This window comes from Rutidosis leptorrhynchoides, chromosome 2 (genome assembly GCF_046630445.1).
Source record: "Rutidosis leptorrhynchoides isolate AG116_Rl617_1_P2 chromosome 2, CSIRO_AGI_Rlap_v1, whole genome shotgun sequence".
Classification (NCBI taxonomy): Eukaryota; Viridiplantae; Streptophyta; class Magnoliopsida; order Asterales; family Asteraceae; genus Rutidosis; species Rutidosis leptorrhynchoides.
Window position 1 is genome coordinate 604,811,468 of NC_092334.1, and position 72,089 is coordinate 604,883,556.

Here is a 72,089-nt window from a genome sequence, read left to right on the forward strand (position 1 = left end):
TAAAATTGCGATAATTAAAAAATACGACAATTAAAAGTGCAATAAATAAAATGACAGTAAATAAAAGTGCGATGAAATATGAAATAAAGGAATTATGCTTATTTAAACTTCCATAATCATGATGTTTGACGTGTTGATTCTAGTTTATTACCATGGGTTAATTGTCCTTTGTTCTGGATTATTCGATATGTCCATACAGTTTTGTCCATAATAGTCCATCAGTCATAAATATAAAGTGCGAGAGCCGTCGTCAAATTATCTTTATACCCGAAGTCAAATATTCCAACTAATTGGGGATTTGAATTGTAACAAGGTCTTAATACTTTGTTTAATGAATACACCAGGTTATCGACTGCGTGTAGTCCAAGGTTTTATTACTTTGTTAATAATTACACCAATTACCCTTGAATGTAATCCACCCCTGTTTCAACGAGTCCATTAACTATTAATTCATTCCCGTGTCCGGTAAAATGAACGTTAATTCGTATTTATAGATATCCCGCCCACCGTACCCGATTAAGCGTATGTGGTTATATATAGATACGTCAAATTGTAATCTTTATATTAAATTAACGAGGTATCGTTTAGTTAATATAAAGCCCATTAATAGCCCATAGTCCAATTTTCACAAATGTCGTTCTTTTGTCCAAACCCCAATTATGGTATAAAGCCCAATTACCCCGTCTTTAATATTTAGCCCAACATCACGATTACTTCGATTTAAATAAGTATAATAATAACTTAGCTACGAGACATTAATTTAAAAAGGTTGAACATAACTTACAATGAGTATTAATAGCGTAGCATTACATGGACAGAATTTCGACTTACATACTTACAACATTCGCTAACATAACCTTATTATTATTAATCTTAAATTAAAATTATAATATATATATATATATATATATATATATATATATATATATATATATATATATATATATATATATATATATATATATATATATATATATATATATATATATATATATATATATCGAGAGAGAGAGACATTGAAAAAGGAGTAATAAATTCGACCAAAACACGTGAAATTTATAGGACTTGGCCTGCTACAGGCTGCCATGCGATCGCATGGATTTAAAGCTTCCAGGTTATGCGATCGCATGGCCCTCTGATCCAGCTCACATAACTTTGTTTTCTTGTTGCCGACGGTTTTATTAAATATATATAATATATATATAATTTTAAGAATTATTTATATATTATATTATATTTATGTGCATAGTTGACTTGTAATTTTCACTCCGTTGCGTCGCGCGTTGAAAGTTGGTTCATGTCCCGGTTCCGGATTTTCGAACGTCCTTTCGTACTATTTAATATCTTGTACTTTGCGTTTTGCGGCTCGTACTCTTGTAATTTTTAGACGTTTCTCATCAATAATTTGAACCTCTTGGATTGTACTTTGTACTTTTGAGCTTTTTGGTCGTTTGCATCTTCAAATCGTCGAATCTGTCTTTTATCTTCACCTTTTATTATTTAAACGAATATCACTTGTAAATAGAACAATTGCAACCAAAAGCTTGTATTTCTTGAAGGATAATGCTATGAAATATATGTTCGTTTTTAGCATTATCAGATTTCTTTAATACCTGAGAATAAACATGCTTTCAAGTGTAAACAAAAAGGTTTGTGAGTTCATAGGTTTATCATAAAACAATAAAATTCATCATTTTGATAGACCACAAGATTTAAATCCTGCATGGTATAAATGGGCCCGAATCCTATACCCACCTGTAATGTACATGCGATATCTTTTAAATACAGTACACCTTTTTCGTGTACGAAACCATTTTCACAAATCTTAGTAACCGTACACATATCTCGTGCACAAAAACTAATACACATAACCTGTGTATAAAAATCATTCTCTCGATACATAACATTCACTTTGCTTTCATATCTTGGCTTGGTAACCGACCTTAACATATATTGCGCATAAATAATATCCCCAAAACAGAACCTCTCGTCTGTATAATATATAAACTTCGAAGTACTAAAGCAGTTCAAATTCTCTGACTGGAGCTTGTCAAGGCCCATAGATCTATCTTTAGGATTCGCGTGAATTAGGGCCATACCCGATTCTAATTCTTAGGTTACCAAGCAATAATAAACAGGGGAAAAATATTCATAACAATTGTGGCAATTATCACGTCCACATAATTCAATGGTGGCAATTATCACATCCACATCATTCAATGGTGGCAATTATCACGTCCACATAATTCATTCGAGGAATGTTTTGCTTGTGTCTATCTCGTCAAATATTTATAAAACCATTTCATGTATTTGCAGTTCAATAATATATTTTAAAAGTATTTAATAAAGCAGTTGTAAAAATAGCGCATGTATTCTCAGTCCCAAAAATGTAAAGAGTAAAAGGGAATCAAATGAACTCACTATACTGTATTTTGTAGTAAAAATACTTATGACGATATTGAACAATGCATGGTTGGCCTCGGATTCACGAACCTATATCATGTATATATATTAACACACATAATTGTAATCGAACAATTTATATATATAAGAATTTATTAGTTATATCATTTTTATATTAATAACCTATATGTTTCATATATTTATTTTATATATAAAAATATTAATTTTGTTATGTTATATGTATTTAATACATTTTTGTATATATATGTATATATATCTTTTGTTTATTAAAATTATATTAATACTAAAGTAATATTAGAAATGATAAAAATAATAATAATGATAATAGAGTTAAAAATGATACTTTTAATATTAATGATAAAAAGATAACTTTAATAAAAATAATACTTTTAATAAAAATGATAATTTTAATAATAATGTATACTAACAATAATAATTCTAAAAATAATGATTTTACTAATAATAATAATAATGATATTATTATTTATGTTAATAACTGTAATGATAATAATACTACCAATAATAATAATACTAATAATAATAATAATAATAATAATAATCATAATTTTAATATTTAGTGTTAGTTTAATAATAATAATAATAACAATAACGATAAGATAATAATAATAATAATAATAATAATAATAATAATAATAATAATAATAATAATAATAATAATAATAATAATAATAATAATAATAATAATAATAAGATAATAATATTAATAAATAAATGAATAGATGAGTAACTACCTCAAAGGAGTAACCCTAAAAAAATGCCCAAGTTCGGGTTTGAACCCGCGACGTCCCGCTAACCCGATATCACTCCTAACCTATGAACCATTAGTTCGTTTCTTTTATTACTCGTGCGAACCAATATTTAGTATCAACCGAGCAGTCTAACACTTTTATCCAAAAATTCATCATCATCATCCTTTTGATTATCATTCTTTATAACCATTCTCTTTTATTCACATCATCACTAACTCATCTCGCGTTTATCATAACCTTAATCTAACATCGTCATAATTAACATCTATATGTTTGTCATTATCACCACACCGTCTCATCATCAATATCATTAGCTTTTTATGTCATGAATCCATATCATCATAATATTATTATTCATTTTCTATACTTAATCTCGTTATTTTACCTAGCCTCCGTAATATTAAAATTCTCGGATCAAACCATCCCTACATACGTTATCCTGTATCATCACATTCTCATACCCACCCAGGTATCATCTCCATCGTAATAGAAATAAAAGGTGGGCTGGGTTTTCGGTCCAATAATACAACTTAAACCCAACATCAAAATCTGCAAAATCCCTTGACTAAGAATCGGCCCAAATGGAATTAGTGTTCAACCTTGTGAGTAAAAAAAATAATGTCGACAGAAAACAAAATTGTGGGTGGGGTCTTCGTCGTTTAGCAGTTCTTGAGAAACAGAATTTTTACTTTGTTTTTGTGGTACCCATACTCCACTCAAATTCCATGATCTCATTTAGGAAGCAATTTGGTGATCAACTTAGAGTTAATTGTCACTATCATTTTAATATACTTCGAACCTCATCATAATCAAAATCACCATATCTTTATTATATAAGCCCATGATCCTAATCATATACTTCCCATAATTTAAAAAAAAAAACGTGTTTATAAGTGGCCATATCTCCTTTATTTTTGTCGGCCAGAATATGCTCCACTAGGGTATTAGTACACGCCATATGCCATAATTTTATAAACAAGTTTGGACAAAAAAAAAATTTCTAAATTGTAACTGCACATGGTAGGCCTTTATTTGATTGATTACTTTGGCAAAAATTTTAATTACGCACTCTATTCCCATAATGTTCCACTTGGTCGGTTAATGGTGATAATGGGACCTCTCAACTTGTTACATTTGAGGATTGTTTTATATCTTGTTTCTTGGTTATGGTAGTGAAATAGAAATAACTTTACAGCTCGATAGCAGGTTGGTTTCATTAAGTACTAGTTTAAATCTTGAGTGAAATAGAAAAGAAAAGAAGAATGGTTACCGGTTCACTAGGTAAATAGGTTGTTCATGAAGTAAGAGTGGGGTTTGGTTTAATCAAGAAAGCAATAACATACCATCTTTATGCTATGCTTTACATATTTTAATGTAATTAGACATCATTCCAATTCCATTGGTCGGCCATCAATAACAAGAAATATATGCAACATCTTTCTTAAATAAGTCGTGATTTATAGCCTACAAAACTCAATTCCATCTGTGTTTATAGACATCATTCTATATCATCCTTTATCATCTTACCCTCCTCTAACATTATTATTGTTTCAAACAGAAAAACAATCAGGAGCAAGTGTGTAGCAATATGTAATTATGTATGTATATCGAATGGGGTGGCTGTAAAACATTAGCAAAAGATTCGTTCACAGATAGTAACGTGATGGCGGATTTCAAAGTGATAATGGTTGTGGGTTAAATGGTTGTTTAAGGTGGCGAAAATATTGTGATAGAAAGTGGTGAAGAAGACGGTCGTCAGAGGAAAGAATATATGTGCTCGTGTGTCTATATAGAGAAAGAGTGATACCTCTGTTGATTTAGGCAGGAAAGAGGTCAACAAGGGGAATCAACCCAAGAAGAAGAATACAAATAAATAAAAGAAAAGAAAGCGATGGGAAACTGAATTTGTTTGCATTGTAATGAGATCAAAGACAAGAATCAATTCGTAAGAGAAGAAACAAAAAATGGAAAACACATAGTGATGTTGACTTGTAACAGAAAGCAGTCAGGGTTCTTCGACAAGAAGAAGAAAACAAGAAAGAAAAAAAAATCAAATTATGATCTGTAACAAAATCATACATTTCTCTGTTACTGATTTCTATCCAATTTGTTTTGTTCTTGTGATTGAATCTTTGATTCGTACAAATTTGAGATAGGAGCAACAAATTAAACACAGTATGATTGTAACGTGAAATTGATTTTGATTCTGTGTTTACATAATTTCTGTATTTAATTAATCTAAATACAATAATACTGATTCATATAATGTATCTATATATATATATATCAGTGTATATATATATATATCTTTTTTATTTATCTGTATATACATATACCTGTAGTTATATTTCATTAATATATATAATTTGTATTAACAAATAATTAGGTATATTAATAATAATAATATTAATAATATCCAAATAATACTAATGATAATAAGAATAATGATTAAAAGTAATAGAAATAATAATAATAATTTTGGAATAAAAATGATAATTTTTAGTAATAATAATAATATAACAAATTACATGTGTTAACCTTCATATATTTTATATTGATAATAATAAAATAACTAATACTGATTTTTATATTAATAATGAAAGTAATACTAATATTAGTATAACAATTATATTTTAACTCATAACTACATTTAATATATTAATATTACAATCTATTAATTATGTAATTATATCATTCATTATATGATAACATTATTTAAATATTTAATACTATATATATATATATATATATATATATATATATATATATATATATATATATATATATATATATACATATTTATTTACAAGTACAAGTTCGTGAATCGTCGGGAATAGTCGAAGATCAATTGGATATATGAAACGGTTCAAACTTTTTGAGACTCAACATTACAGACTTTGCTTATCGTGTCGAAATCATATAAAGATTAAGTTTAAATTTGGTCGGAAATTTCCGGGTCGTCACAATCTCAAAAAACGCTAAACACGTCGGGCTATCTCCAATACATCTCTTTCTGTTCGCCGCGGGTTAATTTTTCCGACAACACCGTTACACTCGAAAAAAATTATTGAACAAAATAAAACTAACTACGTTCGAAACGGATACTTTTAAAAAAACGCTTAAAACAACGACATCTAAAACGGCACTTAACACATGGGCTGTATTCCCCTCCGTAAATACACAACGCTACGTTAAATATGAATACGCATGCCGAATTTCCCGCCGCAACGCGCGGCCCGGTCCGGACTAGTTATAGTTAAAAGTTTTGTAAAAAATGGTGAAAGAAAAAAAAAATACTTAACAGCTCAAATTTGCTCCGTACTTGTATAAACCACGTGCCACGTCACGAAAAATGTTAGTGGCACATTGAGCTTGAGCACACCCATTAGACCATTTTTAACGCGGCGTCAGAGGGGTCCCGTCAGACGCGCTGGCAGTGGGTGACGCCCCCTGACGCCCCTAGTGGGGCGTTACGGCTGACGCGGGAGGGGCGTCAGTGAAGTTTTTCACGCGTGGGTGAGGCAGCATCAGGAGGACGTGGCGGCTTCTGATTGGCTGGAAATTTAAGATGTTGGGTAACGGCTATATTTGTTTTTTTTTTCAATTTTTTTTTAAATTCTATTTATTTTTATCTATATAAACCCATCCATTTTACACTTTTAACACACAATTTCTCTTTATTTTTCTTTGAATTCTATCAATTAAATCATACAATTTTCTCTCATCATCAATTATTTTTCTTTCATGGCATCGTATTTACTTAGTTTCGATTCCGATTCGGAAGACGAGCGTATTATTGCACTAATTCAATATTTAGAAGATGAGCATATTTGGAACCTTCCGTCCGCATTCCGCACCATGAATGGTTAAATTTATGTAATGGTTAAATTTTATGTAATGGTTAATTTTATGTAATGGTTAATTTTTATATGTTTTTTTAATTATATGTAATATAATTTGTATGCATAATAAAATAAAAAATAAAAAGAAAAATAAAACTGGTGGGACCTATTTGACACTGGAGGGGCGTCAGGGTTATTTTGGTGTCAGAGGGTGACACTGACACGTCAGAGGCAGATTGCACTTTTTGACCAAAAAGTGGACAATCTGCCTGTGACGTCACAGGCAGGGTTAAAAATGGTCTTACAAACAGTCCTACCACGTGTCTCTCAATATATACTCCGTAATACTCCGTAATATTTATTCCGTATAAAAATAACAAAATATTTTGAGAAGTTAATATTATGGCTCTACTGAGTCGATAATTTATTGGCGACTTGACTGACTTTTAGAGTTTAAATTAAATTTCAGACAGAATTTTAAAATTTATGAAAATTTGATTCTACCATTTTTATGACGTCTATTATTATTTGTATGATTTTAAATTTTTTACTTTTTTCTACTTAAAGGCCGCAAGTTCTCTCAGAAGCAATCTCTTTATCCATCGAATAAAGAGAAAGATGACTTTCTCTACTCTTGAGAGTGTTTCACTCTGAGTGGAGAAATGACTTTTCTTTATTCACGGATAGGGGAAGGATTGTCTACATATCACCTCCCCACACACCACTCATGTGGTATTGATTTTTGTTGCTGTTGTTCCTGTTGTTAGAGAAGTTAATATATACACGAGAAAATTGTACGGATAGTCCCTGTGATTTGTACCATACTGCACTGGTTAACCAAAATATCAATTTTGAGTGTGGATAATCAATGTGGTTTGCAAGAGGAACAAAGATAGTCCAATTCACTAACTCCGTTAATTTTTTCCGTTAAAATTAGTCATGTGACAAGCACGTTAAGATATTCTTGTCATTTGACCTTTCTTTTCTTATTTTTATGTCATTCATCTTCATCCCCATCTCTTCTTAATCTACTAAAATGATGAACCCTAATTTAATAACATTCACATAAACCCAACACGCAAGTAACTTTTTTTACTTCACTTTTTTCATAAATTTTTTTCATAAAATGCTAATGTCCGTACTTCTTTTCCTTTTCATTCTGAAAAATTTTTTAATCACACAAAATCAAAATTTCTCTCAAAATTGTAGGCTTCCTGTTTGTGTACTTCACTATTTCAAACACTGAAAATTAAAGTCAAATATTAGATACAGTTATTAGAGTCTATAGCTAACAAACTATATATGAGCAGTAAGCTGTATTATTTGTTTGTTTAATTTTCACATATGCAATAAACACCCTTGGTTATTAAACCACTAGATCCACTCTATAGAGCATTTCTTCAACCTATTCAAAATTCATTCAAAACATCTCTATTCATCTGGAACTAGATATGTGTTTTTGTTCAAAATCTCAAAATTAAAATCGGATCTGAAATTCTGAACATATACGAACGCACCAAACCACCTCCGCCGGAATCTTCCTCCACCGCCGTATCCCACCGTTGTAATACCTAGATTTGTAGGTCTCTGGCGGAAGTGGTTCTGCAACACCCATAGGCGGCGGATGGGGTTCCAGATCTTGTTGTCAAACACCGTATATGGTTACGGAGACGGATCGAATATGATAATAATGACAACGAATGTTTGTGTTTGCGTAAATCTAGGGATTTTATTTGAGATTTTGTATATAATCAGGGATGAATGTTTGTGTAAATTTGAAAAGTGTAAATTTGTTTTCATCAGCTTCCTTTAAGTTGGAATGAATGATTGAGTTTAGTAAAAGTGATTTTATTTATGATTTTTGAAGGTTCATGACGTTTGGTTCAAAGATAAAAGAGATAAAATTGATGAAAAGATAAATGACAGATTTATTTTATTAATATAATAATTTGGGGTTTTATGTATTTTCAATGACAGATTTACCCTCATGTGCTTGTCACATGACTAGCTTTAACGGAAAAAATTAACAGAATTAGTGAATTGGGCTATTCTTGATCTTCTTATAAACCACAGTGACTATCCACACTCAAAACTGATATTTTGATCAACCGTGCAAAATTAGTACAAACCACAGGGATTATCCGTGCAATTTTCTCTATATACACTTTAACCTCTCTAGTACGTGTCGTTTATTTTTTACTATGCAGATATTGTCACATTTTTATGTCTCTGAGTAGCAAATGTTTGCACTGGATACCGTTTAATTTTCTTATACATATGATAAAGCAATGTCATATCAAGTCCGCAAGCATGCATTCTTAAAAATATATTTTTATCTCTTTTGATAAAACGTAAAAGACAAATAGAACTTAAATTAACATATTATCTAATAATAAAAGTTATGAGTAGTAATTAGGGACATTTTTGACTTTTCACCTTTCTTTTTATTTTAACTAAATTTCATTTTACCTACAAAGCCCCTTACACTTTTTTCAAAAATTCAAATCGACCCCCAAATAGAGGGTAAAGTGTCAAATAACAATTTTCATAAAAAAGCTTAAATAAATTCCACCCAAATATTCAACGGGTCATATCTTCTTGCTCGCAACGAGTTAAATTTTTCCGACACTATCGTTAAACTCGAAATAATTTTAAAAATACAATGTCACTAGCTATACCAAAACGGACGCTTTTTAAAAAAGCCAAATATTTGGGATATTTTTCATACACGTTGATTTTGCGTTATATTTTTAAAAGTCGACAATTCCATAGCGAAACGCAGAGATGCACATATATTGTTAATTTAAAATAACATTTAAATCTTTCACGGGTTATACCTTTTAGTTCGACTCGAGTTGCGCTTCAACGACATCGTCGTTAGCCACGAAATAATTTTACAAACTAAACGCAATTAAATACATTGAAAACCGAACCCTCGGCGCGAAGCGAGAGTTCGAAAACTAGTTTTGTCTAAAATATTAATTTCATTTTTATTATTATTAGATTATATTAGATTATTAATCACTAATCAGTATCACTAATCATTATTGATTATTATTAGACAAAATTGCTTGAATGGTCTATTTGGTTTGTAATAAAATGTGGGATTCATCCTTATGTTAATTTTATGGATTTGATCTCAGTGGTTTACAAAAGTTGTTGATTTAGTCCCTCTGACTGACGGACGTCAAAAAATTCTTTTAACTCTAGTCATGTGACTGACGATGCCTTCACATGATTGGAGTTAACAGAATTTTTTAAATCAGCAACTTTGCAAATTACTAGGACCAAATCTAAAAAAAAGAAGCACAAGGACGAAACCACCTCTTTAGAGAAACTACAGGGACCATTACAACAATTTTGTTTTATTATCCTATTAACATTTTTCATTAAGAAACTAAATTCATTGTTTGAATTATTTTAATTAACAAACGAGTCTAATCTAGACTTACAAAAATACAAGAACCCCGAACAAAAATGGATACAAGCAAAACAAGAGGAAACTACTTTTTGTACTTTTCTAATAACATCCATACACAGGAAAATTTAAATGGTTAAATCAAAGAGAATTGATAAAGTCGCAAAAAGTTCATAACATTTTAACCAGACAATGAGTAGATATTAAGTTATTAACCAACCATCAGAAATACTATAAACCCGAACAAATACAAGAACTAAATTGCGAACAAAACAATTTTAATTAACATAATAAAAAGTGAGTCACATACTTAATACTACAAAAAAAAGAAAAGTCTAAGTAGGTATAAGAAAACCTTCACGTTGCTTGTTGTCATAATACTTCAACAAACTCGTACTCAAAACTACACTCAGTACCGTTGCAAAAACCGCCAACGTCTTCCACCGCACCCTCCGCCGCATCTTACCACCACCATAACTAATTCGTTCCGGCACCTCTTCAACTTCTCGTAACGTCATCGTTAAATCACGAAACACGTCCATTTGTGGTCCTACCATTTCAGGCACTTCATATACACTCGAAATATCATCACTCCCCCCTCGTTGCAACCGACTACCATTATTATTCTCACAAGATTCACAAAGAGAACTACTTTCACTACTAATTTCATGATCATGATGATTATGATGATGATGATGATGATGATGATGATGATGATGATGAGGATGATTAATGTCATGATGAACATGCAGATTATTCAAATTTGCACGATAAAATTCGGCTTGAAGTTGATCAAGTCTATGTTCGAATCCCGATAAATACTCGAGTTTGTAACCATGAGAGGCGATTTCGGCGTTTAAAAAGTTTTTGAAAAAGACGAATTTGCTAACAACATCGTCTGCGAGAAGATTGAGTGAAGGGGTAGAAGTGGGTAGAGTTGTGAACTGGGTGACTTCAATTTCGATTAATAGAAGATTATCGAGTAATTTATAGTATGTGTTTGCAATGTTTGATGGAGTGCGTTGTAATGTATCCATCCGGTTTAAATTGTGGGTGGTTATGAATTATGTTTAGGGATATATGGTGAGTTTATGAGTTGGTGACGGTTTTTTAAGGTAGTTTTACCATCACATCACATTCACATGATTTATTAATCAATAAAATCGTTTTTAAGCTATTTTGGTTTAAAGTTGTGGGTATAAGATAAAGTTACACGGTTAGTCCGTAATGATTGGTACAACTTACGCGTCCATAATGTTTGAAAACAGTTTTTTTTTTTAATTTACCCATATTGTCACCTTTATCCTGACATTTATCATAACATTAAGGTGCATAATACCAATTTAATTAGCCACATTATTATTTTTTATTGTGTGCTTAATTGGTTAAAACTAATATATTTAATAGGTAGCGTCAAAATGTGAAGTTCTTAGTGATTTGCCTAAGAGTCAAAAGATTATGTGCAGTTCAAAAGGCAACAACTATGTGGCGTTTAAAATGGGTCAAATAATTTGGTTGTAATTTGGGTAATTGTATGTGGTTTGATTATGAATGCTTGAGTGTAGCGAATAATGAAAGATGAGATTGATCATATCAGGTTTTGTCTGGATGGTGCTGTCTATCATTTTAGATGTACCGATTTAAGTTTGATAACAGATAGGTACTTATTATTTTGCATCCACAATTTTATTATCTTAAAGATAAACTAAATTTATATAAGGTTCACATTCTAATTTAATAATATTTGTTAATTCTTAAATGCAACATATCACTTAACAATTATTTTTAATAAACATGTGATTTTACAAGTCTTTTATTGCTATTGCTATTCAGAATACCTGGAATTAATGAGAACTTAACACACAATTGCATTGCAAACATAACACGATTGCTATTTACTAGAAGCACAACAGTTAAAATTCAAACATGATGAGTTACATTCACAAATTAATCCCTCTTTAACAAACTACGCGTCAGCAAACTTCTAACATGATTACAGAAGCACTAGTACTAAAAATAACAAGATTAACAAAGAAAATTATAGTTATTGAATCACAGAAGATAGCAAGTGTATCATGATCAGAACTAATAGGCCTTTCACATCACATTTCATCAAGATCCCTCTTTGTCAAGTTGGTAAAAGTTACAAGTAATACGCCTTTCTTCAACTTAGCTTTCACATCACTAGGCTGGTAGGTCTTCTTTGGTAAATCGAACACAAAGCTAAAGGTTTTACCATATGCAGTTAAGTCTCTGCAATGCAGCTCGTTGTCTTCCAAAAAAACCTTCAAGTCACGACTATCGACTCCAGGCATGAATTGTAAACGCAAAGCAACACCTTCATCCATCTCAACTCGACGTAGTTTGAATAACTTCTTACCTACGCCAACATCTAGTAATTTATCTGCATCTGATCTGAAATCCAAGTACCACCAGCCACGAGGATCTAACGCCTCAAATATGCGTCTCAGCACAATCCTTATAACTGAGGACAAAATAGCAACAATAAGTCCCTTAGAAACTTACATGTATATATATTGACTGAAGAATGCTTCTACATTAAAACATAAACATACTATTTATAACTTAAATCATTATTCATATCTCAAAGTTATCAAAAATAGAAATTATACCAAATTTAAACTAAGAAAATTAAAAAAGAAACATCTATACTTTTAAATTTATTCAACACACTTTATGAACTTAAATATAATATGAGTAATGTTTAGCATTGATCTGCACTAACATATATTCCGTATACATTAACAGGATGATGATAGATTCTACATTTTGAATATTAATGAACTATGAACTATGAACTATTTACACGATTACTATTTAACAGAACCACATGAATTTTTTTATTTAAGATGTTATATTTCTTAATTAATACACAATATATATATTATCTGAAAATAATACAGAGTGTCAGAGTACACTATATACATCAGCAAACTTAACATGATTATGAGGAGCACAAGTAAAATAAAAAGGAATAATCAATATAACTGAAGTTAAACAAGATTATTATTATTTATGCTAATTAGGTAAACTAAGAATCTAAGATCATATTAACGTTTAACACGTCTATTTTGATGAATGATTGACCATTAGACGAATAAATTATGTTTTAATAAAAAAATGATTAGATGTAAGAGTAACGATGAACTACCGGAATCTTCATTAGAGACGTGAACGTGGAACTCCTTGTACTGTAACGACCCCGACAAATCGTCAAGTGACGGCGTCGTCTACATGGGTCCCATCACCTGGTCATAAGTCTTTATGACAACGTTTGACCAAAATATGTCGCCTTCATTTCAAAATAAAGATTGTTTCTAAAGTTTACAAGAATTGTTCAACCAAAAGTTAAGTTACAAGGTTATAAGTACAAATGAAATCTAGACGACACGGTTTAAAGTAAAGTCAAAAGACGCTCCATGAAATGCATGTATACTCGACATCCAATGCAAGTATCAAATAGTAAGCGGAAGCATGTTTCACATATCGTGCAAGCCCTGAGAAAAACATAGAAATCTGTCAACGAAAACGTTGGTGAAATCATAGGTTTAAGTAAGTAAGTGAGTAAAAGTAAGTAAGTCGAACCACAAGGTTTGAAAAGTTGAAATAATAGTAATACATTCTAAAAGTTAATATTCACGAGCACCCAATTATCAAAGCTTAACATTCCATCCATTGTATACCCCATCCATAGTGCTAGAACAAACACTGATTCTCGAAAATATATTTCATCTGTAGACGGTAGCGAACCGTCAAAGATGAGGGTTGTCAACCCATATGGCCATATAACATAAGTTCTCGCTTACACCAGTCAAGTGTAAATAATGATAATCGAATTGAGGATTTTTGTTCTAAACTCGTATGTAGAATGTTTGTTTTCCCGTTCTTGTGTTCACTTAGTTCAAAAGAATCGTTTATGTTTTCTCATCCCAAATATAAGTTCAAAAAGAGTAAAAGTGGGACTATGATCTCACCTTGCGTGCAAGAGTTAATAAAGTACTTCAACAAGTAAACGCGTGCAAAGACAAAGCTAGTCTTGACCTAAACATATAGGTTATATCAATAACGGTAAACACAAACGGTCAAAGATGTTCAATTAGTCCTATGGCTCGTTACAACTCGATTATGTAGCATGTGAATCAATTAGTCAAGTTTCATGCACGATACAAGTAATTAAGCATGTTAGAACGATCGTATAATTGTTTGGTTAAGTTTGACTAAAAGTCAAACTTGGTCAAAGTCAAAGTCAACGAGGTCGGGTCGGGTGTCCGACAATTTTCTCATGATGAGAAGTCATATACGAGCATAATAGTCAAGTTTCATGTTAATCGGAGTTACGGTTAAGCGGGAAACATTTTGGGAGCGTTTAAAGACAAGGAAGTTGACCTGGGCCATTTGCGCGGTGCGCAATGGGTTGCGCGGCGCGCACCCATGTGCAATACCAGGTCAGAACTCGACCAAGGGAACCATTTATTTGGTTTTTCTGATTTGCGAGGTGCGCAGGTGCACGCGCGACGCGCATAACCTGGGGAAGTGCTGATTGCAGAAAAAAAAAAAATAACTTAAGTAACGAACCAAAACTCATTTTAACATATTTCATGCACCGAAAACACTTAAAACGCATATCATATAACATGAGAAAGGTAATTTGACAAGGAGAATAACTAAACGCATTTACTCAATCAAAACCAAACAACTTATATCAAAATCACCATTAATGCTCATCATTTATTACTCCAAGTTCATAAATGCCATATTATGATTCGGTAAATTAATGCACATGTGTAATACGCCGTTTTGAAGATAATCAAGCATACAACACAACTAGACACTTACAATTAACATTGCTAAGCATTTAATGCATCAAATATTCAATTTACTTTTATCAAACCCTAACCCAAAATCATAAAATCAACAATCTTGCTTATGAAACTAATCCATGTCAAACTACATACCAATTTGAAGCTAGTGATGTTAGGAACACAATTAAAACATGAATTTTCATCATCAAATAACATATGTACACCTAAAACTCAAGATTAAACAAGCATTCTTTCAATATGAGCTAGTTACACCAAAATAGCAAGAACAAGCATACAAAACACATAATCATACTAGACTTGAGCCATAGACACTAATTAACAACCTTTTAACTCAAGAACATGAATTTAAAGAAATCTAGTGATTTAGAAATGTTACCCAAATGTGATGAAATTGGTACCAAATCGAAGAGGATGAAGAGAGGATCACGAATATATAATTTGTTTTGATGTTTGATTGCTTGAATGGAAATAGATGATGAATTTAGTGAATGGGTGTTTTGAGTTCAAAAATGGTGGAGAGAAAAGAAAAAAAGAAAGTGGGAGGTGAAATGAGTGGATAAGAGGAGGTGTTGACCATTTGAACTAGTCAAATGTTTGGCACCTTGGCGAAACTAGTCCCTCAAGTTTGTTGTCGGGTGCGGAAATTAACCAAACGAAATATTTAACTTCACGAGAGTACGGGGGACGTTATAATCCAATAACGAAAATATTTTAAGAATGTAGCTAAAAGAGGATACGAATCGAGATGCTGAGGATATTAAATAAAAAAAAAAAAAAAAGACGGCGTTAAAATAATTTAACGGAAAAATGCGGGATGTTACATTATCCACACCTCAAAAGAAATTTCGTCCCGAAATTTAGTTGGAAGTAATAATCGATGCCTCTCACTCGAGACCGGAGATGTTAATGCTATGAATAAGTGAAGGTACGTCCTTGAGTGTTCTCATGAATTTGGATAGTTAGGGTTTCACGTTGTATTAAGGTTTGGTTTTTACGATCCCTGGTTTCAACTGGTTTTCCTATGAAGAGTAGTTTGTCATCGATAGTTGATGTATCTAGCAGGATTGCACGTTCCTGTTCCGCAGGACACGTTTCTAAGTTTGTTACACGAAATGTAGGGTAAACGGAAACTTAATTGAGTCGGAAGTTCTAAACGGTAGGAAGCGGTTCCAATACGCCCCAAGGTTTCAAAAGGTTCAATATTGCGGATATAGCCTTTCTCGATTTCCCAAAATGGATTACACCCTTCCAAGGTGCGGTTTCTCAATATTACGCGGTTACACACTGGGTTTGGTGAGGTTTTCATCTAAGTTTGGTATAACTCTTCTGGCGACAATGGGTTGTCTCGAACCCTTCTCGGACTTGAACGATCTCAATTGTTGTTTCTTGATGGAGTTCAGATTTCGGTGGTTGATGCTTTGGTTAAATGAACAGGGGTATGACATTAGCGGTCATATAGGGTTTCGGAAAGTGCGTGTGAACACACGAGTGGTATCTACTGTTGTAAGAGTGATCTACTAAAGGTGACAATACGAGTTTGTGACATGTCTTTCCAAGACGTAAATCGTTCGTTTGCTCGGTTCGTCGGTTTGTGGGTGGTACGCGGTACTCATGTCTAAGCGGGTCTCCAAGGTTTCTTGCAAAACTAGAAGTGAAACGAGTATTTCGATACGTGATAATTGACAAAGATGCACCGTGTTGGAATAGAATCTCTTAATATACGTTTGAACAAGTTAGTTAGGGTTCGAAAATGTTCGTTAGAACTATTCACCCTCATGGCGAATACTATTGTAATATGAAGAGTTTCTCTATCCATGGAGAAATGTTACAAGGAGTTTCCTTAAACGGAAATGCGAGCGATAAAGATAGGAGTGAAATGAGGACTTAGAATAGGATGAGCTTACATCTCGGGGTTGCCATAACGTGCCTCTAGTTGTCAAAAGTTGAAGTCTGAAAGAGAAACGAGGTAGTACACGTAATTGTATAGTTCGGGGTTGAATAATGGTTGGACGATTATCAGCAACGCAAGGGCGTTAAGTCAAAGAAGAGTGAAGTATCGTTGGATTGTGTGTTACCTTAAATTCCAGTAATATCAGACGGTAACGGTGAAATAACATAGGTATGTAGTGTGGTACGTGATGACGAGAAAGTTGATCGGATCCACAATTTAGTATTCGAATTCTTCGCGCAAAATAACGAATTTTAGTTACGTTGATTTTGAGTCGAGAGAGTATGCCTTTCGGCGTTCAAGTAGAAATATTTCCATGTTTGAGTTCCATCTAGTGCTATACGAATTTAGCTAGGAAGGTTGGTGTGAAGAATCACGTTCAAGGCTCAGACATGAAGAGGTTTAAAGTTGTGTAACACGAGAAAAGTCAGAAATGAATCTTCGGTAACAACCGGTGAGATCTAAGATTTTTACGAATACAAGTCTGAGTTGGGAGAGTTTCCTGATTACATGTGGCTTGATTTCGAGATTGATTGTAATGCCTTGACCATTAACATCATGGTCTAGAAAATTGGACTTCGTTCAACAGAAATTCTCACTCGGAGAATTTGGTATAAAGTTGCTCTTTTCTCAAAAGTTCGAGCGTAAGATGGTGATGTTGTTCGTTTTCCTTCTTTACTTAAATAAGTTAAGATGTCATCTATAAATACGATAACAGATTTGTCTAGATAAGTTGCATACGTGGTTTAGGAGGTTCATGAATACGGACGGAGTCCTAAATAAATCAAACGGTACTAAGAGAGATTTACAACTAACGTTGCGAGTTCGGAAATGGCTTAGGAGACATCGTCTCCCTTAACCCCCAATTGATGATAACCGGAACGGAGGTCGTTTTGGAATGCACACGGGATTCATGCAAGTAATCAGGTGGTCATGGATACGAGGAAGAGGGTATCGGTTTTCAACCGAAAATTATTTAGTTCACAATAATCTATACCTAGTTGTAGGGAAACAATTTCTCCTTAACGAATAGGTTCTGAGCTCCCTAGTTCTATAGGTGTCAAGTCAATATTCTTAACGTATATCCTCCGATAGAATTTATAGACACACAATATCTTTCCGTTGGTCGCTTAAATTGCCTAAGTAGTATCTAAGGGAAAAAGGTGGAATGTAATGAGTACAAGTCAAAGTCTTGGTTGTAAAACGTCTAGCGGTAATTGAATCGAATAAGTATGAAACATACGGTTTGTTGTGAAGAAACGTACCCGTGACTAGTCCATCGTCGTCTCGGGCATCCTAGGCGTTGATGTTGAAAGTTCAACGGCGTGCGTTGGGGTTGATTTTCTTATTTGGGCATTCATTCCTAAAATGACCCGTTTGGCCACATGCGCAGCAAGTGACCAACTTTCGTGGGTTGGGTCCCTTTTGAGTGATGGGGGTGGCACTTCCACAATGTTTGGCGATGTGACCACTTCCTTGGCGCCGGTGGCGGAACCTGCCACATCCTTCAAAGTGATGCTTTCGGCATTCGTTACAAAAAGGTAGTTTTCCGGTATAGCCTTTCTTGTCGTTGGAGGCGAAAGGCTTCTTGGAGAGGTTGTTGTGGTTGTGGTTGCTTGATTGAGAGGCTTCCCATGTTCTTTTATTGCCGCTCGATTGGTTCTCGACCATTGGTGCCGGCGTTTCCATTTCATTCGCCGTGTCTAAAGTATGGCGGGCCATTGTTAAAGCCTCTTGTAGGTTAGTGGGTCGAGGTGTCATTACCCTGTGTTGAATGCTCTTAGGGAGGCCATCCATGTAAAGTTCGACTCTTAGGGATTCGGGAGTCATGATATTTGGACACATTGTGACTAGTTCGGTAAACCGTTGATTATAAGCTTCGAGGTCGTTCCCGACCGTTTTTAAATTCCTTAGACCCTGCTCAAGCCTTCGAGTCTCGTCGCGCGGGAAGTATTCGGTGATCATTCTTTCTCTTAATTCGGTCCAAGAGAGTGTGTGGGCTTCATCGCTTCCCACCAATTGTACATACGTGTTCCACCACGAGAGAGCAATGCCGGTGAAAGTGAGGGTGGAAAACTTGACCTCATCTTGGTCTCGACAACCGCTTGTGTTAAAAACGGTCTCCATTTGTTCAAACCATCGGGTGAGAGTAACCGGTCCTCCGGTTCCATCGAAAGTGGAAGGATTGTACTTCATGAAGTTCTTGTAGGAGCAACCTTCGTTTGAATTACCGGTTCCATGATTGTTGTTGTTAGAAAAGTGATCGGCCACGGCCGTACCCACGGCGGTGGTTATCATTCGTTGAAGAGCTTGTTCTAGGGTTTCGAGAGGAGTATTGTGTTGACCTTGGTGAGCCATTGTTCCTTCATGACACAAGAATATCGTTGGTTAGTATTTTCAACAATACTAACCGGAGTATGGAATAAGGATAGAGAGGAAATTTTTCCTTGACTCGCCTTAAATTCTTTACGTCATAATGTCGGAACGTCCATGTGAATCACCGTAATATAATCCCGGAAATTATATTACCCTGATTTACATGTGCATTTAACATTACTTTATAAAGTCAAGGTGGCGCGTCAACAAAATTTATCAACGTAAGATCAAGATCGAATACGAGTTAGATATGATAGAAGAGTTCGAGTATAAATGCACAAATAGTCAAGTAATTCCTACTTCAGTCTATATGCCGGTTGTAGTCTAGATTCACCTATGTACCCTATGACTCGGGGTGGACACAAATGAACTCTAAATCCCTACAACCAAGGCTCTGATACCACTTTTAACGACCCCGACAAATCGTCAAGTGACGGCGTCGTCTACATGGGTCCCATCACCTGGTCATAAGTCTTTATGACAACATTTGACCAAAATATGCCGCCTTCATTTCAAAATAAAGATTGTTTCCAAAGTTTACAAGAATTGTTCAACCAAAAGTTAAGTTACAAGGTTATAAGTACAAATGAAATCTAGACGACACGGTTTAAAGTAAAGTCAAAAGACGCTCCATGAAATGCATGTATACTCGACATCCAATGCAAGTATCAAATAGTAAGCGGAAGCATGTTTCACATATCGTGCAAGCCCTGAGAAAAACATAGAAATCTGTCAACGAAAACGTTGGTGAAATCATAGGTTTAAGTAAGTAAGTGAGTAAAAGTAAGTAAGTCGAACCACAAGGTTTGAAAAGTTGAAATAATAGTAATACATTCTAAAAGTTAATATTCACGAGCACCCAATTATCAAAGCTTAACATTCCATCCATTGTATACCCCATCCATAGTGCTAGAACAAACACTGATTCTCGAAAATATATTTCATCTGTAGACGGTAGCGAACCGTCAAAGATGAGGGTTGTCAACCCATATGGCCATATAACATAAGTTCTCGCTTACACCCGTCAAGTGTAACTAATGATAATCGAATTGAGGATTTTTGTTCTAAACTCGTATGTAGAATGTTTGTTTTCCCGTTCTTGTGTTCACTTAGTTCAAAAGAATCGTTTATGTTTTCTCATCCCAAATATAAGTTCAAAAAGAGTAAAAGTGGGACTATGATCTCACCTTGCGTGCAAGAGTTAATAAAGTACTTCAACAAGTAAACGCGTGCAAAGACAAAGCTAGTCTTGACCTAAACATATAGGTTATATCAATAACGGTAAACACAAATGGTCAAAGATGTTCAATTAGTCCTATGGCTCGTTACAACTCGATTATGTAGCATGTGAATCAATTAGTCAAGTTTCATGCACGATACAAGTAATTAAGCATGTTAGAACGATCGTATAATTGTTTGGTTAAGTTTGACTAAAAGTCAAACTTGGTCAAAGTCAAAGTCAAAGTCAACGAGGTCGGGTCGGGTGTCCGACAATTTTCTCATGATGAGAAGTCATATACGAGCATAATAGTCAAGTTTCATGTTAATCGGAGTTACGGTTAAGCGGGAAACATTTTGGGAGCGTTTAAAGACAAGGAAGTTGGCCTGGGCCATTTGCGCGGTGCGCAATGGGTTGCGCGGCGCGCACCCATGTGCAATACCAGGTCAGAACTCGACCAAGGGAACCATTTATTTGGTTTTTCTGATTTGCGCGGTGCGCAGGTGCACGCGCGGCGCGCATAACCTGGGGAAGTGCTGATTGCAGAAAAAAAAAAATAACTTAAGTAACGAACCAAAACTCATTTTAACATATTTCATGCACCGAAAACACTTAAAACGCATATCATATAACATGAGAAAGGTAATTTGACAAGGAGAATAACTAAACGCATTTACTCAATCAAAACCAAACAACTTATATCATAATCACCATTAATGCTCATCATTTATTACTCCAAGTTCATAAATGCCATATTATGATTCGGTAAATTAATGCACATGTGTAATACGCCGTTTTGAAGATAATCAAGCATACAACACAACTAGACACTTACAATTAACATTGCTAAGCATTTAATGCATCAAATATTCAATTTACTTTTATCAAACCCTAACCCAAAATCATAAAATCAACAATCTTGCTTATGAAACTAATCCATGTCAAACTACATACCAATTTGAAGCTAGTGATGTTAGGAACACAATTAAAACATGAATTTTCATCATCAAATAACATATGTACACCTAAAACTCAAGATTAAACAAGCATTCTTTCAATATGAGCTAGTTACACCAAAATAGCAAGAACAAGCATACAAAACACATAATCATACTAGACTTGAGCCATAGACACTAATTAACAACCTTTTAACTCAAGAACATGAATTTAAAGAAATCTAGTGATTTAGAAATGTTACCCAAATGTGATGAAATTGGTACCAAATCGAAGAGGATGAAGAGAGGATCACGAATATATAATTTGTTTTGATGTTTGATTGCTTGAATGGAAATAGATGATGAATTTAGTGAATGGGTGTTTTGAGTTCAAAAATGGTGGAGAGAAAAGAAAAAAAGAAAGTGGGAGGTGAAATGAGTGGATAAGAGGAGGTGTTGACCATTTGACCTAGTCAAATGTTTGGCACCTTGGCGAAACTAGTCCCTCAAGTTTGTTGTCGGGTGCGGGAATTAACCAAACGAAATATTTAACTTCACGAGAGTACGGGGGACGTTATAATCCAATAACGAAAATATTTTAAGAATGTAGCTAAAAGAGGATACGAATCGAGATGCTGAGGATATTAAATAAATAAAAAAAAAAAAAAAGACGGCGTTAAAATAATTTAACGAAAAAATGCGGGATGTTACATGTACAACATCCGCCGTGAATTCAGAGCAATTGTAGCCTCCACCGGCCGGACCAGAATAACAGATGCAGTGAAGCGTGTGGTGGAACGGAACGACATGGAACTATTCGCCGGAGAATTGCGGGAAACGTGTAGCCTAGATGCTTCTGTTTGACGAAATGTGACGCCGGATCCGGTGATTACGTTAGAAGCATATGATTGATCTGATGCGACAAATGAGCCTGTGATGACTTTAGGAACAGTCGGTTGACGGAAAGTACCGCCGGAGTTGATGATGTGACGGAGTTTCACGCCGGAGGTGGTTAGGTTTTTGAAAACAATTGAGGAAGCCATTTCCAATTGAGAAAATGGAGCAACAGCTTCTTTGTTGGAAGAAGAGGAATGACAATTGGGAGAAGAATGTTCTAGAATATTCATTTTGTTAATACGATTCGGGTCATTTTTATCCGAATTTTAGATTTGAGTCCACTTGGTGTGTGAATTTACTATTTTGGTTAAATTTGTTTATGAGACGCACATTTTTGCTTGTTTTATATATGGTGTACCGGTTTAAAAAAAGGAAATTTTTACCGAGAACTTGTAGGAATTTTATTAACATGTACCAAAATAATGTACTCCCTCCTCCGTTCCTTAATAAAATTAGAATTATAATCGATTGATGAATTGCCAATTTTATTAGGACTAACTGCTTCAGTTATTAAGAATTAAAATAATTATTACCACATAAGCTACAATACCAACCCGAAAGGGACCGTGCCTTTAATTATTAGTTCATAACGTTGTAGACTTGTAGCAGATATATGAGCAACTGTCAATCCCTGTTCAACTATCCAACAAGAAAACTCCTTGTGAGCAAGATCCAAACTAATTTTCCATGATCAAGATGTGACGTAAAAGGTACCCGAGGCTTAAACGAGCACAGATAGTTCTGAATGGTTTTTAAGTTGCTTCTGAATTTATCTTTATTCCTGAAAATGCTTATTACCCTAATTAAAAAATGTAGTGTAAGCTAATTGACATACAAAGCTCTGTAAACATTGATACCTGGATTGAATACTTATTACAGAATTTTCGGCTGGATATCCACTCCTCCAGTAGTGCATGCAGGTGAGATGTGATATCAATCAAGATTTAAAGATTAAAAGGCTTTCTATTATGAATTCGTAATCTGTTGTTTTACAAGACTTATATGATTTTTCATTGGGTTAAAGCTAAAAATAGGCTACAAACTTACACAAAAGTACCGATGTCGCCCACAAACTCATTTCTGTCGTACTATCGCCTACAAACTTATAAAAAATGTGTTGATGTTAACATTTTGTTACCGGTTACCTGCTGAACCGGTAAAGTTAATTATCTAACTTTTTTTATTCATTTTATATGTCCTGATGTCGCCCATATACTTTCAGTTGTGTTCCGATGTCGTTCATATACTTTCAGTTCTGTTCCGATGTCGCCCATATACTTTCAGTTCCGTTTCGATGTATCACCGACGTGTCATGACTACTTAGAAGCCACGTATCAACCATTTTGGTTGACGGTTAAAAAAAGTATTTTGTTTATATTAGCACATTTTTTATAAGTTTGTAGGCGACAGTAGGACGAAAATGTGTTTGTGGAAGACATCGGTACATTTGTGTAAGTTTGTAGTCTATTTTTGGCTTTAACCCTTTTTCATTTACAAAGTATTGGTCTTTATACACACAATGTCTAACAGCTATATCTAAAAGGAGTTAGGCTCCATTAACACTTTTGGAACCACTCCAACCATAAAGGGAAAGATGTGGCTGCTAGTGTTGACTTCTATCCGTTATATGCTTGATGCCTATGTTGTCTTGTGAATATCTAAACTGGGAAAGGATGAAGAGGTCTTTCTTCTGATCCCAAGACAGTTACTCAAAACAGCATAAAGCATTCTTTAGGTATTCTGACACTCCCCCTCAAGTTGAATAGTGTGGTTTCCAATATTCAACTTGCCTAGAACTTCGTTGAAGAGTCTACCGTTGACTGATTTGGTGAGAATGTCGTCTAGCTGATCTTCTGTTCTAACTGACGGAAGAGATATAATTTCGGCATCTAATTTTTCTCTGATAAAATGTTTGTCAACTTCAACATGCTTTGTTGTAACACCCTGTTTCTGTTTCAGTTGATCGGGACGCCGTCCAATAATCGGGACGCCGTCCAGCGTAGAAGAGTAGGACGCCGTCCAAGGATTGGGACGCCGTCCAAAGTGTCTGACAGGCCAGCTGTTTTACTTTAAGATATTTAGAGGGGTATTTCGGTATTTTCACTTGAGGGTCGGTTTGGGAGCCACAAAACTGACCCATGGGCTATCTTATCCCCATTTCACCTCTTTTCACTCACACACTTGCATCTAGAGAGAGAGGAAGGGTTTAGAGAGAGAGAGGTTGATTTGGAGAAGAAGGAGTCGGTTTATCGCCAAAGCTCGGGTTCTAAAGTTGTTCATCTCGCTCCTAGCTACGTTGTGGTGGTATTGGTAAGCTCAAACTAAGAATTTCATTGTTTAGATTTGATATTCAATTTAGGGTTTTGAGCTAGATTGTTGTGAAACCCTTTTAGATGATGAAGTAGGTTCATGGTGACTTGTTAATCTTGTCACTTGGCGGGTTTTGGGTTGGTTGACGTTTTAGCGTTGTTTAGGGTTTGATCTTGAGTTTAATCACTAGGTTTAGTGATTATGGAAGTGGTGAAACTCTTTTGGGTGAGTTTGGTTAACTAATTTTGAAATGGGTCAAAATTAGGGTTTTGGTGTCAAAATGGGTATGACACGTGTTTAACACTTGTGTTCGGGTTTAATTGGTGTGTTAGGACCATTTTCACTCGTGTTAGTGATTATTGGTTAGTTATGGCGCGGTTTGTGTTTGGAAGTGCATTTGGGTCGAAATTGCACTAAGGGTAAATTGGGTTGGTTTGTAAGTCAACCCTAATTGTGTTGTTGTATTTGTGATAATGGAATAGGTACTTTCCATTGGCGCGTGGCGGTTTATTTAGAAGCATTCATCAAGGCGACAAGGTGAGTGTTAATATCCTATGTGCATATGTATGTGTAGGATGGGTGCGGGTCGGGTGAAGTGGTTCTCGGTCATAGAGCTCACTTCACATATAGGTGGATTTGATGGACTTGTGTGTAGGTCCAATTGGCACGGTTGTGCGTTTTGGTTGTTACCTTTGGCGAGGTACACGTTGTGTGTAAGTTATCACACGTGGTTGTGATTTGGATGTTATAACCCCAAAGGCGAAGGGTTGATATTGTTGTGATGTGGATAACCCCGATGTGGTGGATTTTATAATCCCGTAACCGTGGGTTTGATGTTGAGAAGTGAATCTCGGGTAGTGCGGATTCATGATGACTCGGGTTGTTCGGTCATCTTGTGATGAGGTAGTGAATCTTGGGTTGTGCGAATTCACTAAGGCTCGGGTAGTTCGGCCAACCTCGGTTGTTGAATTGGTGAAGAAGTGAATATCGGGTTGTGCGAATTCACTAAGGCTCGGGTTGTTCGGCCAATCTTCATTGTGGTGTTTGGTATTCGGTAATGGGTTAAGGGGTTAACCTTATTCGTTTATATATTGTTATATATATATTGTTTTATTGTCGTGATGTAGCTAACCCTCCGGGTGTAGCTTCTTGGCGTTGTTCACATCGTCGTAGGTGAACTTATATTTGTTGATGTATCTATAGCTTGTTGCTTAGTGACTACGGTATGCTTAGCTTAACTTGCCTTATACTTGGATGCTTTGGTATGCGGTATTTGATATTTGTGTGGCGTGTTTATTTTATACATATATATGTATGTAGTATATTATCATTCACTAAGCGTTAGCTTACCCTCTCGTTGTTTACATTTTTATAGATTGCACGGATGCGGTGGCTCGGGTAAGAGCGGGGACTAGTGGACTTGCGTAGTTGCTTTAGAAGACTTGCTTTTGGATTTGATTAGGATTGGGTAGCGTGTCCCCAATCCCATGCTCGGTCTATGTTTTTGTATAAACTAATGGGTCGAAATAGTCACTTATGGTATTTTGGGTCGATGTGGGCCCGGTGTCGTAAAACTCGGTTTTTATTGTGAAAAACTCTTAGTTTAAACTATTGTAATATATTGTGAAAGTGTTTTGGTTTAAAAGTGTCGGGAAGCGGGTTTTCGCCCGCGTGAGTTCGAAAAACTGATCAGAATGTTTTAGTACATCTGGACGCCGTCCCGGATGTCTGGATGCCGTCCCAGTCTTAAGAGCTGGACGCCGTCCAAGCTTTTGGACGCCGTCCAGATCAACTGTTTCAGAAAAAAAAAAATTGTGGCACGTTTTCGGATGGTTAACGGGTTGGGTCGTTACAAGTGGTATCAGAGCATGGTCTAAGGGATTTAGGTGACTTGAGATAGGTGCCTAGACTTAGACTTTTGTGTGTGCTTATTTGTTGCGGGACTTGTAGGATTACGGGTCGGAATGGGAATTTAGTTAGTGCCTTAATTGATAGGTAGACTAACGTGTATATTAATACGTGGATATTATTAATATATGATTGTGTTATGTTTATGTTTATGTTGTGTTGTGATAATAATTCTCGCGTGTGTTTGTACCGCGTAGAATTTTGGTTGTGTTTGTGTATATCATCGAGCGAGACGGTCGTTGTACTAACGAGTCGATGCGGCATGTGTGCGTAATAAGAACTTGCAAACCTTATTACGGGTGCAAATCGTGTCTAACAAGTGATGTACGATGAGTGTTTAGCAAGATGGGGCTGTGTCGTGCGTACGGTTTTACACGTTCGTGGACTAATCATTTTGCATTCTTTAGAATGACGACGCGAAACGAGATCGAGACGAATGACGAGGAGTTTAACTCTAGAGTTGCGGCCGCCATTGCGGAGCAAATGAGTGCGTTTCGAGAAGAAATGGATAGGAAGTATTCCGAATTTCGGGGTAGTAGTGAAATGGAGCGTTGTCTTAAGAGCTTCATGAGGACTAAACCCCCGATGTATGACGGGAAACCGGATCCTTTGGTAAGCACAACTTGGATTTCGGATGTCGAAGGGTGTTTTCGTACTATTGATTGCCCTCCCGAGAAAAAGACGAGACTCGCTACTAGTCTGTTGCGGGGCAGGGCAAGGGATTGGTTGGATGGTAAGATTGATCTTGTCGGTGGCGAGACGTTTATGGCTTTATCGTGGGACGACTTTAAGGAGGAATTCTTCGAGGAGTTCCGGACTTCAGCCGATTTGTGGGAATTGCGTAATGAGTTGCGAAATTTACGACAAGGATCTATGGATTTGAGTACTCTCAAGACGACCTTTATGGCGAAGGCTCGTTTTTGTCCGGAGTATTTGGGGAATGATCGTTGTTGATGGGAGATTTCTATCGGACCTTGAATGATGACTTGAAAAGTAAAATTAGCCGGGGTCAAGCGAAATCGTTTTCGGAATTATTCGACTTGACTAGAGGTTTCAAGTCGTATACGCGATCAAAGATGTGTGAACCTTCAAGTAAGAGAAGGGTTGATTCGTACGGCGCCCCGAGTAAGAAAAATAAGGGTGCAAGTGCGAGTACGGGCAATGTGGAAAAAGGCACGATGGATTCTCGTACACCTAGATGTTTCAATTGTGGTATTAGGGGCCACAAGTTGTGGGAGTGCACAATGCCGAGAAGTGATGACGGGATGTGCTACTATTGTCATAAGGAGGGGCATCGCAAGCCGGATTGTCCCGAGTTGGCGGAGAATGCCGCAAGGAGACGTTGAGGTACGTTTGATTTTAATAAATATGTCATTTGAATATTTATTTATGTGGCGTTTAAGTTCGGATTTGTTATTGCATTGTGTTGTGCATGTTATTGTTAACGGTGACGTTCCTAATGGAACTACCCTATGGTAATGATTGATTTTTGGACGAAGGGCGTAAGACTTGGTGTAACCAAGCATTCCTTAGTATTTGGGAAATGTTTTCTACCAAACCATGGAGATTGGTTTTGGTGTTCGGTTGATAAGCGCATGTACGCTTTTGTGTTGAGATTGGTGAACCGTGAGGTTCGTCAGGTGGTTGGAACCCTTGAAATCGAGTGTTTTGAATCTCGATGTATGTTGGTAATGGAGTTTATATGACGCGACATTAGGTGCTTTATACCTACTAGCGTGGTGTTCAACTCCGATTGTGTTGCGGTTACATTGTACTTAGGGTACCGAAGTGAAACCCTTAGGTACATGAGTGACTAGGTGGAAATTGACAAACTAGAGCAATTGGATGATTGCGAGGGTGTGGTTTGTGTAATTGTAGTACACTTTTCGTTCGAAGTGTTTGAGGATTGATTTAAATCCTTCGTGTGCTCTCGGTTGGAGCAAGCTGTGGTGATGGGTCGTGAGAGCCCAATTGTTGGTAAAGTCTACCTTTGGTAGCATTGTACGGTTGTACGGGTTGTGACATTGGAACGTAGTTCCAAGTGGGGGAGTTGCACTTCCGCCCGAGGAAGTTGTAGTGTGAGATTTCGGATGATGCTTTTGGTAGATCCGGAAATTTGGTCGGTTTGTGGTAGAGTACAATTTCAGATAAATTGTACTTATGGTTTGGATTTGAATTATCACCAAGGTGGCAATGTGGTAAATCTCGTTGAGAGATAATGGACGTGTTTGGTGAGCAAGGTGAAATCCTTCGGTTAAGGGAGATGTGTGTCGGATTCTCTTCTAGAGAATTATTGTTTTGTGCCTATGTTTGATATAGGTGGTTCTTGATCGAGTGTGTGAATGGTTAGTGGTATCCGTTAGGATTCACTATGGCGTAGCAGAGCGCGATGTTACGCTACTCGTTGTTCGAGGCCAAAAGGGCGTTGATTGATGAAGCATGACCTTCGGGGTCCGCTGACTTCATCATGGTAGTACGTGATTGGTGGAGCATGACTTTCGGGGTCCGCTGACTTCATCATGAGCGAGGTGTTATATCGGTGAAGCATGACTTTCGAAGTCCGCTGACTTCATCCGGTATTGAGATTGGTGAAGCATGACCTTTAGGGTCCGCTGACTTCATCATGGTTGTTGATTGGTGAAGCATGATCTTCGGGTCCGCTGACTTCATCATGGTTGTTGATTGGTGAAGCATGATCTTCGGGTCCGCTGACTTCATCAAGGGAGTAGTGTTATGTTGGTATGGTGTAACATTATCGGGAAATGCGAGTACCGGTGGGAAATGTGAGTACCATTCCTGAGTTGTGTTGTGGGACGTGAATATCGGGTTGTTCGTATTCACAATATTTCGGGTAGTACAATTGTCCCTGTTGGTTGGACTCATAGTTTGAGGTAGTGAATGTCGGGTAGTTCGGATTCACTAAGGCTCGGGTTGTACGGCCATCCTCGGTTATACTATGTGGCGTTGGTGGTGAATATCGGGTTGTGCGTATTCACGATGACTCGGGTTGTGCGGTCATTTCGTTATGAGATATATGGATTGGGTAGGTGAATTTTGGGTTGTGCGAATTCACTAAGGTTCGGGTTGTTTCGACCATCCTCCATATGTGTTCAGGCTCGGGTTGTTTCGGCCATGTTGAGTTGTGATCTATCGGTTGTTTTATACGCCGGTGGTGGGGTCGTAAGGACCGTTTGGTTTGATCTATTGGTTGTTTTATGCACCAATGGTGGGGTCGTAAGGACCATGTTGTGTGAACTATCGGTTGATTTATACACCGATGGTGGGGTCGTGAGAACCATGTTGTAGGATTAGTGATGCGATAGCCGTGCTTCGCTCACATGTTGTTACAGGTGTGACGAGTTGTCGACTTTGGTACACCTTTGGTTTAGCATAGCCATAGTCATTTTGGGCGCTTTTGGTTTTAGCCGTTTGTTTATGATGTTACGGTAGTTGCGTATGGGTCGTATTGCGCACTACAAGGGATGTTTAGTGATTGGTGTTATCCGTAAGGATTCGTTTGGTTCGGTCTCCATCGTTTCGTGTTGTTGACCTTAGGTTGACTTGGTTACTTTTAGCATTGTACTCGGTAAGGATACGCTAGGGGATTGATATCTCGGTCCGAGATTGGTTGAGTTTTCCCGATGTTAGGGAATGAGCATGGTTTTAGTGCTCGGATTGTGGATTTGATAAATCGCGGGTGACGATTTAGTTGTTAAAGACATGTCAGTGGGAAGAATTGCTTAGGAAAGTCGGATTGGGACTTATGTTGAGGACCGTGGAGTGTGGTCCGTTTGGTTAGGTGATGAGGAATCACGAGGACGTGATCGATTCTAAGTGGGGGAGAGTTGTAACACCCTGTTTCTGTTTCAGTTGATCGGGACGCCGTCCAATAATCGGGACGCCGTCCAGCGTAGAAGAGTAGGACGCCGTCCAAGGATTGGGACGCCGTCCAAAGTGTCTGACAGGCCAGCTGTTTTACTTTAAGATATTTAGAGGGGTATTTCGGTATTTTCACTTGAGGGTCGGTTTGGGAGCCACAAAACTGACCCATGGGCTATCTTATCCCCATTTCACCTCTTTTCACTCACACACTTGCATCTAGAGAGAGAGGAAGGGTTTAGAGAGAGAGAGGTTGATTTGGAGAAGAAGGAGTCGGTTTATCGCCAAAGCTCGGGTTCTAAAGTTGTTCATCTCGCTCCTAGCTACGTTGTGGTGGTATTGGTAAGCTCAAACTCCGAATTTCATTGTTTAGATTTGATATTCAATTTAGGGTTTTGAGCTAGATTGTTGTGAAACCCTTTTAGATGATGAAGTAGGTTCATGGTGACTTGTTAATCTTGTCACTTGGCGGGTTTTGGGTTGGTTGACGTTTTAGCGTTGTTTAGGGTTTGATCTTGAGTTTAATCACTAGGTTTAGTGATTATGGAAGTGGTGAAACTCTTTTGGGTGAGTTTGGTTAACTAATTTTGAAATGGGTCAAAATTAGGGTTTTGGTGTCAAAATGGGTATGACACGTGTTTAACACTTGTGTTCGGGTTTAATTGGTGTGTTAGGACCATTTTCACTCGTGTTAGTGATTATTGGTTAGTTATGGCGCGGTTTGTGTTTGGAAGTGCATTTGGGTCGAAATTGCACTAAGGGTAAATTGGGTTGGTTTGTAAGTTAACCCTAATTGTGTTGTTGTATTTGTGATAATGGAATAGGTACTTTCCATTGGCGCGTGGCGGTTTATTTGGAAGCATTCATCAAGGCGACAAGGTGAGTGTTAATATCCTATGTGCATATGTATGTGTAGGATGGGTGCGGGTCGGGTGAAGTGGTTCTCGGTCATAGAGCTCACTTCACATATAGGTGGATTTGATGGACTTGTGTGTAGGTCCAATTGGCACGGTTGTGCGTTTTGGTTGTTACCTTTGGTGAGGTACACGTTGTGTGTACGTTATCACACGTGGTTGTGATTTGGATGTTATAACCCCAAAGGCGAAGGGTTGATATTGTTGTGATGTGGATAACCCCGATGTGGTGGATTTTATAATCCCGTGACCGTGGGTTTGATGTTGAGAAGTGAATCTCGGGTAGTGCGGATTCATGATGACTCGGGTTGTTCGGTCATCTTGTGATGAGGTAGTGAATCTCGGGTTGTGCGAATTCACTAAGGCTCGGGTAGTTCGGCCAACCTCGGTTGTTGAATTGGTGAAGAAGTGAATATCGGGTTGTGCGAATTCACTAAGGCTCGGGTTGTTCGGCCAATCTTCATTGTGGTGTTTGGTATTCGGTAATGGGTTAAGGGGTTAACCTTATTCGTTTATATATTGTTATATATATATTGTTTTATTGTCGTGATGTAGCTAACCCTCCGGGTGTAGCTTCTTGGCGTTGTTCACATCGTCGTAGGTGAACTTATATTTGTTGATGTATCTATAGCTTGTTGCTTAGTGACTACGGTATGCTTAGCTTAACTTGCCTTATACTTGGATGCTTTGGTATGCGGTATTTGATATTTGTGTGGCGTGTCTATTTTATACATATATATGTATGTAGTATATTATCATTCACTAATCGTTAGCTTACCCTCTCGTTGTTTACATTTTTATAGATTGCACGGATGCGGTGGCTCGGGTAAGCGCGGGGACTAGTGGACTTGCGTAGTTGCTTTAGAAGACTTGCTTTTGGATTTGATTAGGAGTGGGTAGCGTGTCCCCAATCCCATGCTCGGTCTATGTTTTTGTATAAACTAATGGGTCGAAATAGTCACTTATGGTATTTTGGGTCGATGTGGGCCCGGTGTCGTAAAACTCGGTTTTTATTGTGAAAAACTCTTTGTTTAAACTATTGTAATATATTGTGAAAGTGTTTTGGTTTAAAAGTGTCGGGAAGCGGGTTTTCGCCCGCGTGAGTTCGAAAAACTGATCAGAATGTTTTAGTACATCTGGACGCTGTCCCGGATGTCTGGACGCCGTCCCAGTCTTAAGAGCTGGACGCCGTCCAGATCAACTGTTTCAGAAAAAAAAATTTGTGGCACGTTTTCGGATGGTTAACGGGTTGGGTCGTTACATTTGTTCTGTCATGTTGAACCGGATTCTCTGAGATGGCAATGTCAGCTTCGTTATCGCATAGAATTTGAATGGATTCTTTTGGAGGGAACCCGATTTCTGTTAAAAGTTTTTTAATCCATAGCGCTTCAACTACTCCTTTTGCTATTCCCCTAAATTCAGATTCAGCACTTGATAATGAAACAACCTTTTGTTTCTTGCTTTTCCATGCTACTAAATTTCCTCCAATAATCGAAAAGAAACCAGAGGTTGACTTCCTATCTCCTTTTTCTCCAGCCCAGCTCGCATCTGTATATATTTGTGTTTCAAGGTACCCATTTTTTCTAAAAACAACTCCATGGCCTGGTGTCTTCTTTAGATATCGAATAATCCTGAATACGGCTTCCATATGATGAACCTGTGGCTGGTGCATAAATTGACTAACAACTCCTACTACGTGTGCTATATCTGGTCGGGTATGAGCAAGGTAGATAAGTTTTCCCACCATCCTTTGATATTGCCCCTTGTCAGCAAGCTCAGCCTCATCTTCCATATATAGCTTTTGATTTGGAATCATAGGAGTATCCGCAGGTTTGCAATAAACCATACCTGTTTCTGCAAGGAAATCAAGAACGTATTTCTTTTGACAAATAAATATCCCATGTTGAGATCTTAATACTTCAATCCCCAAGAAATATTTAAGGTTACCCAAATCTTTCATTTCCAATTCTTTAAATAAGTTTGATTTTAAGTTAGATATCTCCGCTTTATCATTTCCTGTTATTATCATATCATCAACATAAATGATCAAGCATGTAATCAAGTTTTTCTTTCGTTTAAAAAAGAGTATGATCCGAGTTACTTTGTTTAAAATTATATTTTTTCATAAATAGTGTGAATCTCCCAAACCAAGCCCGTGGGGATTGTTTTAACCCATATAACGATTTCTTAAGTCGACAATGTGACGAACCAAAAATTGACCAAATTTAAACTTAATCTTTATATGTTTCGGACACGATAAGCAAAGCTTGTTAGGTTTAGTCTCAAAAACTTTGAACTGATTCATCTATTCATTTGACATTCGACTGCTCTCGATGATTCACGAACCATTATTTGTAAATAGATAGGTATATATATAAATAGGTAAATATAAATAATTATATATAAGAAACTGTTATATGAAATTGTTGTTATAAATAATAAGTAAATTAATATAACATATAATGAAAATTTATTATATATAAAGTATACTATATATATGTGAATTCGAATTTACTTAATGAACGACGGTGACACTCATTTATTATTCTATCAATATTAAACAAGTTAAAATCGAACTTATATGATTTTAAAATAAACGGTGATACGAAAATGAGCTCTATAAATTTTAGGCTTATTAAAAAGGTATTTAGGAACTATTTGTTAAGTTATAACACTTTTTATATTTTACCCATTAATGAGAGAGACAGTTGATGTAATTTTTATTTAACAAATTAAGGATCGAATTTTATACCATAATAACCAAAATAAATAAATATATTTAAAAATATAAAATTTTTCTGAAGAATTTTATCTGCCTCTGATTAACAACGGGGTACGAAATAATACCCATCAAAAGTGTCGGCAGGCAATATAATAATTGAATCCCGTGAATGAGTACTATTGTTGGTTCTATTATAGGAATCCTATATCATCATATATCATATATATTCATAATTACATATGCATATTATACATTCATCATTCATATCTCAACCTTACACCCACACCATGAGATCACCATCACCGGGAACCGCCAACCCACCTTCATCACTACCACCGGCATCCTCCACCATCATCATCGTTATTATTATTATTTTTCCTGTCTTGTGAACCATCGATCATCCCTATCACCTTTCAAACCATCATCTTCATCACCTTAAACGCCAATCTACTACTACTCTAGTGCTTTTGTTTCTGTCCGAAGTCCCAACCGTAACACCACCCATGAAAACCCCACTTTGAACCACCTCTTTCTCTTTATCTTTATACATACATAAAAGATTACATGTAAACAACCATCACCACCATCTCCGGAAATCATTACAGCCGAGGTTATTTGTGTTTTCAAAATCGCCACCAACACCTACAACCATCTCCCTCTCTCTCCTCTCACTCTCTCCATTTTCTTTCTTCATTTTTCTGTTGGAGTCACGAACCCATAAACTGCCACCAGGTATGATGCTGTATACATTTTCCATTTCTGTTCTATGTTATCGAGTTAACAATGCTACTGAAATACTACTGCTACTACAATTACAATCTATCTTCTATTCTCTAAACTATTTAACCACCCTCTTCCACCCTTGAACAACCACCTTTCATCATCACAAAATGCCACCCAACTTCATCGTGATGTACTGCAAACAGTGGGGTCTGCAACCACCATTTAAACGATCATGGAAAACTACTATTTTGGTGTTGCTACAACTGTTTTCTTTTTCAGTTTCGAATTAACACCACCAACCGCCAATTTATTTTATTTCTTTTTGATGATAAAAAGACATAGAAATGATGGTGATTAGGAATAATGGGTGATGATGATGTCAAAACCGAACCCCACCCAAAGAGTTTAAACTTCCATCTGCTTTCTAAATATCACGAGGCATAATATAAATCTAAATGAAGTGGGCTGAGCATTCTTGAGTTATACATCGGGCCACTGTTGGACTACCATAATTCCTTTTCATATTTGGGCCGAGTACTTTCAGTTTTATTATTGGGCCTGTGTCACAAAACCCATCGTATAAAATGAGTTCAGCTAAGTTTCTTTCCTGTTTTGATTATTCGATGTGTTGATGATGATGAGAATGTGCACAATGCTAATGACGAGAAGCATGATGATAATGTTAATTCGTTGATAATGATCGATGTTTGACGATGATAACAAGAGAGGATGGTGACGGGTTATGATAATATAACAAGTATAATTACGATCGTGATCGTAGGTATTGATGATGACGATGATAATTGATCACGATAATGATAAAGAAATAATGATAACGAGATGTTGTGATTTCATGTTAGTGATGATACCCGTTTGTTATGATGATGATAATTGACCGAGAGGATGAAAATGATGTGATTTAAATGATGTTATGTTCATATTAATATGATGGTTAGGAAACAAGAATGTACGGGTTAAATAGTGTTTAGGCTATAATTAAAACCGAAAGAAACTGATAGCACGATGGTTTAAGAGTGTTATTGGGAAACAAGAGGTCACAGGTTCAATCCTGACTGGGATCATTTTTTTTTTAGAAAAAGAAGAAGAAGAGGGACTGACGATTATATAGATTATATAATATAAACCCGGGATTAATTCAGAAAAATGAGTAGAACAGGTGGTTTGGGAGTGTTTGAGTGAACGAGGGGTCATGGGTTCGAGCCCTAGCCATGGCATTTATTTCTTTTAAAGCTTCTTTTAAAGGTAGTCTTATTATTATTAATATTATTATTATTGTTATTATTATTACTATTATTGTTATGTTATCAATATCATTAATAAAATTTATATTATTATCATTATTATTAATATAAGTATTATTATTATTAATATCATCCTTACATATCATTATTAGTAAAAAGTATTAATATAAATGTATTAGCTATTATTATTATTACTATTATTATTATTATTATTATCATTTTTATTAAAAGTATCATTAATATTAAGGATTATCATTTTATTAAAGTTATCATTATTACTAAAACTATCATTTAGATTATTATTATTACTATCAATATTATTATTATTATTATTATTATTATTATCATTATTATTATTATTATTTTCATATTAACAATATTATTATTACAAATAAATATTTTCTATATAACAATATATTTATTACGACTACCATAATATTACATATAATTATATATATTAAAATTAATATAACAAATTATTAATTTTCAATATAACATCAATCATATACATATATATATATATAAAACTATATAAATATTAATTATTTTAAATATATATATATATATATATATATATATACAAATTAAATATATAAGATATAAAATATAATATATAAATTGTTCAATTACCATTTTATGTATTAATATATATACATGATATAGGTTCGTGAATCCGAGGCCAACCCTATACTTGTTCAATATCGTCATATGTATTTTTACTACAAAATACATTAGGTGAGTTCATTTGATTCCCTTTTACTCTTTACATTTTTGGGACTGAGAATAGATGCGCTGTTTTTTACAACTGCTTTATTAAATGCTTTTGAAATATATTTTGAACTGCGAATACATGAAATGCTTTTATAAATGTTTGACGAGATAGACACAAGTAAAACATTCCTCGAATGAACTATAATGCAGACAGAAGTTCTGCGGATTATTATTGAATTATGTGGACATGATAATTACCACCGTTGAATTATGTGGACATGATAATTGCCACCATTGAACTATGTGGATATGATAATTGCCACCAATTGATATGAATGTTATGTATCGAGAGAATGATTTTATACACAGGTTATGTGTATGTTATTATTTTTTTTTTTTGCACGAGATATGTGTACGGTTACTAAGATTTATGAAAGATGATTTCGTACACGAGAAAGGTGTACTATATTTAAAAGATATCGCATGTACATTACAGGTGGGTATAGGATTCGGGCCCATTTGTACCATGCAGGATTTAAATTTTGTGGTCTATCAAAATGATGAATTTTATTGTTTTATGATAAACCTATGAACTCACTAACCTTTTGGTTGACACTTTAAAGCATGTTTATTCTCAGGTATGAAAGAAATCTTCCGCTGTGCATTTGCTCATTTTAAAGATATTATTTGGAGTCGATCATCGCAATGGAATCAGCTGTTGAAAACTTCGTCCAGATGGATTAGGACGGGTCATTTTAGTTGGTATCAGAGCGGTGGTCTTATCGAACCAGGTCTTGCATTAGTGTGTCTAACTAGTAGTTGTTTAGATGCATTAGTGAGTCTGAACTTCGACCGTGTCTGCATGTCAAAAGTTTTGCTTATCATTTAGTGTCAAAAATTATTAGCTTATCATCTTTAAAGTCTAGACACGTCTTACTGCCTCTATTGCATAGACAGTGTATAGATAAATTCATATCTTAGCGTATCTGCTAATCCATATCTTAGCGTACCTGTTACTGTAACTTTGCCTGTCGTATTCCGTAGATTCCTCCGTAACTTATGGGATTTTAGTATTATATATGCATATGTAAATTATGTATTGCACGATACTAATCTACATCTTATAATCTAATTCATATCGAAAATCCTTTATCTGATCGTACGAGATGGATCCCTCAACCAGTTCGAATTCCTCGGATTCCGACAGCTATTCCGATATGGAGTTTCACCTAAGCTCCGAAAGCAGCGTCACCATAATGAATCAACCAATCATCTATCCCCAATTCATCTGATGAGTTCGTAGTCGACTTAATCAATGGAGACGCGAAGAAGGCGACCCTTTCCATCCACCAAATTTCCCTCTTGGCGGAGAACCTGAAGCACCTACCGGTGAATCTATCCGAAACACCATTTTCAGCCTCATTTCCAGAGTAGTTCTACACGATTATATTCTATCCACAATTCTAAACCTTATTCATCCGCTCGTTCTGACCGACAATCATCCCGGAATAATAGAAGAAGTCAACAAACTTCGCGCACGAGTAATCAATCTGGAGAATATGGTGCAAAATTTACCAGCTTCAACAACATCACCGGCACCAACAGTACCATCAGTAACAGCACCAGTACCATCAACAATCCATGCCTCAACATCCCATTCAGTACCTCGAGTACAATCATCGTTCTACGTATCGTTCTACATCAATTATCTTCGTTCTTCATGGCGATTATGTAATCTCTAATATTTTAGAGATTATGTATTATAGTTATAACGGTAAATCAAATGAGATTAATATTATATTAACTCATTGAATCTATGATTACATCTGAAGAAAATATATATGTAAGTATATTTTCATAAAGATTGTAATTAAAAATTCTTTCGCACAAACTGTTAATGGTGAAAATGTTTTAACGGGTAGGTAATACCCGAGGAATATTTATATTTCACATTAATAAGTTACATTATACATTCTTTGAATCTGATGCAACAGTTATTCACTATCCTACTTACATCCACCGGTATCCGTATCCGTTCACCGCAGAATAGACATTTCATTCAATTTTAAATTTGGATTTTGACCTATCAGAATCCAACAAGTGGCATAATGAAGAAAAACATTTGATAAAATAAAATTTGTTAGAAACAGACTAATTAACTATGAGAAATTTTGCTAAGAATCCACGCTAACAAAATCCTAGCTAACTGTTCCTAGCTAACTGTTAATTCCGTATTACATTTTATTTATCGCAATTTATTTATCGCAATTTATTTATCGCATTTTATTTATCGCAATTTTAATTCTCGTAATTTAATTTATCGTTATTTAATTTCTGTTATTTATTTTACGCACTATAAATATCAGGACACGTATACAAGGTTTTGACATATCATATCGACGCATCTATATATATTATTTGGAATAACCATAGACACTCCATATGCAGTAATGATCGAGTTCTCTATACAGGGTTGAGGTTGATTTTACAATAATATATATAGTTTGACTTGTGATCGAGTCTGATACGTATACGGGTCACGACACGTATTAATTAATTCGAATATTATATATTAAACTATATATAAATTATTGGACTGTTAACTGTGGACTATCGACTGTGGACTAATAATATTTGGACAATTAAAATGAATTAAAATATTAATTATAACATATGAAAATAAACATCTCTTCAAGTTTGCCACTTGATTTCATCTTAAACCTCATTCGTATCTTGACAATTACAATCTGCATTCAAACCTTTCATGATTCTTGAAAACACCTCAATCGAGAGGATGAACCAACCACACTTCATCTACGAAAGAAAAGATGTATGCATATAGTTATGCACCTGAAAAACACTTGGAACCTGAGTAAACGTTTAACACGTATCTGTGCTAGCTACTTTGACGTTGTTATTACCGACAATAGCCGTACAATCCCTTTCCAAATTAGCCAATTTTATCATAGCTCCAGCAAATCAACTTCGACTTTTCATTCAAAACAACCTTATTATAACCTTGATATATATGCGTGCTCATTTATTGTTACCAGAGAACCTTTTATATTCCACCATACTACCATCAGCGTTTAATCATCTAAAAACACAATTCTCTTGAAACCACCTCGGATTGATAACCGATGATTCAGATATGGTAGCATTAAATGCAGAGGAAACAATAAAATTATAGATGGTCTAAATGGCCAAGAGGTTGATGATAAAGAATGGAGTGTTGGGAACGCTCGATAAAAAAAAATGGTACTGAAAAACGGATTGAGCTAACCATGAAAGGAGACCAAGGACAAATACAAGGACCAAACCCTATATTCAAATAATCCAGGATCCGATGAAATCTTTAGAGAATATCTTGCTCTGAAGTCATGTTAAAATCTTGCGGAAAATTTTTCTTTATCAACTTTCAAACTTAGAAATTCCAAAATATCATCATAAATATCTTCGATATTTCTGAGGATATTTTCATAAATATTCTTGTCCAAAATTATCTACCTCTTCGTGTTTTCTGTATTCCATTATATTGGAAACTTTGGTAAAATCTAAGTATAAATTATGAATGAATTGTGGAGAAGTGTTGGGAATTGAAGCATGGGTTAGTATAATATAATGACGCTTGGCCAACGTGATTATATTACAGTATGTCATGCTGAGTTTCTAATGAAACGTGTTGATGGTTCACAGTAGATCATACCATCATCATGTGCCATGTTACATAACTCTTTCATTCTAATTAACCTCTGAACATATCAAGAAAATATATTCTTGATAATTCTATTCTCAGTGATTCTGGTAATTTGACAAATCAAATCGTGCTATTACGTTCTTTCTTGATTAGAACATTAAGTTCATCCGAAACTCCATACTTACGAATTCTGGACCGTTACTCGCTTTACTAGAGGTCGAGAAGAGAATAAAAAGGCAAAGAGCTCTGAAACATAAGGGAAGATATAAAACTGACAACAATACAGAAATCAGAAACCGTGTACATTAATACGAATAGCAATATAAAGACACGAGAGTATGATAAACACAATAACCTCAAGAGTAAAGTAGAGTGAGCAGAATTCCTCCGGTGGTAGTTGAAAAAGAAGAATGATTGATACGATAATAAGGAAAATATCAAGGATTAGAACTGGATTGAGCATTTCCCTGATCTTGAAAAGTATGAATTAAGGAAGAAAGTATAGGAGTAGTGAGAATAATGGAACGGAAGGAGTTCATTTATAGTGGAAATATCAGACCGAGTAATCGAGGCAGATCACCGTATTTAATTATAGAGATCTTAATTTCCTTACTCGCCGAAGAATCAAATCTTTTAGATTTCGACGATTTTCTTTAAATCACTTAAATTCCGGAATTCCACCAAGACAAGTCAAAAGCTAAGACACCTTATTTTCTAAATTCAAACGTGACTACGTCAAAAGTTAAGTCAAATCTTTGCTTTTCTCATTCACTATTTAGTGATAGCTTCACTTGTACGCTTCGAGCAATCGAATAATTCTATCCATATTATTCAATGGTAATAAAACTCTATTTATCAGCTCATATAAGTCATGAAAACATTTTTATGGTTAGCCATGACCACCTCACTCAAATTTCGGGACGAAATTTCTTTAACGGGTAGGTACTGTGACGAACCGAAAATTTCCGACCAAATTTAAACTTAATCTTTATATGTTTCGGACACGATAAGCAAAGCTTGTTAGGTTTAGTCTCAAAAACTTTGAACTGATTCATCTATTCATTTGACATTCGACTGCTCTCGATAATTCACGAACCATTATTTGTAAATAGATAGGTATATATATAAATAGGTAAATGTAAATAATTATATATAAGAAACTGTTATATGAAATTGTTGTTATAAATAATAAGTAAATTAATATAACATATAATGAAAATTTATTATATATAAAGTATACTATATATATGTGAATTCGAATTTACTCAATGAACGACGGTGACACTCATTTATTATTCTTTCAATATTAAACAAGTTAAAATCGAACTTATATGATTTTAAAATAAACGGTGATACGAAAATGAGCTCTATAAATTTTAGGTTTATTAAAAAGGTATTTAGGAACTATTTGTTAAGTTATAACACTTTTTATATTTTATCCATTAATGAGAGGGACAGTTGATGTAATTTTTATTTAACAAATTAAGGATCGAATTTTATACCAAAATAACCAAAATAAATAAATATATTTAAAAATATAAAATTTTTCTGAAGAATTTTATCTGCCTCTGATTAACAACGGGGTACGAAATAATACCCATCAAAAGTGTCGGCAGGCAATATAATAATTGAATCCCGTGAATGAGTACTATTGTTGGTTCTATTATAGGAATCCTATATCATCATATATCATATATATTCATAATTACATATGCATATTATACATCCATCATTCATATCTCAACCTTACACCCACACCATGAGATCACCATCACCGGGAACCGCCAACCCACCTTCATCACTACCACCGGCATCCTCCACCATCATCATCGTTATTATTATTATTTTTCCTGTCTTGTGAACCATCGATCATCCCTATCACCTTTCAAACCATCATCTTCATCACCTTAAACGCCAATCTACTACTACTCTAGTGCTTTTGTTTCTGTCCGAAGTCCCAACCGTAACACCACCCATGAAAACCCCACTTTGAACCACCTCTTTCTCTTTATCTTTATACATACATAAAAGATTACATGTAAACAACCATCACCACCATCTCCGAAAATCATTACAGCCGAGGTTATTTGTGTTTTCAAAATCGCCACCAACACCTACAACCATCTCCATCTCTCTCCTCTCACTCTCTCCATTTTCTTTCTTCATTTTTCTGTTGGAGTCACGAACCCATAAACTGCCACCAGGTATGATGCTGTATACATTTTCCATTTCTGTTTTATGTTATCGAGTTAACAATGCTACTGAAATACTACTGCTACTACAATTACAATCTATCTTCTATTCTCTAAACTATTTAACCACCCTCTTCCACCCTTGAACAACCACCTTTCATCATCACAAAATGCCACCCAACTTCATCGTGATGTACTGCAAACAGTGGGGTCTGCAACCACCATTTAAACGATCATGGAAAACTACTATTTTGGTGTTGCTACAACTGTTTTCTTTTTCAGTTTCGAATTAACACCACCAACCGCCAATTTATTTTATTTCTTTTTGATGATAAAAAGACATAGAAATGATGGTGATTAGGAATAATGGGTGATGATGATGTCAAAACCGAACCCCACCCAAAGAGTTTAAACTTCCATCTGCTTTCTAAATATCACGAGGCATAATATAAATCTAAATGAAGTGGGATGAGCATTCTTGAGTTATAAATCGGGCCACTGTTGGACTACCATAATTCCTTTTCATATTTGGGCCGAGTACTATCAGTTTTATTATTGGGCCTGTGTCACAAAACCCATCGTATAAAATTAGTTCAGCTAAGTTTCTTTCCTGTTTTGATTATTCGATGTGTTGATGATGATGAGAATGTGCACAATGCTAATGACGAGAAGCATGATGATAATGTTAATTCGTTGATAATGATCGATGTTTGACGATGATAACAAGAGAGGATGGTGACGGGTTATGATAATATAACAAGTATAATTACGATCATGATCGTAGGTATTGATGATGACGATGATAATTGATCACGATAATGATAAAGAAATAATGATAACGAGATGTTGTGATTTCATGTTAGTGATGATACCCGTTTGTTATGATGATGATAATTGATCGAGAGGATGAAAATGATGTGATTTAAATGATGTTATGTTCATATTAATATGATGGTTAGGAAACAAGAATGTACGGGTTAAATAGTGTTTAGGCTATAATTAAAACCGAAAGAAACTGATAGCACGATGGTTTAAGAGTGTTATTGGGAAACAAGAGGTCACATGTTCAATCCTGACTGGGATCATTTTTTTTTTAGAAAAAGAAGAAGAAGAGGGACTGACGATTATATATATTATATAATATAAACCCGGGATTAATTCAGAAAAATGAGTAGAACAGGTGGTTTAGGAGTGTTTGAGTGAACGAGGGGTCATGGGTTCGAGCCCTAGCCATGGCATTTATTTCTTTTAAAGCTTCTTTTAAAGGTAGTCTTATTATTATTAATATTATTATTATTGTTATTATTATTACTATTATTGTTATGTTATCAATATCATTAATAAAATTTATATTATTATCATTATTATTAATATAAGTATTATTATTATTAATATCATCCTTACATATCATTATTAGTAAAAAGTATTAATATAAATGTATTAGCTAGTATTATTATTACTATTATTATTATCATTATCATTTTTATTAAAAGTATCATTAATATTAAGGATTATCATTTTATTAAAGTTATCATTATTACTAAAACTATCATTTAGATTATTATTATTACTATCAATATTATTATTATTATTATTATTATTATTATTATTATTATCATTATTATTATTATTATTTTCATATTAACAATATTATTATTACAAATAAATATTTTCTATATAACAATATATTTATTACGACTACCATAATATTACATATAATTATATATATTAAAATTAATATAACAAATTATTAATTTTCAATATAACATCAATCATATACATATATATATAAAACTATATAAATATTAATTATTTTAAATATATATATATACAAATTAAATATATAAGATATAAAATATAATATATAAATTGTTCAATTACCATTTTATGTATTAATATATATACATGATATAGGTTCGTGAATCTGAGGCCAACCCTATACTTGTTCAATATCGTCATATGTATTTTTACTACAAAATACATTAGGTGAGTTCATTTGATTCCCTTTTACTCTTTACATTTTTGGGACTGAGAATAGATGCGCTGTTTTTTACAACTGCTTTATTAAATGCTTTTGAAATATATTTTGAACTGCGAATACATGAAATGCTTTTATAAATGTTTGACGAGATAGACATAAGCAAAACATTCCTCGAATGAATTATAATGCAGACAGAAGTTCTGCAGATTATTATTGAATTATGTGGACATGATAATTGCCACCGTTGAATTATGTGGACATGATAATTGCCACCATTGAATTATGTGGACATGATAATTGCCACCAATTGATATGAATGTTATGTATCGAGAGAATGATTTTATACACAGGTTATGTGTATGTTAATTTTTTTTTTTGCACGAGATATGTGTACGGTTACTAAGATTTATGAAAGATGATTTCGTACACGAGAAAGGTGTACTATATTTAAAAGATATCGCATGTACATTACAGGTGGGTATAGGATTCGGGCCCATTTGTACCATGCAGGATTTAAATTTTGTGGTCTATCAAAATGATGAATTTTATTATTTTATGATAAACCTATGAACTCACCAACCTTTTGGTTGACACTTTAAAGCATGTTTATTCTCAGGTATGAAAGAAACCTTCCGCTGTGCATTTGCTCATTTTAAAGATATTATTTGGAGTCGATCATCGCAATGGAATCAGCTGTTGAAGACTTCGTCCAGATGGATTAGGACGGGTCATTTCAGACAAGCTTCCCCCTTTTTGAAGTTTTCAGAGAACCCTGGAGGAGCATCCATATAGACTTCTTCTTTTAGTTCACCATGTAGAAAGACATTCTCTAATGACCCGTCCTAATCCATCTGGATGAATACATTAAACATTTGATTACATCGCGAGGTGCTTGACCTCTATATAATACATTTTACAAACATTGCATTCAATTTTAAAAGACAAACTTTCATTACATCGAAAGTTGACGGCATGCATACCATTTCATAATATATCCAACTATAATTGGCTTAGTAATAATCTTGATGAACTCGACGACTCGAATGCAACGTCTTTTGAAATATGTCATGAATGACTCCAAGTAATATCTCTAACATGAGCAAATGCACAGCGGAAGATTTCTTTCATACCTGAGAATAAACATGCTTTCAAGTGTCAACCAAAAGGTTGGTGAGTTCATTAGTTTATCATAACAATCATTTCCATTAATTTAATAGACCACAAGATTTTCATTTCATTTATCATAAACATCATCTCATATCAGACATTTCGCAAACTGCATAGAGATAAAAATTATTCATATGTTGAATGCTTGATAACCGAAGTAACAGGATGCATATAGAATATCCCCATCATTCCGGGACTCTCATCGGACATGATAATCGAAGTACTAAAGCATTCGTAACCTGAATGGGACGTGTCAAGGTCCATAGATCTATCTTTAGGATTCGCGTCAATTAGGGGCCATTTCCCTAATTCTTAGGCTACCAAGCTAAAAAGGGGCATATTTGATTCAATAATCCAACCATAGAATGTAGTTTCGATTACTTGTGTCTATTTCGTAAAATATTTATAAAAGCAGCGCATGTATTCTCAGTCTCAAAAATATATATTGCAAAAATATTTAAAAAGGGAGCAAATGAAACTCACAGTACGATATTTTGTAGTAAAAATATGCATACGACGGAACTGAACAATGCAGGGTTGGCCTCGGATTCACGAACCTATATCAATACTATATATATATTAACACATATAATTGTAATCGAACAGATTTATATATTATTATTAGTGATATATTTGTTATATTTAATAATTTATAGGTGTCATAAATAATTTAATTAGTATATCTATTTTATATACTTTAGTTAAATAATTAGTAAGAATATTAATATAGTTATGTTACATGTATTAAATGTAGTTATTTATAGATAAAAAAAATATTTGTTTGTTGTAATAATAATAATATAGTAATGATAGTAATAATAAAATTAATAATTTTATTTAATTTGTAACTTAATTGTTTCTATAATAATATTTGTATCTATAATCATAATAATAATAAGAATGTTACTAATATTAAAAATGAAAATAATGATAATAATAATAATAAAAATGATAGAATTTAATAATAATAATGTTAATAATAATTTTACTAAAAATGATAATTTTAACAATCATGCTAATATTTATATTCCTAATAATGATAATAATAATAATAATGATAATAATAATAATAACAATAATAATAATAATAATAATAATAATAATAATAATAATAATAATAATAATAATAATAATAATAATAATAATAATAATAATAAAACTACCTTAAAGTAACATGTTTAAAAAAGAATGCCACTGCCCAGGCTCGAACCCAAGACCTCTTGGTTAACACAAACACCCCTAACCAACCAAGCTAGCCTATTTTCTGAGTTAATCCTAACATTTAATTATTTTAAATCTGTTGCTGTTGGGTTTACGTGATTTAACCCAAGTAGAAAACCTAAACGGCCCAGCAAACAATAGCAGTTTAGATGATAGTGTTGGGCTTGTGTAGTTGGGCTGCTACAGTAGCATGCACCAATATAATCACAAAAATAATTTGGGGTAGCCTGGGATCGAACTCAGGACCTGTTGTTTAACAAACCCGTACCAAACAACTGCTCCATTTGTTACTTTCCTGGTTTAACACCCAAACTAATTCCTTTAACCCCGTTTTCTGTTTCAATCTTCTTCTTCTTAAACCTAATCGATCAAAGCAACAACCATCATCATCAATACATCGTCGACATCATCAACATCAATTCATTCATCATCATCGTTACACCATCATGATCATTTAACATCACTTTACGATCATCACATCATCATTAACATGATCATATTGTCATCATCAACCTATCGTGTAACATCATCGTCTTTAATCTATTTTATTTTCATTTATAATAGAAAAGAGCAACAGCAGCAAGCTTTCCTGTGGTGGTGGTTTTTCATATATAAACAGAAATAACGAGCTGTAGCATTAGTCTCTCATGGTGGTGAATTTTATCTTGCTGGTACAGCAGTTGAGGCAGCCGGGGTTGGTGTTTCAATGGTGGTAATCAAGTGATGTTGTGGTTGTTGATGATGGAAGGGATGACGGATGACCGATTAGGTGTTGTGGAGGTCACGGTGGTGTAGTGGTAGCCGTGAGATAGAGGAAGAGTGGGGTAGAGTGGTGAAATGGTTTTCATGGTGATCATGGTTGTTTAAAGAGTGGTGGTTCATGATAAACAATAAACAAAAGTAGTGATGGTGAGGTGCCGACGAAGGTGGTTATAAGGGGGTCACCATTGGTGACGATTTGTGATGGTGGAGGTTATGATGTTTGGCGATGATGGTGGTGGTTAGTGGTGAATTGAGGTGGTCCGGTGAAGTGGCGATGGAAGTTTGAAAGTAGTCTCGGTGGTGGGATATATAATCTGTAGGATAATTAGATATGTACTAATATATATAACATAATATAATAATGAATATAGGAATACAGATAGATAGTGGAGAGAATAGTAACAAAACAGTTAAGCCATCACACTTTTGTATTATTCGATCGACACTTGATTTGCACGGGTGTTATTTCGTACTCCTTTGATAATTAGTGGCGACTAAAAGTCTTCGGAAAAATTCCAAATTTTTACAATAATTATCTTTATTTATTTTGGTCATTATGGTATAAATTCGATCATTAAATTATTAAATAAAAATTACATCAACTGTCCCTCTCCTTTATGGGTAAAATATAAAAAGTGTTGAAATTTATCAAATAGTTTCTAAATACATTTTTGATAAGCCTAAAATTTATAGAACTCATTTTCGGATCACCGTTTATTTTAAAATCACATATATTCATTTTTAACTCGTTTAATATCGATCGAATTACAATAGAGCGTTACAGTCGATTACAAAATAAATTCGAAAATATATTTATATATTAAATATACTTCATTTACATATATAGATACCTTTTAAATAATAGTTATTATATATTATTTTATTTTACATTATTAGTTCTAACAATTACGTCATATAATATTTCAAATTCATATATTTAAATATATATGTATCTATTTACAAATAGTTGTTCGTGAATCGTCAAAAGTGGTCGAGGTTAAATGCATTCATGAAAACAGTTCAAAAACCTTGAGACTCAACATTACAGACTTTGCTTATCGTGTCGAAATCATATAAAGATTAAGTTTAAATTTGGTCGAAAATTTTCGGGTCATCACACATTCTTTACATCAAATTGATGAAGTGGTCAATCTTCATTTGCAGCAACTGAGAACAGGACCCTGATAGTATCAATCTTTGCAACTGGTGAGAAGGTCTCGGAATAATCTATCCCATATGTTTGAGTATATCCCTTGGCAACAAGTCGGGCTTTGTATCTTTCAATGGTACCATCTGGTTTGTATTTTATTGTGAACACCCATCAGTTTTCTACTGGTTTTTTTCCTTGAGGGATGACACATTTTTCCCATGTGTCACTTTTCTTGAGCGCTTCCATTTCTTCCTCCATAGCCTTCTTCCATTTCTCAGATTTCATGGCTTGATCAACATTTGCTGGGATATTTTCAGAGTATAAAGCATAGTTGAATTTTTTTGCTTCACTGGATAGGTTTCCTTGTGCAATATTAGCCATAGGATACCTTGATCTTTGAGCTTTTCTTTCTGGGGAATACCTCTTTGGTGGAATTCCTCTGTTGGTCCTTTGTGGTAGGACATACCTTTCTGTATTTTCAGCAGAAGTTGAGGTGTTTTGTCCTCCTTGTTCATTATTTGAAGAAGTTTCATTTTGATCAATGGTTGGTGATTCGGGACTTGGATTTGGTAATTCAGGGTTCGAATTTGGTACGGGATCAGGATTTGGTAATTCGGGACTAGGATTTGGTGATTCGGGATTTGGATTTGATATTTGAACATTGTCAGATTTAGGTATCCAGCTTATCCAACTGAGAGTGTCATTATCTTCCTTCTTCCCCTCACTCGTGAGATGGGTATTATAAAAGTATTCAGTTTCTATAAAGTTGCAATTCATTGTTGTGAAGACATGATGTTTTCTAGGACTATAACATCGACACCCCTTTTGATTTATGCCATAACCCACCATAACACATTTTTCGGCACACGGATCAAGTTTGGTGCGTTCAGTTTTTGGAATGTGGACAAAGAAAGAGCACCCAAAGATCCGTGGTTCAATATTTAGTGAGATTGGTAGAGTGTGAAATTGAGATAACGTATCTCTCGGGGTTTTTGTGCCCAAAATCTTTGTAGGGAGTCGGTTAATAAGGTAAGTAGCGGAAGCAAGAGCTTCGGGCCAAAAACTTCTTGGAACATTGGATTCAATTAATAAGGCTCGTGTCATTTCTAAGAGCAGTCTGTTTTTTCTTTCGGCTACTCCGTTTTGTTCGGGAGTATGACCACATGAAGTTTGGTGAATAATCCCATTTTGTTCGCAAAAAGATTTCATTGAGGTATTGAAAAATTCACCTCTGTTATCAGATCGTAAAACTTGTATGTTTTTATTAAATTGGGTTTTTATCATTTTATAAAAGTGAAAAAAAATTTCAAAAACTTCTGATTTGTGTGTTAAGAAATAAATCCATGTCATTCTCATATGGTCATCAATAAACAGGACAAAATATTGAAAATTCTTTCCCCCAATGACCGGAGCTGGTCCCCACACATCAGAATGAATAAGAACAAAAGGAACATCTTTCCCAGTATTACTAGGTTTCAAAGTACTGCGGTGACTTTTAGCCAAAATACAAGTTTCACAATTTAAAACAACATTCGATGGAAACAAACTAGGAAATAAAGCATGCAAATATCCGACTGACGGATGACCTAATCTTCTATGCCATAATCAGGCTTCTCTCGTAGGTGTTCCGTGAGCAAGTGACACGGTGCCTTGTTGAGAAACCTCGTCAACATAGTATAACCCCCCTTTTTCAGTGCCACGTCCAATCAACAGTCCTGTCCGAATGTCCTGCAAGATGCAGAAAGTCGGATACATCAGGACTTTATAGTTTAGTTCTTTTGTAACATGACTTACCGATAACAGCTTATGAGATAAAGCTGGAATATATAGACAATTAGGTAATTTAATAGTTGGCGAAATTTCAATGGTTCCCCCGCTTTTAACTTGAACAATCCCACCATTAGCTGTTTGTACTTTATTTTTTATAGGTTTAGTCTCAAAAATAATGTATTTTTCGTCGAAAGTCATAGTATCCGTTGCCCCCGCAATCAAAAATCCATGAATTGGATTTTAATGTATTTGAGGCAACATTTGTTTCAGAAAATTTTTTATCGTTGTGTAATTTTGCTAAGGCAGAAAAACTATTTTGACACAAAATAGGAGCGGGTCTAGTCCGTATATCTACTTTGGGTATAGTTTTTCCTTTAAGCCCAATATGACCTTTCCTGAAACAGGCCTTAGGTCCACTTTGTGTAATAGGTCCATGGTGTCTGGTGGAAATAGGGTTATTGGACAGTCCATTCTTAATGGGTTTATTCGGTTTTAACAGCTTACTAAGCCCAATCCTTTTATTACTTAATCCCCCATTAATCCCTTTCCCTATCACAACATCAGACCACGATTTAAAATTAGGGTTCTTATTAGATACAAAAGGAAGATAGAGATTGGTACCATCGGTGGTGGCTGTTGCAACACCACCAAATCCATTCTCTGATTTGCTGTTGCCAGCGACGTCCTCGTTGCCCACAGCTATTGTTCCTTTCCCTGATTTCTTGTTCCCATCAGGCCACCACTCTGGATATCCCATAATTTCGAAACACTGCTCCCTTGTATGTCGTTCCTTCCCACATTTGGAGCATTTGAGCTTCGATTTGTCAATTTTTGAAGGCCTTGAAGAGAAATTCGATTGTGGCTTTTGATAAATTCGATGAGATTTTATGCTTAACCCAGATCCTTCGGTGGCACTTAACCCTGAACCGACATCTTGTTAGTTTGTGAGTTGATTACTGTTACCAATGATCTGTTGGTGAGCTTTCTCCTTTCGTACAGTGGCGTATGCTTCTTCCACTGTTGGTAATGGGTTCAATCGAAGAAGCTCTCTTTTGATTTGATCATGCTGTCGATCGAGAGCATTTAAGAATTGGAAGAGTTTTTGCTCTGCTCTTATCTGATTATACGATTGAATGTCAGCAGAACACTTCATTGGGTTAGGGTCTCTTCTCTCTATTTCACCCCAAATACCTTGCAATTTGATCCATAAATCTTCGATTAACATGTTTTCTTGCTTGATTTCATTAGCTTTAACATGTAGATCGAAGGTTTGAAGTTTATCTTTGCCACTACTGTAGGTAACCACCAGGGCTTCCCACAATGCTTTGGCTGTGGGAAATTCGGTTAGGTTGCTTGCAAGATTTGGTTCAATATTCTGTATGAGCCAGGAGAAAACGACCAAATCATCTTGCTCCCACTAGTCATCTTGTTCTTCTGGTGGATCTGTGATCGGATGGTTTAGAAGGGATTTGGACTTTCCTCCTATTGCCACTTTGATCATCCTTGCCCATAATGCATAATTTTGACTATTAAGGGCAAGGTTAATCTTTAAACTATCAGATAATTTTGAATGGTTGGGTTGGGATTAAAATTTGATTTTTTAGAAGATTGCTAAGTTGGGTGGCTAAATCATTGTTGCTGTTGGTTGAGTTTTCAGGTTGAGTATGGATACTGTCTGTTTCAGACATTGTAACCCTCAACTTTTGGTAGATGATTTGAGATAATAATGGTTGTTAAAATAAAAGGATTGCAACCATAAGCTCTGATACCATGATATCAATCAAGATTTAAAGATTAAAAGGCTTTGTATTATGAATTCGTAATCTGTTGTTTTGCAAGACTGATATGATTTTTCATTTACAAAGTATTGGTCTTTATACACACAATGTCTAACAGCTATATCTAAAAGGAGTTAGGCTCCGTTAACACTTTTGGAACCACTCCAACCATAAAGGGAAAGATGTAACTGCTAGTGTTTGACTTCTATCCTTTATATGCTTGATGCCTATGTTGTCTTGTGAATATCTAAACTGGGAATGGATGAAGAGGTCTTTAATCTGATCCCAAGACAGTTACTCAAAACATCATAAAGCATTCTTCAGGTATTCTGACAAGATGAAAGGCTTTCGATGTATGTTTAGTTTCTTTGTTTTAGCTATTGAAATTTTGTATATTTAACTGTATATCGGCTAGTCTCCTAGTCAACTTGTCTACCATTTGAACGAGAAAAAGAATCGGGATAAAATACAAAATATTAAAGTTACGGAACATCTTGATACCTTGTGACCGAATTCTGCCATCTTTAGGACTATAGGAATGAATTATTACTGGTTTAGTGATCCCGGATTTGCGGGCTTCCTATCTGCCATTTGCTCTTTTGTTTTGTCATCTCAAAGGCGAAATAAGAAATTCGAATCAAGGAAACTAGTAATTTGTGTATCAGAATCATTCTAGTTTATTGATGATCAACATATGTGTCAGTTTGGGGACTAGCCCGTCCTGACTCATAAAATTACTTTAGAAGTCGGTCAACAATAAAAAGTCGGGTCAACTAATGGTCTGAGTCAGCCGATTCGAGTCCGAGTCTTTGAAAGTCAAAAAGTTAGGTCCTATATACCCGCTATTATACGGGATATTGATTTACTGTATATGTTAATGAATCACACACAATTGCAAAATTAACAAGATTGCTATTTACTAGAAGCACAAGAGTTAAAATTCAAACATGATGAATTACATTCACTAATTAATCCCTCTTTAACAAGCTATCCATCAGCAAACTTCTAACATGAATATGAGGAGTACAAATATTGAATCACAAAAGACCACAAGTTTATCATGATTAGGACTAATACACTTCCCCAGTTAAAATAATGACTAATACGCCTTTCACATCACATTTACCTTACTACCTATCCTTCTTTCGTTAACGTAGCGAGGTAGGTATCATCAATATCCCCCTTTGTCAAGTTAGTAAACGTTACGAATAATATGCCTTTCTTCATCCTAGCTTTCACATCACTAGGCTGATACGTCTTCTTTGGTAAAGGAAACTCAAATTTGTCGGTCATGTCTTCGAAATGTATCATGTTGTCTTCCAAAAAAACCTTCAACTCATGACTATCGACTCCATACATAAATCGTACACGTAAAATGATACCTTCATCCGTCCCCAATAGTTGTATGTCATGTAACATCTTACGCATCCCAACTACCAGTGATTTTTCCACATCTAAATTGAACATTAAGTACCACCAGCCACGAGGATCTAACGCCTTAAACACGCGTCTTAGCACAATGCTTATAACTGAGGACAAAATAACCACAATAAGTCGGTTACAACTTACATAAGGATAAATGTATCTGTTATGTGTATTTTTATTCTTTATAAGATAAATAAACTTTGTATATTTAACCCCTGTATTATATATTTACGAAAATACATACACCTACTGTATTATCTCTATAGTTAATTAACACTTATATTAATATTAATAAACCGGAACAACACATTATTTCACACTTAACACAGTACATATTAACAGGATGATAATTTGTTCTATATTTTAGTATAAAGTAACTCAATACACAATTACGGAGAATTATTGACTAGAAGCACAACAATTTATATTTAACATGGTGAAGTACTTAATTAAATGTATTATCTTAATACATAATGTAAAATAAATAGAAATAATGCAAATTAAGATAATACATTATGAATATGAGGAACACAAGTAAAATAAATAGAAATAATCAGTATAACTGAAGTTAAAGAGGATTATTATTTAAGCTAAAGTAAACTAAGATTATTATTGACACGATGATTAACAAAGAAATTATGATTAAATAAAAAATAATTAAAAATAAGAGTAACGATGAACTACCGGAATCATCATTAGAGACATGGACGTGGAACTCCTTGAACAGCATCAGCCGTGAATTCAAAGCACTGGTGGCCGCCACCGGCCGGACCGGAATGACAGATGCGGTGAAGCGTGTGGTTGTACGGAACGACCTGGAAATATTTGCCGGAGAATTGCCGGAAATGTGTAGCCTAGAAGCTTCTGGTTGACGGAATGTAACGCCGGATCCGGTGATTACGTTAGAAGCATATGATTTATCTAATCCGACAAATGAGCCTGTGATGACTTTAGGGGTTTTCTGTTGACGTAATGAACCGCCGGAGTTGATGAAGTGACGAAATGTCACCGCAGAGGTGTTCAGATTTTTGAAAACAAGTGAGGAAGCCATTTCTAGTAGAGGAAAATGAAGCAACAAGCTTCTTTGTGGAAAAAGTATGACAAAATGGAGAAGAATGTTCTAGAATGTTCATTTTGTTATGCGATTCGGGTCATGTCTATCCGAATCTTAGATTTGGGTCCACGTAGTTTGTGATTTTATTAATTTGGTAAATCAATTATGAGTTGCGTTTATTTTTGTTTGCTAGTTTTATGAACACTGACAATACCCTTTTTTGTAAATAAAAAATTAAAGAGATTTTCGTTAACATGTAATACTCGGTATTATACAATTCAATACATATTAACTATAGCATTAAAGAATGTCAATAAAATATTTAAAAATAATAATCGAGAGATCAATTGAGATATTTTCTTACAAGTATAAAAATTATTAATATAGGTTTTAGAAAATTTATAGTATTATTACGTTTTATATGTAACTTATGTGATGCCCTTGATTCCTTGAATAATCAGATCCTTAGTTGTTTTAAGATAATAATATGCATCTGAACCCATATATTTAATACTCCATCCGATACGTAATGTTGTGTGATGAATAACAATTGATCGATGTACACGAATGAAGAGTAAATGATCCGTTGATTTGGTATCCACTTACTGTGGAAAGACGAATTCAAGTGTAGTAAAAAGATGACAGACAATAGTTCTATAGTTGTCAACCTCTATGATGCGCTCTTCATGTCTGATATATGGAAAGTATTGTTGTTATAGAAACGAGACGATGAGATGGCGATTTAATGAAACTGAGACTAATCTGATGACAAAGATCGAGAACAAAGCGAGAAAGTCAGGAAGACATAGCTGAGAGGATGGCAATTCGCATTAGTTTAAGGTGGTGAAATTAGTTTATGAGTTTATCAAGAGTTTTGTATACCCCAACCTTATAGCCGGACTCCTTTGATTAGAGGTTTAGTTATAGTTATGTTAACCGAGTCCAACCCGTTTCCAACTCTAGATGAAATGAGTTTAACTTGGATAGATGCGATGTGCGCAACGGTAAACAATTAATTCATCAATGGAAAACGCAGGTGCAATAATGAAAATAGTCTTCCATGTACCCGCCCTTGTGGCCTGATGGGTGCAACCAACACGCAACACCTTGTGTGTTGGATGAGGGTAGGAGGTCTCAAGTTCGAGTCCCCTCCCTTATAACATTCGAGGGTACTTACCGATTTATGGAGTGACCCAGAGAGGTTTTACATACCCGTATTCCAGGATTTCGGCTCGCTCAGCCTGCCCCTCGGGATGGTTTAAGGATCGAGTCTTGTAATGAGGTTGGGGTTTCCGCCCGAAAGCGCGTATGTGCGTGAAAAATGATCGGGTGAATGGGTTATTCCAAATACTTGCCTTAAAAAAACACATTCTAGTACTAAACAATTTTCATTGATATACACAAAAATACATCTTTCTAGTAGAGAATTTGGTATCATTTTTGCTCAGTGCAAAACTCTACCGGTTGCCCATTTTTAAAACTGCTAGCCGTCAATGTATTAGACATCAAATATAATCTTCATTTTTTTTATCATTTAAACCACCAAATCACCAGGACACAACCACGTACCTGAGATTATAGAATATCTTATGACGACAAAAATCAAAGATAGCTAATAAGGTATCAAACTGAGAACATATTACATTGACTGATATAAAACAAGAGGGAAGACTGATACTGCTCAGAAAAGAAAGATGAATTTTTGACATAAAGATTTTATCCCGATTGATTTATTATCATTCAGGCTTGTAGATGAAAATGGTTTTATGAAATAGATCACCAGAGATATATGAGCTCGAGAAACATTACACCTGTGTGTAACATTAACTCGTACTCTTAACTTCGCCTGCTTGGCTGTTGCTTCCTCGGAGGCAGAAAAATATACCTTGCATAATCACTAAGAAAACACACAAACTTTAAAAGAGAACACAAACTCCTATTGTAAAAGTCGGTAGTCGGGGACGAGTCAGCCAAGAACTTGAAGGGATGAGACGGGGATGAGTTGGGCGTTGACCAAAGTTAGACTTTTAGTAATAAATAAATTAAACATATATATTACACATAAATATATCGAACATAAAACATAAATTTAGTAATAGATAAATTAAACATATATATTACACATAAATATATCGAACATAAAACATAAATTTAGTAATAAATAAATTTAACATATATACGTGACACAAAACTAATATGAAAAATTATAATTTTTTTACTTAACATTGACTTTGACTTACTTTGACCGACTAGAAAAAAAAAACACTTAACGAGAAATAGAAATGAAGGACAAGTTGGTTTGAGGAACGTTTGGTCAAAGACTTTGACCCAAATTTTTAGTGTTGACCGACTTTTAAGGCATTTATGGGACGTGCTAGTCCTCAAACTGACACGTCAGCCGACTTATACAACAATGATCCTAGTACAACATTGTTTGGAAACGAAACATCCCAGCAAATATTACCCCTTCTAGTAACCTCCATGATATTGAGAGTATATTGTTCAAAAACAAAATATGCTAATTTAGTTGGTGATATGTGCACTTACAAATCAAAATATATATTATTATATTTTTAATTAACTAAAAACACTAATAACTTAGGAAAATTGGCGGAAGCAACTAAAAGAATGGAAAATGGTCCAGCCTAGAATTAATAACAACGTACTTGAAGAAGATGATTATGCAGCCAATCAAGAGTTTGTGGAAACGTTGTAGCAGATATATTAGCGATATCCAACAAGAGTAATCCTTATGAGCAAGATCCAAACTAGTTTCCATGATCAAGATGTGATGTAAAGGTACCTGCAAATCAAATGAGCACAAATAGTCCTGAATGGTTTTTAAGTTGGCATCCAAATCTATCTTTTCCCTGAAAATGTAATTAAAAAAAAAAAAAAAAAAAAAAAAAAAAAAATTTATACACTAAAAAAACAAGATAACTTCAATATATGTTTACCCTAATCAGAAAATGTAGAAAAAGTGTAAGCTAATTGCTATACAAAGCTCTGTAAATATTAATACCTGGATTGAATACTTATCACTGAATTTTCGGCTGGTTATCCACTCCTCCAGTGCAGGTGAGATGAAAGGCACTCGGTGTATGTTTTGTTTCTTTATTTTGAGCTATTGGAATTTTGTATATTTAATTGTACATCAGCTACTTCCCCCTATCCCTTTGAACGAGAAAAAGAACTGGATAGTATACAAGATTATTAAAGTTTTAAATGACGAAACATCATGCTACCTTAGTGATCGAATTCTGCCATCTTTAGTCAGCTATAGGAATTATTACGGGTTCAGTGACCCCGGATTTCTCCCTTACAACAACGGGCTTACTATCTGCCACTTGCTCTTTTGTTTAGTCATCTAAAAGGCGAAATAAGAAATTTGAATGAAGGAAACTAGTAAATTGTGTACCGGGAATCACTCTAGTTTATTTAAGATTAACATCAACCCAGTGTTGTAAAAGTCGGCCGAGTCGGCCAAAGCGAGCATCAAAACTCTCCTCATGGGACCGAGGTTTGAGGTTGTCACACACGCGCAAACGAGCACAACAACAACAACAACAACAAAACACAATCCCACAAAAGTGGGGTATAGGGGAAGTAACATGTAGAAAACTCAAATCTCAAATAAAAACTCTCCCCATGGGACCAGGGTCTGAGGTTGTCATACCACTTTCAGGAGAAGTGCCCTAAGTAACAACAAGAAATGTGATTATATATGAGGTGGGTGGTGATCAAAGAAAACAAATTCGCCAACAGATGGAAACGACAACATTGTGTCAATTTCAGGTGCTAGTTTTGAAAGTTTGAAGCTTGTCTCTGAAAGTTCTGCTACAAAAGTAGGTTGTGATCAAGGAAGTAACAAGGACGATGACAAGGAAAAATATTCAAATATCAAGGATGAAATACATTGTGGTTCAAAGAGTGAAGAAGAATTTGGTTCTAACAAAAAAAAAAAGGGTAAACCGACCCTCTGACGGCCCAACACTGACCGGTCCCACGGCCAATATGTGAGAGGAAAATCGCGTAACCCATGATTAAAGGGACATGGGGCAGGGATTGAACCCATGACCACCACGGTATGCTGCATGTCCCCCAACCACTTGGCTACCATCGCGGGGACAATTTGGTTCTAACAACGTTAGGTTGGTGAAGAAAAATCTTTAAACGTGAGTTATTACTTTTCCTTTCTTTTTATTTTATTATTTTACCTTTATATTATTAATTTAGATGTAAGTTAATTGATTACTCTAAAGGCTAACTATATGACATGTACGTATGTTAACCGGCTTGTCAAAATTTACTACATTTTGATATGGAATTTTTTTTTTTTAACACTTAAGCTTATCATTATTATTATCCGGTGTGCAAAACATGCATGTCAGTGACTATCTGTGTATTTGAAAAGATATACTCGTATGTACGTGGTTCTTAAAAAAGGTCTCACGTGAGAATTCGTTCATATATTAACCAATTAATACATTTATAGTATAGTAGTGCTTTTTTAGTGAAATCATTTTTGTTTATTACTATTTTGTTCAACTTTTATTTATGTTGTGGTGTTGTTGTTGTTGTTTTATTTATGTGATTTTATTATGTCAGTGACTTTGTAGTATTAGGATACACACATAAAAATTGTAAGAGTTAATTGCTGTTTGTAGGGAAATGCTTATGTATATTTGTACTAACAACAATTAATTTGGACAGTTTATCTGTGTGTATCTACTACTACAAAATCAATGACATAATAAAATTATGTCATCATCATCGGATATAGAAGTTAAATAACATAACAATAAACTAAAATGATTTCACTAAATAAGTACTAATATACTATAGATGTATTAATTTGTTATTATCTGAATAATTCTCACGTGACTCCTATTTTAAGAACCACATATATACGAGTATATCTTTTCAAAGACAAAGATAACCATAAACATCCATGTTTTGCACATTGAATAATAATAATAATGATAAGATTAAGTGTTTAATATTTTTCCGTATCAAAAAGTAGTAAATTTTGACAAGTAAATTAACACAGTAACATTTAGAGTAATCAATTAACTTCACCTAAATTAAAAATATAAAAGTAAAATAAATAAAATAAAATATAAAGAAAGAGTATTAACTTATATTTAAAGAGTTCTTCACCAACGTTGTTGGAACCAAATCCTTATCCACTCTTTGGACAACCTTGTTTATCATCTTCAATATTTGAATCTTTTTCCATTTCATCGTCCTTCTTGTTACTTCCTTGTCACCCGCTACTTTAATTGCAAAACTTCCAGAGAAAATCTTCAAACTTTTAACACTAACACCTAAGGATCAACACAATATTGACGTTGCCGGATTAGAATCTGTTGGCAATTTTGTTCTCTTTAATCACCAACGCCCCATACATAATAACATTTGTTGATGGAACGTAGCCAAGGTTGTAAAACTCGCGACTCGGGGAGAACTCAGCAGGAGGTTTTTGAGGAGTTCTCGGCAACTCGGGAAGAACTCGAGGGAGAACTCGGATGTTGACTTTCGTTGACTTTTTAGTTTTATAATATATTTTATATATATTTAGGTTTATAGTAATGATTTATTAACTTATAGAGCCCATATATGTTAGTCTCATCCCATTTATTTATATTTTCCAACCCCCAAGAATATGAAAAAGGAGAGAATAAAAAAAAAATGCAGGTTTACCGGCGTTGGCCAAGGTTGACCGAGTTTTGACCGACTTTGTAGCCGAGTTCTCGTTTCTCCGTTCTGCCGATTTCTCCCCGAGTACTTGGCCGAGTCGGCAGAGTTTTGCAACCATGTATGTAGCGCACTGCAACTAGAGGCGCCTTCTACAAGAGTTTGCTTGATGGAGCAACTTTGATCATGGCGGCCATAACTAATCTTCGTCTCTTGTTAGTCTTGAATTTATCAGCCGGCTTAATTCATTTTCTTTGAAATATTGTGCAAGTAAAAATGGAATGAAAATAGGTTACAAACAATAAAGGTGTGAGTGTGCGTACAACACACGCGGGAGGGGGTGATTTGTAATACTAGCAACTTTTATATTAAGTGCTCTTTAGATATTGGTGTGTGTGGATATAATGATATATAATGTGTGTGTGCATATATATATTACTTACGTCTGTTTAGAGGCTTACAGCAAGAGTCGTTTTATAGATGTCCCTGTTGATTAAAATCAGTAGCTACATTCATGAGCTTAATACATCAATGCAAACAGACACACATAATATTATATTCCATCTCCAATTTCCATTACATATCTCAAATTATACTTTTGTGAACTAATAAAATTTGAAAGAATGATTCATGCATTTCTGTAAGGATTTTTGCGTATTTCTATATCACGTCTATTTGATGATCTACTATCTGCAGTCATGTGTACTTAACAACTTAAGATATGAGTCGCTGTGAAATTGGGGCTTTAATTTCTCATTTGAAACCTTAGGCTTGTGATTCATGCATCTCTGTAGGGATATCAAATGGGTGTGCACGTTTTTGTGGGTATTTCTACAGTCTTTTTGACGATCTACGGTCATTTGTACTTAACAAGTATACATCTTTTGGTCTAAGATCTCTTTCCAAAATGTGTATTCAAGTGGAAAAGAAACATTGTCTTAGTGTCAGCTATTTATGTGGACAAATAACTAAGCAGATTAGTGTCTATATGTATCCTAAGTACCTCAATGATATTGGTTGCCCATCTTTCAATGCTTTCTTCAAATCTCCAGTCAAACCTACGACAAAAACATGATTCACACGATCAAATAAATTGTTCTATATTGTTTCTAACTCCATCCGAGCCTTAACTAAATTCTATACATTACCTTTTCTAACGATTCAGCATTCTCTACAAAATTCTGTGATTAGCTCCTTTGAGGAGCTGAAGTCTCGTGCCCATATAGGTGAAGATGTCAAAGGCGCACTGAGATAATTAACAGAACTATATTTACAACTAGTCGATTATATAATGGGACAAACACAAACATTTTAATTAAAGAAAAAAAGGGCACCCAACACATATGTCGAAATAAACTAACCTGTAAAACATTTGGCAAGTTTAGCCTTTGTGCAAGTTGGGTAGTAATTGTAGACTTACCGACACATGCTGTGCCACATACAAGAATAACCAAAAGTACTCTTTCATGGTGAGATCTGAAACGCAAATGAATACAAGAAGCAAGATAAATAAAATGAAGTGTTTCCAAAAAATCCAAAATAAAAAATGAAAATGTATACTAGTAGTGTAAAAAGTTTAAAAATGATTGCTTTGTTTTCTATATACAAATTCAAGACAACCGAATTACTCTCATTAAATAAATATGATCAGCAGTATTAGTTTCAAATGGCTTATTTATATCGAAATCATAGATAACTTATTCACCATATGCAGTATGGATACTATATTTGGTTACATTAAATATGATAAGCATGAGCAATTCATTGATCTGAATACCATGACTTAACGATAGTGAATTGGATATTGAGTTTCAACCTGTAGCCTAACCTACCATAAAATGAAAATGAGTCTATACATTGCCATCATCCTGTATCTATTTATGTACTCTTGCGCATAGCCCCGTCAGCAACAGGAAAAATGCAAAATCTTAGTAAAAAATTTATGATTAATTTTAAGAGAAGCCATAACCATCATCATTCTCTTTGGTAACTAAGGTGGCATTACTTTAAAAGCAAAAAAAAAATCTTTATAATCCGAGTGCCATAAGTCTGGATATCCTGATCAATTAAAGGTGCTTGAAAGTTAAAACATGTCTAATGGAAAGACCATAATCAGCATTTGCAGATGAGTAAAACTAAATAATAGAAGAAAAACATGTTACAAGGAAGTTAATAATCATAACTTGAAGCTTCTACGAATTCTTCAAAAAAATAAATTGGAAACAAAAACTTAAAAATTCTAACAGGTATGCAGAATGGATGAGATCTTAAACGGTCATTTAATAAGTTAGTATACATATTTCTATAGTATATGCATTTGATTAATAAAAGTTTGAAGTGATAAGAAATTATCTTGTAGAAGCGGACTTTTGGAGATAACTACGACTCAAAGCAAATATATGTGAACTTTATTATCTGGAGCAAAAGGAAAAATTTGAATGAAAGGTATGTATATGGAACCCACTTGCAGAACAAGTATTTTGTTGAAGAAACTTTGTAAAAGTATTATACCAAGATTCAAATGTCAAGGTTATTAATTTAAAAACCGATATGTATTCCAGATTTCAAAAACAAATACAATATACAACCGAAAAGATATTCAAAGAGTTTTTGTGGGTTAACCCGACCAAGAACATTACCACAACCAAATTATCATTTTATCCGCATCCAACTTCAGCTAACTTTACCATGGCCCAAAACACACACATATTTCCCTATTGATTAGGCCAGTGCAAAAAGACTTGCTCGTATTTATTTACACGATTCATTTTATTTTACCATAGATCCGACATCATGGTTTCAACACAAAGGATAACGAGTCCATCATGGGTGCAATCATAGACAGCTGCATAATGAAAACACCATTCAGTTTTGCCCTGTCAAATATGGATTGAATACTCACTTTAAAAAATAAAACACATGCTTCAGATCTAACATGAGACAAGAGACATTTTTTAGAGGACTAGTCACAAACACATAGTGACCAACAACAAAGCCGTCAATTAATACAGAATTTAATATACCAACAACAATGTATTGTACAAGCCACAGCATGAACCCACATCATAACCGTAAATTTTAAATTGATTTTGATAAACCAGAATCAAATCCCAACATCAAAACCGTCAATTCAAACAGATTTTAGCATACCAACATCGAAGGGACATTTTATTACAAGCCACAAACGTAAATACACATCAAAACCGTCCGTTTTTAGCAAACCAACATCGAAGTGACATTTTTTACAAGCCACGGCATAAACCCAGCACCCACATCAAAACTCTCATGATTTAAACAGATTTTAACAAACCAATATCGAAGAGGCATTTTTTACAAGCCACGGCATAATCCCACATTGAACCATAAACCAACAATTTTAGGCCAGATAAGCATAAATCCTGTTAGGATATTAGGACCCAAACAACGCTAGTAATTCTACAAGATTACTAGCCGAGTAGTGATACTATCAAGATCACTCAACCCACTTAATGAACGAAAGATAATAAATGCGAAAATGTAAGAACAGCTATACCATTGGGATTGTGATCACCACAATTAGACTTTTTTTTTTTCGTTTACAAAGTAATATTAACAGCTATACACAATTAATTACGTTTTCACATTATAACTCAAACCTTAATTTAGTTATTAGGAGTATTAAAGTGTTACTGTAATCGAATTGAAAAGAGGAAGAAGAAGATGAATTCGTTTAAGGGATAAAAGAATTTAGAAACAGCATTAAATCAGAAAAATGGTCACGGTTTGATGGTTAAGAGGTGTTTGACATGAACAGGAGGTCTCGGGTTTGATTCCTCGGAATGGCAACTATTTTTTTTAAAGCTATATGGAGGTAGTTTTCCAAAATCCAAATTATTATTATTATTATTATTGTTATTATCATAAATTATTATTATTAATGATAATATTGTTATTATTATTTTCATAAATATTATTATTAATAACATTAAAAATTATTATTTTCATTTTTGCTATTAGTATTAGCATTATTAATAAGGTTATTAATATTAGTAGTAACAAATCATTGTTATCTAAATTATTATTTTTACAAATAAATATTTTGTATATAGGATTGTATTAATAATTCACATAACAAACCAATGATATTTCATAAATACAATACTAATCACATATATATGTACACAGATATATTAATATCACTAGTTGTATAAATATTAATCAATATAAATATATATACACAAAATCGATATATATACAATGTAATTTAAGAAATAATCTAAGTATATGTTATAAAAATGGAATTTGGTATAAATTCTATATAACTACAAATATATAAATAATACATACTAATAAATGGAATTTTTGCGATTTACATTATATGTATTAATAAATATACAAATGATATAGGTTCGTGAATCCGAGGCCAACCCTATACTTGTTTAATGTCGTCATATGTATTTTTACTACAAAATACATTAGGTGAGTTTCATTTGTGAAAGGACCCGTCCTAATCCATCCGGACGAAGTCCATATCGATTATAAACGATTCACAACAGTTGATTACATCGCGAGGTACTTGACCTCTATATGATACATTTTACAAACATTACATTCGTTTTTAAAAGACAAACTTTCATTTACATTGAAAGTTGACGGCATGCATACTATTTCATAATATATCAAACTATAATTGACTAAACAATAATCTTGATGAACTCAATGACCCGAATGCAATATCTGTTGAAATATGTCATGAATGACTCCAAGTAATAACTCTAAAATGAGCAAATGCACAGCGGAAGATTTCATTCATACCTGAGAATAAACATGCTTTCAAGTGTCAACCAAAAGGTTGGTGAGTTCATTAGTTTAACATACATAATCATTTCATAATTTTAATAGACCACAAGATTTCATATTTTCCATTTCTCATAAACATACGTCCCATGCATAGAGACAAAAATATCATTCATATGGATTGAACACCTGGTAACCGACATTCACAATATGCATAGTAGAATATCCCCATCATTCCGGGATCCTCCTTCGGACATGATATAAATTTCGAAGTACTAAAGCATCCGGTACTTTGGATGGGGCTTGTTGGGCCCGATAGATCTATCTTTAGAGTTCGCGTCAATTAGGGTGTCTGTTCCCTAATTCTTAGATTGCCAGACTTAATAAAAAGGGCATATTCGATTAGATAATCCAACCATAGAATGTAATTTCATTTACTTGTGTCTATTTCGTAAAACAGCTATAAAAACAGCGCATGTATTCTCAGTCCCAAAAATATATATTGCAAAAGCATTTAAAAAGAGAGTAATGAACTCACCTAATGTATTTTGTAGTAAAAATACATATGACTATATTGAACAATGCAGGGTTGACCTCGGATTCACGAACCTATATCATTCGTATATATATTAACACGCGTAATTGTAATCGATTGAATATATATATATGTATAATTTATTAGTTGTATCATTTTGATATTAATAATGATTTAATAATAATAATAATAATAATAATAATAATAATAATAATAATAATAATAATAATAATAATAATAATAATAATAATAATAATAATAATAACTATAATAATAATAATAACTATAATCTTAATGATAATTTTAGTAGTAATGATAACTTTAATAAAATGATAATTCTTAATATTAATGATAATTTTAATAAAAATGATAATGATAATAATAATAGTAATAATAATAATAGCTAGTACCTCTTTATTAATACTTTTTTACTAACAATGATATTTAAGGATGATATTAATAATAATAATAATAATAATAATAATAATAATAATAATAATAATAATAATAATAATAATAATAATAATAATAATAATAATACTTATATTAATAATAATAATGATAATAATATAAATTTTATTAATGATAATGATAATGATAACATAACAATAATAGTAATAATAATAATAATAATAATAATAATAATAATAATAATAATAATAATAATAATAATAATAATAATAATAATAATAATAATAATAATAATAATAATAATAATAATAATAATAATAATAATGATGATAATAATAATAATAATAATAATAATAATAATAATAATAATAATAATAATAATAATAATAATAATAATAATAATAATAATAATAATAAGACTACCTTTAAAAGAAGCTTTAAAAAAATAACTGCTCCCCACCGGGTTCGAACCCGCGACCTCATGCTCACCCCTCACACTCATATACCATTGAGCTGCAAGCTCTATTTCTCAAATGATCTATGCTTAACAACTATTTAACCCGTATTATCTGTCAATATATATCTCCTTCATCATCTTTACAATTCATCCGCCATCATCATCCTTATTTTCATGTATCATTCAATCATCCTCATAATCTATCATTCAACATCACAGTTCATTATCCTTACAATAGTCATTAATAATAATCATCATTATTATCTCCAACAGTTATTATGTTCTTCGTGAATCACCCTATGATAATCGTATTCATCATCATAGTATCATCTCCCGTCGACTCATCATCATTAACTATCATCATCATCATCCTAATCTAATCATCATTATCCTCTTGCCATCATCATAATTCGATTGTCATCATCTAACTTCATCGTTTTTTTTTTTTTTTAAACTAGCCATTTTACCATCTATCATGTTTTGTTTTTCACAGGATGTATCAACTAGGTCTCGGCCCAATTACACTAATTTAATCTGGCCCAATCAACATATAACGGCCCAATCCAACATATTAATCGATCAACTGTGTAAATCAACAATTTAAAAAGGGATTTCGGTTTCTTTTTCTTTTATAATCAAGTGATTAAAACTGTTGAGTACATGTCGGCCACCAAGGAGGGAAAAGAAAGAAAAATAGATAAAAAGAAAATACGTAAAAGCAGTAGCATTCACGTGAGGGTTTTGGGTCGTTCTTGAACAAAGAATCACGGTTGTAAACGGGTTACAGCAGCAGTTTAAAACAGTAACATGAATCAGAAGTGCAGCGATTGTAAACATATTTAGGAGTGAGAGAGAGAGGTGATCGTGGTGGCGGTTTGTAATGGGTTAGGGTGGTTTGTTAGTTGAAGGTGATTTGAAAAGAGTGGTGGTTCTATGGTGTTAGTTCCCGGATGGTTCAATGGTTCGGTTTTATGTTTTGTTGATAGTTTTCGAGTAGCAACACAAGTGATGGTGGTAGTAGGTTTTCAAGTAATGATGAGAGTGCAAAGGTGGTAGAGGGTTTTGATTGTTAACAGAATGGCAGTAGAGGGTGGCGGTAATATGGGTTTAATAATTTGGGGTCTTTGATTTGTGATAACAACAGAAATAAAACAGAAAATGGTTTAATGATGGTTTCAATCAAGAGAGAAAGAGAAAAGAGAGAGTAAGATGGAGAGAGACGAGGTCATGGTGGTGGTTCTAGGTGGAGAGGTGGTGATTCGGTTGTGGCAGGGACAGTAGTGACGAGGATGGGGTGAGGCTTGGATGGTGATCGAATAGTAGAAGGAAGGAACAAGTGGTGGTTGTTATGGTTCTCGGATAGTGGTGTTTGGTGACCAAATGAAGATGGTTAGCCGATGGTGGTTTGATGATATGCTTAAAAGTGTAACAAAGGTTATGAGAGTTATTCAAGTGTAGAAGATAGATAGTGAAGATATATGATATGAATGTATATATAATAATAAAAGTTTGGAACACTTGACTTTTGTGGGATTATATGTCGATGCATGTATCATGTAGGTGTAAAGAGTGGGTCCAAAAAATCAAAACCAATCTCATTTATTTTACAGTTCAATAAGTCCGTGACTTATTACTTGTATGTGCATGTATATATGGTCTTGAGTGGGGAACACAAAATAACAAACACACTATCATCATTATATAATTAATAATAATATAATATATAAAATCAACATACATGAATTGAATTGAAATGAAATAGTAAAGCCATCGTTAAATTGAAATCTTATGTCGACAGTTTTCACGGGGTGTGTCCGTTGCTAAACAGTTACGGATAATTTAATTTAGAAAAAAAAATACATATTTTAAAATTAAGTCCATTTATTTATTTCAGTCATTACCTGTTTGAAACCTGTTAAAAAAAGATTCGATAATTATTTCTTTTCTGTTCCAATTTATATGTACGGAGTACAAAAACTTAGATTGAAAAGGTAAAAAAAAAAAATTATCAAAACTACTATTTTTTCTTTTTTTCAAATTTTGGAATAACTTTTATTTTAAAAACTTCATGTATATATATATATTAGACCTATTTTAAAATAATTAAACGTCAACCGAAAGTTACAGACATTTACCATTTAAGCTCAAAATTAATTATATTTAATATACACTATGTATATATATAAACAGTTTTAAATAACAAAATTTACTACGCACATAAATATATATATTAAATAATTAAATTAAATATTACAATATATATATACAAGAAATATACATATAAAATAATAGTTTTTATTACAATGTATTTTATTGTACATATTTATTTATAACAATAAATGTATATAATAGTTTATTAATGTTCATGTTATTATATATATTATACATATATTTATATATACACATATTTATATATATTCACATATTTACAAGCAATGGTTCGTGAATCATCGGGAGCAGTCGAAGGTTAATTGAATATATGAACATCGTTTCAAAATTTTCTAGACTCAACATTACATACTTTGCTTATCGTATCGAAATCATATAAATATTAAGTTTAAATTTAGTCGAAAATTCCCGGATCGTCACAGTACCTACCCGTTAAATTTCGTCCCAAAATTTGAGTGAGGTGGTCATGGTTAACAATAAAAATGTTTTCATGATGAATAGGAGTTGATAAATAGAGTTTTATCATCATTGAGTAATATGGATAAAATGATTCGATTAATCGAAGCGTATGAATGAAGCTATCACAAAAGATCGAGATGAAGAAATGGAGATTTCCCATAACTTGACGTAGTCGCGATTGAATTCCGGAATTCAAGGGATTTAAAGAAAATCTTCGAAATCTGAGAGATTTGATTCTTCGGCAAATAAGGAGATTAAGATCTCTATAATTAAATACGGTGATCTGCCTCAATTATTCTGTCTGATATTTCCATTATAAATTAAACTCCTTCGTTCCATTATTCTCATCATTCCTATACTTTCTTTCTTAGTTCATACATCCAAAAGATTGTGAAAATGCTTAGTCCAGTTCTAATCCCTAATATTTTCCTAATTATCATTTCTGTCATCCTTCTTTTCAATCTTCCACCAGAAAAATCTGTTTACTTTTAATATATCCTTGGGGTGATACTATTCTTAATTATGTCGTGTCTGTATATTGCTATTCCTATTAATATCCACGGTTTGTAACTTCCGTGTTGTTATTGAGCTTTATATTTTCTCTTATATTTTGGAGCTCTTTGCCTTTTTATTATCCTCCCGACCTCTAGTAAAGCGAGTAACGGTCCAGAATTCGTAAGTATGGAATTTCGAATGAACTACATGTTCTAAACAAGAAAGAATGTAATAGCACGATTTGATTTATCAAATTACCTGAATCACTGCGAATAGAACTATCAAGAATATAGTTTCTTGATATGTTCAGAAGTTAATATGAATGAAAGAGTTATGTAACATGACACATGATGACATTATAATCTGTGAATCATCATGTTCCATTTAGAAACTCGGTATAACTTACTGTAATATAATCACGTTGATCAAGTGTCATTATATTATACTAACTCATGCATCAGTTCCCAACATTACTTCAATAACATTCATTTTTTAAGCTCGAAAGTTTATAGAATATAGAAACTAACAGTTTCTATATGATGTAACACTGATAGCACGAAGAGATTAATGATTTCAGATAAGAATAGTTATAAAAATATCTTCAGAAATATGGAGGATATTTATAATAAAAGATACGTTGATATCTTAGAATTTCTAATATCGATGGATGATGAAGAAGATTTCTCCATAAAGGTTTAGAGTCAGGAGCAAGGTATTCATTAATGACTTCAGTAGATACTGAATCATTTGGATTCTTTGAAGGCAGAATTAGTCTTTGTGATTTGCCCAATCCGTTTTCCAATTCCACCATTTTTGAGCTTTGCCAACATACACTTCTTTATCATCAAACTTTTGGTCGTTAAGGTCGTTTACAATTGTCTACAGCTTCTACTGCTTCATTCAGCTTTTTCAACATTCAGAGTATTGATTTGTAGGCTGAGTGCTTTTCAAAATTTCAGAATGAAAGATCACAATTCTAAGAGATAAATGTTATACATATAACTGTTGATGTAGACATGCTGTAAGTTTTCAAAGTACTAATAGCTGATTCCCGGTAATTGGTATGGCAGTTCTCGTTACAAGATGCAGATGAGTATATGATAGGGTTTCAATGAATAAATATAGTGATTTATCAGAGGGATTTAAATCATGGAGCGATGAGGTTACTGATACGTCTGCTGGTAATATGATGGAATAAAAAAAATTCTCCAGTAACAATAAATGAGCATGCATATATATCAAGGTTATTATAAGACTAGTACGGTTGAAAAGTCGAAGTTGACTTGCTGAAGCTGTGACAAAATTGGCTAATTAGGAAAAGAATTGCATTATTATTTACGGCAATAACAATGCCAAAGGAGCTAGCACAGATACATGTTAAACGTTTACTCAGGTTTCGAGTATTTTCAGGTGCATAACTATATGCATCAATCTTTTCTTCAATAGATGAAGTGCGGTTGGTTCATCCTCTCAGTTGAGGTGTTTTCAAGAATTACGAAAGGTTTGAATGCAGTTTATAATCGTCAAGATACAAATGAGGTTTAAGATGAAATCAAGTGGCAAACTTGAAGAAATGTTTAGTTTCATATGTTATAATCAATATTTTAATTCATTTTTATTGTCCAATATTTTTAGTCCACAGTCGATAGTCCACAGTTGACAGTCCAATAATTCATATATAGTTTAATGTATAATATTCGAATTAATTAATACGTATCGTGACCCGTGTACCTGTCTCAGACTCGATCACAACTCAAATTATATATATTATTATAGAATCAAGCTTAACCC

The 72,089-nt window shown here is 34.1% G+C and overlaps 2 protein-coding genes and 1 long non-coding RNA gene across 7 annotated transcripts; all 3 read right to left on the bottom strand.

The window, feature by feature from the left end:
• Nucleotides 1-24,276: 24,276 nt before the first annotated feature.
• On the bottom strand, nt 24,277-34,764 carry LOC139889966 (uncharacterized mitochondrial protein AtMg00810-like). Its single transcript, XM_071872874.1, has 3 exons — nt 34,704-34,764; nt 32,946-33,700; nt 24,277-24,363 (listed from the first exon to the last, which is right to left on the bottom strand). The coding sequence occupies exons 1-3, from the start codon at nt 34,762-34,764 to the stop codon at nt 24,277-24,279; spliced, it is 903 nt and encodes a 300-aa protein (XP_071728975.1).
• A 14,679-nt stretch (nt 34,765-49,443) lies between these two features.
• On the bottom strand, nt 49,444-50,481 carry LOC139889967 (uncharacterized). The gene has a single exon (XM_071872875.1). It carries the CDS (start codon nt 50,479-50,481, stop codon nt 49,444-49,446), a length of 1,038 nt encoding a protein of 345 aa, XP_071728976.1.
• Nucleotides 50,482-56,660: 6,179 nt separating this feature from the next.
• On the bottom strand, nt 56,661-64,560 carry LOC139894608 (uncharacterized). Of its 5 annotated transcripts, none has more exons than XR_011775101.1 (10): nt 64,529-64,560; nt 63,775-63,841; nt 62,358-62,472; nt 62,145-62,242; nt 61,003-62,054; nt 58,545-58,666; nt 58,322-58,473; nt 57,966-58,169; nt 57,111-57,196; nt 56,661-56,868 (listed from the first exon to the last, which is right to left on the bottom strand). It is a non-coding gene; the product is annotated as an uncharacterized lncRNA (long non-coding RNA). The 5 variants fall into 5 exon arrangements; XR_011775103.1 differs by having other exon boundaries at nt 58,322-58,423; nt 63,636-63,841; XR_011775102.1 differs by having other exon boundaries at nt 58,322-58,467; nt 63,636-63,841.
• Nucleotides 64,561-72,089: the final 7,529 nt, after the last annotated feature.

Coding starts and splice junctions, on each gene's coding strand:
- LOC139889966 (XM_071872874.1), bottom strand. CDS start 34,764: ATGATGATGGTGGAGGATGCCGGTGGTAGTGATGAAGGTGGGTTGGCG. Junction 33,701..34,703: donor GTTGGCGGTTCCCGGTGATG/GTGATCTCATGG, acceptor TGATAATAACAG/GAAATGATAAAGCGGAGATA. Junction 24,364..32,945: donor TTCAACATGACAGAACAAAT/GTAACGACCCAA, acceptor TCTTGGGATCAG/AAGAAAGACCTCTTCATCCT.
- LOC139889967 (XM_071872875.1), bottom strand. CDS start 50,481: ATGAAATCTTTTTGCGAACAAAATGGGATTATTCACCAAACTTCATGT.